A 72,089-nucleotide genomic window follows, 5' to 3' on the forward strand; every position below is an offset into this window, starting at 1 on the left:
GTTATTCCCTATGACTTTCCTCCCCACTGTACAACCTTCTATAAGCCCTCTTTAACCAAGACTTTCATACCTTCTTTCTAAGGCTGTTAGCAGTCTCTAGAGTAACCTATCCCTTTAGAAATGTGGTACATTTATTGCTAAGATGGATCATGCTATCTTTGGTGCTTGTTTCTACATGGAGAAATGGAGGTGTTGTGTAGCCTGAAAATAGCTTCAGTTTAATCAAAGCACCCTCTTCAAAATAGATCTGCCATGTCTCTGTGTCCACTGGGAGAAAAAGAGAATATTCTTACCTCGTTTTCACTTGATTCACCTACTTATCAGCCACCCAAACTTCTTGGCCTTCAGTCTTGGCAAAAGAATCTATAATTATCCCATATCCCATCCACACTCTTCCATGTGTTTCTGCTTTTACGTAAAGTATAGCTCTCAAGAAGATGACTTTAGAAAGATTTTCCCTCGTGCCTACCCTGAACACTATAAGAACCATAATAAAAATGATCATTCTCTAAACTAGACGACCACAAGTGTAAAGACCTTTTCAGGCCCGAGTTTCATTTTTTGGAGGGTGGGTTAGGAGATAGTTAGCTAGATTTTATCCTTGAAAACTCCTTATTTCATGACTATAGTGAGGAGGAATTTCTTCTTATTTGCACCAGTCCAAATCTAGATAATGGCAATGCCCACCATGGAGTTGTTCAGGACGTACACCACTATAAGGTAAGAGTTATCTCAGTGGAAGGCAAGATACTCAATTCATACAGACAGTCAGGGAAGTCAGAGTTTTAGCTGTCACATCTATTTAGCTGCACTAACCTGGATTGCTAATTTTAAGAACTAGCATTAACTGTTGTCTGCTGTCCCTTTCTTCTTCCCATCAGCTCTTGTTCACATTCCACACAGGAAACCTGGTAGATGTTCAACAGTAAGTGATAAAAGTTGCCTCTATATATGTGTTGTGAACTGCATCCTGATGCATTAAAATGCTTTAAACATACTTTAAAAAAAACAAAAACAAAAAAAAAAACCCAACCCCCCAAAAAACCCCACAGGTAAAATTAGAGATTGTTCTTCTAAGATGCCAAATCTTGCCTAACAAACCCTCAATTTAAGTGAAGAAAACTTTGGTCAGCTATGAACTGTTAGACTCATTATCTTTATAGTTATTTGTACTTTGGAGATTTTCAGTATGGGCTTTATTTGTAGAGATTTCAAAAGGATGCTGACATAGGAGTGGCAGATTGGCAAAGCAGGCTGGAAAAAGCTAAGCAGAAAAATAAGTTCCTCAACATTTAAAGATCTTTATTCTTTCCTCTATGTGGGTGTAACAAATACATGCAGGGAGCAGACTGCTTTTTTGTCACACTGATGAAACATGAAGGGCATGGAAAAATCAAGCAAAGCCAAAACAACCCAGAAGCTCCCCTGGGTGGGGTGCTGGGCCTGGGGATTCTCCGCCTGCATGGCCAGGCAATGCCAGTGGGGCCCAAGTATGCACAGTAGGATAGAGAGCTCTGATGGGAGAGTTTTGTACTCTAGTATGCCTTTCTCGTAATGCACCGCTGAACAAAGGCAATTCTTTCTGTAATCAGATAGGAAAGGGTTTGCTCTTACATACTATTTGCCTTTCAGCCTGAGCTGTAAAGAGAAAATGAGATAAAAAGTTGAAAGAAACTCATGGGTTATCAGGGTAATGAATTCTATCAAACAGCATAATCAGGTGGTCGTGTAAGAATTCTCCACTGACAGATGGGATCATTTTTTTTTTTCTCCCCACCCTTCTTTGTGACTCTGATGGGTTGCTTATATGGATATCTCAGCTCCAGACTCTTGTAGATGATTGTAAAGCTTGAGCGAGCTTCCATTCGTAACTCAATAGCCATGAGATGCCCCTGCCAACCTAAGTCACATGGCTCTTTTTTTGTTACTCATATCTGGTCAACTTCAAAAACCTTAAAGCTCTCTCAAAATGGCTACAATAACTCTCCTGCTGCACAGTTACCCTACAATCCATGTTAATAAGCCACCTTAACCTCCAGCTCTACAAAAAGCTGAATTACAAAAATGTGTGAAGAAAACCAGGTTTCTAAGTACTATGGTGAATTCACAGAAAAGTAAATAAGAGATAGCTGGCAGTTTGGTCAGCTTTCCATCTTTTTTACACTTTAGGAACATGCTCTTCTTAAAATGTTATTTTGCATTTCTTCTTTCAGTGAGTGACCTTGTTTAAGTTAATCCCAGTTACCGGTTATCCTTCCAGAGGTCTGTAACCTGTGTGCAGCTGAGGAATGATAGCTGTGATCCATTTATAAAACAGATCTTAGCTACATATAAATAGCACTGAAGCTGCTGCCAACCCTTCAATTCCCGAAGGCTGCTCAGCATATTCCTCACTCCTTGATGCTCCTTCTCTAGCATCCTTACTGGACCTTCAGAGTCACCATTCAGGCTGGAGAATGGCACAGAAGCAAGCACTGGGCTGTGCTTCCTAAGCAAGAAGGGAAGCAGCCACTCACACTTCATTAATTAGCGGAGCACACATCTGTTTCTAACTCTCCCACTAGCATGCATTTCACTGATGGGCAGGAATGGGGCAGACCCCAGTTACCAGAGGAAAATTGATTCCTGCCTTCTACCCCCTTTTCTTCCCAAAAGCTAATTTAAGCTTTACTCACTGTGGATAGATGCTAAGGGCCATTGACTAAGCCAGGACTCAGCATGGTTCAGTAAGATAGTCCCTCCTTCCCCTGGCTGACATAGAGGGGCATAAGGGGCTGTTCTCACTAAAGGACCCCTCTGCAGCAGCACTGATCCTTCCACCGCCGAAGCAGATCAGATTTTACCAGTCACATGCAAAAAGGTTCCCACATGGCCATCCTCCTCGCAACCCATTAACTTAGTTTAACTCAAAACTCCAGGTTCAACTACAGCCTGAGAGGCATTTTTAAACCTGGAAGCATATGAGCACAAGGATCCTCTGTCTTGACTTTATGGGTGTAACAGGTTCAGCCAGGGCCTAAGCAAGACTTTACTCCAACCTGAAAGTGAAGTAGGATGCTCACTGCAGAACCAGACCCGTTAATCTCCACAGCTGGGAAGATCATCCTGACTCCGTCTAGCACCAAAATAAATATTTTCCCCCTTTGCCTTCCACAAATTACATAAGCGGGGCACCCCTCTGGAGCCAGAAGAGAGGGCTGCTGCAGCTGCAGCTGCTGCTGCTGCTACCTGTGACGGAGGAAGGGAGAGGGAGCAGTGAGTGGAAAGAGGCTGGCACAGAGTGGCTTTTGCTGCAAGTAAAGGCTCTCCAGCTGGGGCTGTGTGGGAGGGAGCAGAGCCTCTGCCAGCAAGCAGAAAGGTGGAGGGTTTGTAATGATGTAGTTTTGGGTTTTTAAACACAAGTTAAATTTATTCTCCTGTGGACCCTTCCTCAGGCAGAGCTCTTGAAGATAAGAGTTCACAGCACTTCAGACCATACTAAGGACAGGTTACCAGACTGGTAACACAGACTGGCTTAACTGGTTACCAGAAAGGGGTTGTACCAACAACCACAAGCATTTTCAATCAACAACAAACAACCCACCAAAAAGTATCCCCTCCCTATCATCAACAAAACATGTTTGGCCATTATCGGACTTCTCATCCTAAGGTGACTCCTAGTGTCCTACAGAGCTAGAAAGCGTATGTGGGTACATGCACAAGAGACAGCCAAATGACAGCTGAGATTCTTTTAAAGTCGTGGAAGTCCAACATGATTTCAAGGGGGTTGGGGTGGGGGGAAAGAAGAATTAAAACACCCCAAACAAATCTAACTCCTTATGCTTCTTTCCCACCCTCAGTCTGCCTGCACTCAGTGAACAGGGATGAGAGCAGCTTTCGCAAGAGCACCGCATTATTTTCCGCCCGCCTGTGCTGTACCCAGGCAAAAATGCCCCAAGGTCTGCCCCAGCTGTACATCCCCCACAGTGCAGTTCATGTGCTAAGAGACACTGTTTGTGCCTAGTAATCTTGTTTACACATGTTTCCGCTGTATTTTATTTTCTACGTGCCTGTGCTGTAGTCTTATTTACCAGCTTTTCAGCCCCAAAGGTAAAAAAATAAAATGAGATACCAAGAACAAAAAAGAAAAGGCAGGAGGCTCGCAGGAATGCCCTTGCTCATCTCATGTAGGCAGTAATATGCTCTTTCTCCACTGCCCTTGCTGCCACGTGACAAATTGCACCTCTGTACTGAGCGTTCCCCGAGTCTTGCCTGTTTTTCTGACTGGGCAGCACAAAGTACAGGGATCTCTGGAGTGATAGTTAATTCAGATAATTGTATTTTCCTTCTGCCTGTGTAATGGAAATGCCAGAGCTCCGGGGGCAGAGGATTCCACGTGCGCTTGCATGCCTTATGTAGTGCACCGTATGCCTGCAGCTGCCCTTCTCTAGTCCCATCTGTTGGAGATTGATGTTGATTTTGCTCATCGTGCCTCCTAAAAGCTCAGCAATAATAATGAATGAACTCCGTGTTCAGTAGAGTGTTGGCAGCCGATCCAGCTGGGCATATTGCGGACACGTGCTCCACAAGGTTTCTTTGCTGCAGAGACACAAGTCTATGGATCTGAATCCTGTGATTAAACATCCTATCATAGCCAGGTCTTTGCACCACATTCACCTCTATGGATTTCAGTCTATCATTTTTCTTATTATTACAGAGACTTTTCTGTTGTGTTTCCTGCCTGCCTTGGACTTTTTTCCTGTAATTATAGGCACAAAGCCCAAGCAGAGGGCTAGGAGCTGGCTAGGGACAGAATCAATTTCTAAGCAAACTCCCTCTTTCAGGTTGAAGATATTTTCATCCAAATTGAATTTTTATTGTAAATTAAAAGCTGATAAATAGAATCAAAGTGATTTGATTAGCCTAGTCTGAAATATAAGCTTTTTAAACCATGAACGCATTTGCTGTTTTAGCTTTTCATCCCAGCCCAAAGCAGAAATCATCCTCAGAACCTCCTAATCCTCAGAGTGAGCAAACCCAGTTCAGTTACCTATGTGCTTTGGTCCTGGCATGCAACATCACAAGCTTTCAAGTCTACCATGGAAATATTGATCTGTCTAGCTGTACAGCTCCTACTAGAGCAGCCCACATAGCTAAGATTATAAATCTTCATATTGTTACTATTTTGGCATTACCCTTTGCTTGAACACCCTTACCAATTTTTTCCTTGAACAAGAAATTCTGTACTAGAGGAGAACAAAATCATCTCTTCCTATGGCAGATATTTAAGGAGGAATGTTAGAATCAGAACATATCCTCCTCGCCTTAGTCAATCAATTTTAGGTGACTTCCTGAAATGAGGGCTGCACCCTAAGATAACTTTCTTTTTCAAGATTATCCAGGCTGTGCTCTGCTGGCTTCACCATAACAAGAAGCAGACACAAATCCTGGGGTCTTTTTACTGTGTGTATGTTGCAATTCCATACATTTGTCAGAATTCTCAAAAGTTACAGCAGTAACTAAATTCCAAAGGGAAGCATTATCTTTGGATTGTAAGAACAGGGGACACTGTAAGCCATGACTGTCCTGGCAACATTTATCAGAAGGATGGAGCAAGGAAGGTAATAAAGAGAAATGCCATTTGCCATACCTAATAAAAGTTACTTGGGAAAGCAACCAAGTTCCTCCAGCAAGTCAAACTTCCTTTCTATCCTTTAATAATGACAAGGAGAAGTTAGAAAAAATTAATGAACATGCATTTGGCAAAACAGCATCAGTAGTTCACCTAAGTGAAAGAAGATGTCCTATAACTAGTAACCTTAATTATTAGCCAGCCCCAGCCATTTGTTTACATGAACATACCTTGTTACTGATTGGAGATGTTTAGATGTTTATACTATATCTCCAAGATATAACAGGAGTAAAATATGAATGCGTTCAACAGCGCAGTGAGGAAGATATGTCTTGATGTAGGTAAGTCTGGAGTCAGACTAGTCACCTGTCATCATGACCACTGTCATCCCTCACAGTCCTCAGACATCTCATTGGAGGTCCTATTGATCTTTCCCTGTGGTAAATACCCTACAGAGTAGCAGATGAAGTGGCTCAGGCTTCGTTCTATTTAAATAGGGCACTGTTCAGTTTATATGATTTAAAATCCTGAACACAGGTTTGGCATACAGCATTAAATGGACAAGGATGAGAAAGCCTTTCCCCCTTCGAATGCTTTATAAATAACCGTATTTGAGGGAGTCTTACTTGCAGCAAGAATATGTTCCCAACACATTGAAATTGATAGAAAATTTCCCATTGACTTCACTAAACTCTGGAGACCCAAAGGAATATTACAGCAGTAAAAAGCTACTATTGTACAATGGCCTCAAGTTTCTCCTAGCAGTGAACATCTTCTAAGAAATATGCCAAGAAAAGCTGAATCTCCACAAAGCAGAAGAGACATTGGATGGTTTCATATCCTTGCTCTGGGGGAATTTAATGTCTATGAATGTTTATAGCCCACAGAAGTTTGGTAAGTTCACTCTAAGATCAAAGCCTATTTCCAGACACTCAAAAATCTACTCATTAAAGCCTCAGACCTCAATGTGTGTGTTCAGTCTGTTCATGTCAGCTACAGCTACACTTAAGCACAGAACTGAGCACCTCATTAGACGTACTCACTGCAAAACAAAATCAAAAATCTTTAATATCCTTGACAAGGGTGAAGGTCCACCAGTTAAAGGCCTAAAGCAGCTTGCATCAGCCCACAGATTCCCCAGGTCGAGTTACTCTGTTCCTCACTAGAAAGGATTAAAAAGAACCCGAAACAAATTCCTTTTAAAAGGTTGTGCTTCATATAAACAAGTTTAATTTAAATGCAGCTAAGCTCTCAGGGTTTCAGTGGGTATAAATCAGAAGAGTTCCACTAACGTCAAAGAAATTAGGCTAGTTCCTGCCAGCAGAGAATCTGCCTTCAAGACTCTGAAAAAAGGCACACCCAGGTCCTACAGCATTCAGTTCAAAAACTAGCACAGGGAAGTACTTTCCTCACACAAACTTCTCAGATCCTTTCTTTTTCATTAACTTCAAATGGTGGAGCAAAACAACCTCCAACCCTTGGATCTGCTGCTTTGGTGCTCACTGGGCTCATTCCCTAAACAGCTATTCATCAGAAGACTTTGGTTTCGTCTGTGCTCTGCCTTAAATGTAGCGTCCATGAATAAGTCAGCAGGATGTGGGTCCTCACAGAAATTAGAGGCACTGTACTCAAATTAGTATCTGTTAACTTCCAATGAGAGCCATATGCTTGGAACTCATCTAACGTACCTGTTCTCACAAAGAACACCCATGCTAGGCCATTCAATGCAACCCAAGCCTTTGCTGTTCCAGGCCAGTGGCAGATTTCCTGGGCTATATCCCTTCTCGATCACACAGTGACTGGGGGCTCTGAAAGGTTAAGCTACCATTCCTTAAGAATCCACTTGCAGATTCTGTGACAAAGGACATATTGCAGCCATTTATCTATTCCTGAGCTGTAGTGACATAAAAGACACATGCACCCTGATGAAATGGGTAACACTGCATTGACTCACATGGCTAATGCCTGTTCTAAACTTAGCCATTATGAGAATTGAAATAAGGGACATACACCTTCGGGGAACAGGAAAATCTACTTTTCAAGTCCAAATAGCCTCATGAAGAAGTATTCCTGAGCTGAGCTTACCACTTACTGGGAATTTTTTCACCATCTCAAATCCTACATCAGAAGAATTTCAGGCTGTGACAGATAGATATAGATTAGATATAGATATAAATATATACGTAGATTAACCCATTTACGATTATCAGTCATCATTATTCAAAAATCGTTATCACTGTTATGCACATGTGATATGGTTCTGCAGAATGGGGACATAATTTTATTGAGTTATAGATGGGAAAAAGGCATGAAGAATACAGGTAATGCACATTTTTGAAATACCAATATAAACATAAACAGGAAAATGTTCAAGTCAAAGTCACATGAAAAATTAGACTAATCTTCAGATGCATTCTAGACTTTTTGTACAGCTTTTTACGCTAAAAGTAGAAATACAAACTGCAGAGATGCAACACATCTCAAGAATACAAAATAAATAAACAAAGATGAATGCCAATAAAACAAAAAGAACAAACACTTGAATCTTCTTCCAGAATTATGAGAAACTGATATGTAAGAACCATGGGGAAAGATGCCCGAACTATGACATGAACTCATTTATTTCCAAACAAAATGTCAACTAGTAAAGTCTTCTTGTGCCGGGGAGTGAGTTCAAAGCATTTAAACTTTTATGGGACCCCTGCACACTGCTTCTGTGGTGCCGAACAATTCCTCTACTAGAGAAACCTCCAAGCAGAAGAGATTTTCAATAATTTGAATGAAGAAATCCAACTCACTGAGAACATGTTCTTGATGGGGACATCACAGTTATTTATCCAGGAGAATATTTTTCGGCAACTTCTAACCCAAGATGATGTGAGAAGAAGGAATAAATGGGTTTGGTTTCAGTCTCTGCAGCAGTGTCTTCCTAATGGTCAGTATCTGCAGGAGGAAAGCAAACAGACTTCTGTAATACGAAAAGCTACAGTAAATATCAACAGCAAATCGTTAGGCTCCACACTGGATACAGAATTATGGCTTAGAACCAAGTGAAAGATGCACCGTTATTTCACATTCTTTTCAAGGGCATTAATATTAATTGAGTGACACCAAGCACCCTCAGTGGTCTCCCTGCTGGAAATGTTGTCTTCATCAATTTGTTTGCATAACCAAATACCCTAGAGAAAAACAGTACTGTTTCTACTTTTACAGTTCTTGCAAATTAGATTTTTATGGTAGGTTGCTGGGGTTTTTTCTCTCCAGAAAAATAGGTCAGTTCCACTGCAGTAACACACACAATCCATGGCCCACGTTTCTGCTTGCAGTGACTACACTGGGTGCGACCACCCCTTCAAGCTGGGCATTTGCACGTGCAACTGACTGCTTCAACTGGACAAATGACTACTTGCAATGGACAGATTTCCCCTGACTCCTGAGTTGAACCAAGGCCTAATACTTAAGCCTTTTTCTACTTCCAATCTCCCTCTCTGAAAATAGGGACCATAAATATCCTCTCCCAGGAGATTAGTCCTGAAACTTTATTGGGCTTAAAGTTACGTTCAAACAATGTCCTAATAAAAACAGTGGCTATTGAATAGTAAATAAAATGTGTTCCAAGGACATCAAATCATGATTACAATGACTTCCATTTTTGCATAACTTCAAAAATAAGTGTGTTTTTTTCTTTACGTATTGGAAAATAAAGACTTGGTATACAATAATAAGTTAAATAGATGGAAATATAAATGTAAAAAGTAACAGAAGATTGCTTAAGAACAGTATTTTAAAAACAGAAAAGATATTCCCAAGTAGCTTCCCAGGCAGCCTCTGTAAGACAAAACAGGGGAAAAAAAAAAAAAAGAAGAAGAAAAAAAAGGGATATTTTAAAGTAGATTGAACTTAGTGGTATCAAAGTAATCGGTTTCAGCAGGGTCTGAAAGGGAGCAAGCAGTATTCTGACCATAACAGCACACCTTTACCATACTGCTTTACAGACACATCTGCCTTAAATTGATCATCATTAAACGGCATCTTTTTTCAGTGTGTGTGCAAACGCTTCACTTCACCAGGTAGCCCTGAAAGGGCAAAGAGGAGGGAGAGCCCTACAAGACTGGTAATTCACATTCCCAGTGCTGTAGCACAGGGACCACACGGCCACCTCACTGTTTGTCAGGGAAGGTTGCCCTGTCATTTGTATGTTCCCTAGTTTTGGTAAAGTTTTCCAAAGCCCTGACAAAGCCCAAAGATGACTTACATGCAAAAACAGCAAAATGAAATCCATTTGAAAGACTTTGAACTGAATCTGTGTGAAATAAAATAAACATTTCTCCCCACTCCCAAATAAAAAAGACAGTTTCTATCAAAAAAGCTGTCTATGCATTAATCTGCAGTTAATCTGCAGACTCAGTGCCAGAGCTGGCACCCTTTGAAGTTAAAGGAAAAACTCCTGCTGTCTTTATGATGCCCAGATTCCTGACCAAATTGAAAAATAACATGGTAATAGGCTTCCTAAGCTCTGAATAGCTCTCTGAAGATCACTGTCTTGCTCCACTGATTATAGGAGATGTCAAGGTGACTGGGTTAGATACTTCAAATTAGCTGAGCTGGAAACAATAGCTCCCTAGAAGGGCTCCTGATTTTGTTGTGAGTGATGTCAGAATTAAGCTCAGCCAGCACAGAATGGCAGATTTGAGGAGAAAAATAGGGATTCACATTTCAAAATAAAATACCTGGGCTTTCTTCTGATTTTACTGATTCTACTTTTTTTACCTTTTTTCTACTGATTCATGTTTAATTTTATGACAGTTTTTCACAGTATTTTTATACTTTTCTTTCTTTTGTCCTCCTGAAGAAAGAAGAAGAAGGTTGAAAAAAAAGAAGGACTTTTTAAAAGAGTTATAATTTTATTTTTTGCATAAATTTATTCAATTGATGTTAAATTAACTGAACTTGATGAACTTTTCATATAAAGCAGAATAACTATGTTGCAGAAGTGGCATTTTGACACTCTTTGATTATATATCTTCTATTGCAGCAACTTCTTGATTACAAATTTTTAGCCAACTTAAAGGCACAAGTACTAGAAGTCCCTGCAATCTGGCATCCTAAACCATAATCTTTCAGAGTAGCATAGAGAGATCTGGTTTTAGTAGTAGAGCATCTATGGTACAACATAGTAGTGTATGTAATACAAACTAGGATAACACAGGGTAAGAGATTAATATTCTGCATCATACTGTGCTCTGTTATTTTTATCCTGCTGCTTCTTTCACTCACCATCTCATGACTCACACCCTCCCCACACTGGAATTTCTGTCTCAGTCTCGTGGCTCACTGGTGTGTTATGGAAGACGATGCCGTGGAAAGCCATCTGGAGAACAGCGCTACCGCATGAGCTCCAGGTTGCTCTTAAAAACAAAGAGAGACAACATCACTTACTGATTTATTGCGTAACTGCTTTGATTATTACAGCCTCTTTAGCAAACTGTCTTCAGTATTTGTGAGGGTTGCAGTTCTTCCTTTTTTTACAGCTTTGGTGACATCGCTGGAAATAAGGTGCCAAAAGTGTTCCAAGTTACAAATAGTCACACGAAAGCTGCCACTGCACAAACCATTAGAAAAATTACAGGACTTACCCTGTGAGATGATAAAGGGCTCTTGTGAGACACGTTAATGAAATTCAACATCAGTAAAAAAGCTGTTCCTTACACATTTCCTCATTAACTTAATCACCTCAGGGATATGGTCTTCAATGCCACACCGGACAGACCAGCAAGGATCTATGCTTCATGAGTCCAAGCCAGTTACTTGGCGTGGGATGGGAAGGCCAGGTCACAAGAGGAATTAGATGCTTAAATCCTTACTAATTGCATGAACAGCTACTGTGATCCACAATATAGAAAATCAAAATTCCAGTTCAGCCTGTTGCTGTATAATCCTGCACTCATACTTCTTAGTGGACTCAGTTTTCCAAGTGCCTAGGCTGTGGCCTCTCTTTAAATCCAGAAGTAACATGGTGTTCACTAATCAGGAACCTAAGTTCTACCATACCCCAGAAATTAGGGAGATCACAGGGAGCATAATTATTTTCCCTTACCTCCTAGTTAAGCGCCCTTGCTCATGAATCCCAATTCCTGCCTGTATCTGAACTTTCATCATAGTCTTCCCAAGGGCATTTTCTAAGCAGTCAAAATCCAAGATCAAAGAGGTTTCACTCTTTACACGAACAAGCACATATTCCCTAGGCTAAGGGAGTACTTCAACACCATTTGAATCAGCAATCAGAACCACATCATCCTTCAAAAAATATTCTTACCAGAAAATAGCTAGAAAATCTCAGGCTAGAAGGTGATGTGTTCTCCTTTTTTCCCCCTGACACTTTAGAAAAGGAACCTCATTGGATGGAGTGAAAGAAGCTTTGCCCACAGAATATCCACATCAGCCAAAAAAAGGCACTTATCTGGGGGAAAAGGCAGTAAAATCCTAACTCAGGGAAGAGAATTCCACTCAGTAGCAAGATTCCTCTCATATAGGTACTAGAGCAATGAGCTCTTAAGGATCTTATCATGTATCTAGCCAAAGTAATCTGCCTTTTTGCTGAGGTGGTAGGTAGGAGTCAGCTTGGTTCTAGAGCAAAGTTAGCAGAATGATCATTCATGCTCCACTGCGTTATTCCAGCTTTCACAGAAAAAGGTACCAAAGGATCTCAGCTAGCCCTTCATTCCATGCCTTTAGATTCCCTGGCCTCCTGCTTTTCCTCTCTGTCAAATCTGGTTATTCAGGTAACACTGGGAAACATAAAGCATGTTTTACTCCATATGTGCCTTGGGACAAATTTCCTATCCTGTAACCTCAAGTCCTCCACATGGATTTCTGATGGTGACTGAGAGAACAGTCAATGAGTCTTTTGTTGGTGAAGTAGCCTAATCCAGCAGAAACACTTTGCTGCTCAGCATCCAGACGCCACCTCAAGTCACCCATCACATCCTCTGCTCTCTTGTCCATTCTCAATGTAACTGGCTGCCTGGAGGGCAGCAGATGTGCATGGTAGAGAAGGAAGACTGAAGGCTTGCACATCCATGCCACATTCAAATGTCAGGTCTTCCCTGAATCCAAAGGGCAGAAGCTTCCCTCAGTCCACTCTCAATCTAGAAATGTGACCTCAAAACACCAGTCATGTCATTTCTCTCAGAAAATTCCTCCAGCTGGAAGACAATCAATGCAAGAGCCTGAGGAGAGCCTGAGGAGGATGTGATTAGTGACCTGAAATGAAGCCTGGACAAACTGCAGTAGAAGCTTCCACTAGAATCTCTTCCACCAGAGTTAGCACCTCAGGACAACAAATGCTGCTGCAGTTTGAAAGATGATTACCAAGAAAAACAAAAACAACAACAACAAACAAGCTAAAGGGAATCGGGGCAGCCAGAGAAAATCTTGTTAAAGCAGCAGGGTCCTGCTGTGAGCGGCTGTGAGCTTTCTGTTCAATAGACAGGCTCCTTGCTACTACTGACTTAAACAAGTTTTTGCTTGTCAAACTCTGATCAGCAGTTCTTTAAAGTGATGTTCATCCTGAGCTGCAACCTCTTGTCCTGAACCTGTATTTGCCTGCAGCTCTTCTAAGTTGACTGTACAAATTAACACGGACTCTTACAGTATCTTACTTTTCAGCTTTGTCTTATCATCTGAGGAGCAAAACAGGCCAGGAAAGCAATTGCTCAGAACACTCAGGAAACCACTTCTAAGAAGAGCTCTCCATTCACATATAGCTGGTGCCGGGTCTCTTCACCTCCCCCCACTCATCTCCTCCGAATACAAGGAAAGGAAGATGCAGGGACACAGTCCATTGTGCTCAGTTGTAGTCAACTGGTATACAGAATAGAGCAAAGCAAGGAACTTTCTCAATGAACTGTTTTCTTTAGAGGATGTTAGGTCCTCAGAAGAGACATTTTTCGTGTAAACATGCCTGTTTCAATTTAGAGTCCCCAGGCCTCCAGGAGGTTTCATTCATCTCTGATAGCCTGAGACATCAAGACCAACCCCCTTCCCCATGCTGATCATTCAATGAGAAGGTCAGCAAAGCTCTGATTCTGTGACTGTTGGTCTGTGTCAATACAGCCTTCTGGTTTGGATATTTACATCCCTACCTGAAAAAATGTCTTTTGTCGCTGTTAAGCCATAAACCCATGCATGTGCTTTTCTGAACTCATCCCAGTTTAATCCTATGCCTGGGAATTTTCATCTTTATCTGCTAGTGGATTTCCCATACTCATTTTAAACAAGATTTTTAGTGGGGATTCTAGAAAAAAATATTTTTTTTTCCTTTAGTGAGTCAGAAGAAGGAGTTGAGACCTAGAAGGTAAATTAAATCCTAAAGTATATATAATCACTATAATTTCTGGATAGCACTGATCAATTTGCCTAACGTCTGCACCCTGCATCGCGTGTAACTGTATCTTCATGGCAAATGGAGGCCCACCATCAGAGTGCATCACTGGAAAGCACTTACAGTTATTGATGCAAGATTAAAGCCTTTAAAGATAAAACTGAATCTTTAAAGCGCAAGAATTTTGCCTTGAACATAAAGCGTAACCAGTTTCAAGACACGCATAGTACTATATTTGGAACAAGAATTAATAGGAAAGGAATCTGAAAAAACCAAACATCCCTACTCGATATTTTGGCACCAGAAGTGTGTGAGATATTTCTCTATCTTACAAAGAGTTTCTGTCCTAAGAGGAAAGGTTCATAGTTTTGTTTTTTTCCCCAAGAAACTACAAGAAAGTTTTGAATTTACCAGTATTAATGGATTTATGCAACTTTTATACTTATTCTGTCCATGAATTAATTAGTTGCCAATCTCACTGTATTTTAAGTAAGATCAGCACCAGATGGCGAGCAGACAGACTTGCTTATTAAGGGGTTTTATCAAAAGAGTAATTCAGTAAATATACCTCTGAGACCCAGTACTGATATTGCAAAGCCTAACAAACTTTCCTAAGAAATTGCCTGATGCTGTGGCAACTGGATTCAGTTTTAAGTTATTTACAGAGGTCAGTACCCTCTCCTTGAACTGTGATCTGTCTAAAATAGAACGTGAGCTCAGTTCTGACCCCCGTGAAGGCAGTGGCACAGCACCAAGTGTCTTCAGCTGTATCAGGACCGGGACTACAATTTTTAAGGTGATACTGGCATTTACCTAAACTGCATGTTTTGACTGCCACGGTAAGGGTTAGATTAGCTCTCTCATTTGCATGCATGCAGTTTAATTAGATCAGCCCTGATACGTTCAGCAGTATGAGAGCAATCATTTGGAGGCATCACTTTTCCTCTGCTCCCACTTCTGCACAGCCTCTGTGAGGGCAGACTTTATGAACTGGGAATGTAGACCAGGAGCACATCCACATCAGAAAAACACATCAGAAAAATACCAGCTCCCTTAATATAACATAGTATCGAGTCAGGTTCCTGGTTCCTGCAGCTACCACCTGACTATCTGCAAATTCAGGCTGGCAAGGCAATGTTGAGTCTGACAGTATGTAACTTCAATAGGTGTTGCTAGAGCCCGTAGGAGGTGTTGTCTCTCAGCCTCACAGAGGCTGTCAAAATTAGCAGGACAGCTTGATAAGGCAGTCTTGCTAACGGCTTTGGTAGTTGTACAAAGAACCAGGCCACTCACAAAGGAAAAAGAGCAAAAAATGAAAGCCTGTTTCAGGAGAGTCCCACACACCCACAACCAAGACACAGAGATACTTTCACGACAACACTTGAACATCTCAGGAATAAGATTATGGTGCTCAGAATGGCTAATGGACACAGAAGGTACCCAATGGAGTCCTTAATCATTCACTGTTGTTCCTCTTAACTTCAAGCACTCGGCAGCCTAGCTTGGCCTCCTAAAATCTACAGCAACAACTGGATAACACAGCTAGGTCCCAGCAGGTCCTGACCTTCTAGTTCATATTCAAAGGACAGACTTCCAGTGGATGCATTCGTCATTTGTTCCTGTGAAGTCTGCACTTGCTTCAAGGAAGGCTGAATGTCCACTGTCAGTGACAGATCTGGTGTGATCGTGGGAGAAGGCCACGCAAGGGTTCTCAATGACCTTGTTTCGCTGAATATTTACATTTTCTCTGGAAAGGCAGAAGTGAGGTAGTGTAGCCTGCAAATGCTCTATTTATCTACACCAGTTGGGACAAAAAGGAATTTTGAGGTCCTTCAGAGAAAGAGGAAAGATCTAGATGAATACACACCAAAACCACCAGTGAAACTTGCAGTGGCATAATTTGTAAAGAAAATACCCTCAAATGTATTAAAGAGATCTGTATATGTTTCAAAAAAAGGCTAGAGCACCTCTGGCTAAGTCTAAACAGGCTGTTTGACAAGAAGCTAGCCCAAACGTTCAACATTACCATTTAAATCTGAATCAGCCTGACACTGCCACAGTGAACATTCAAGTTCAACTCAACTTTGGGTCAGTGCTCTACTTCAGCGACTGAGAAAGCCCACCAGTGTAGACATGGCTTTCATTACCTGCAGGGTGAAGGCTTGTGATGACTACGCAAGCTGCAATCAAAACTACAAAGATGCTAGGGGACCTGTGGAAAAGAGAATGAAGCTGAAAATGTCACATCATCTTTACATGCATCAGTGGATCAGCCACTTTTGAGATCCTGTGTGCAGCTTTAGATGCTGGAGCTTAAAACAGATGAGAAGGCTTATAGGAAACATGCTAATGGTCCAGGGCTTCAATAAACTGGCATACTAGAAGTTGGAAAGGCTGGGTTATTTGCCTTATAAAGGGTACACACTCTGGGAAAAATGTATTCTACATAGTACCTGGTAAATCTGATAGACTGGGACTTTTTGTTCCCTGGAAAAAAAAAAATCCACAGAAAGTGCCTAACATATAAAGCAGAAAATTTAAAAACACGAAAAGGAATTACCTTTTTATACAAAATGTAATTAAGCTATGGAACTTAGTGACACAGGCAATCATACAGGCCAAGCACTTAAATGGATTCCAAAGGGACAGGACACTTATGAGAATATCCAGATTATAAACTACAGACAATAAAAACATGGAATAGATTGCTATTCCATCTCTCTTTTCAAATACCTGGTACCCGCATGGCATGCTGTGATGCGATGCAAGGCCTTTAAACATCAGTTTATTACCTGTAAGCCCTCAGAAAAGTTTTCTTAAGGGAAGTCCAAAAGTCCCATTTGCCTCAAATTCCTTCCACCTTCTGCAGCTCCGTTTTTTCCAGGTTAAGTATTATCTACTGACAGTGACACCCAGCCTTACATAATGCCATTTGATGCCTTTCTAGAAAGCACAGAAACAGACTGAATTGTAATTTAGTCTCAGAGCTGACAGTGAATAACAATTATCTCATCCCCACTCTTTCTCAAAGTGTGCTTTCTGTGATTTTTTTCACCAGTTCAGAACAAGGCTGAGACTGACTGCTACTCTGTCCCACCAGCAGTGGGAAGTTTACTGAAAGCAGCAGCAGTAGTACTATTTGATCCTACATCTGCTGAAGCCAGTTGCAAAATTTCCATTCAGTTTTACAGTAGAGGAACAGTCCTTCAGAGTCCAAACACAATTTGCATCAAATAAGGGTGCGGCAAGCATCTCTCTGGCCCAAGTTCCCTTTACCAGCATGTTTTGCAGGTAAGAATAGTAAAAGTTTTTTCATACCTTATAGGATTATGTTACTTTTCATTCAATACTCATGAAATTTAGTAAGACCTATGATGTCTCTGCATATTGAGCAGCACAGGTCATTCTCAATGCCATCATGGGTGATACCAATTGCCTTCAATGACCACAGATGACAAAAGGAATTTAGCACCTAAAAAACATTGCTCAGCACCTTGTTGAATTGTGCTCTTTGTGTACAGCAGCTTATAGAGAAGGCACATCTGTCTGTTTCCAACAACTTTCAGTGTCTTTCCTGACTTCTCAGATGACTTGTAAAAATGGGGATTGCCTACCTATGGAAAAGTCATGTCTATCCCGATTAATCTCTGCACAGTCATTCTCCCTTAAAAAAATAAAGATTAAGTTTGTTTCAGTATTCTGGACTGTTACATGAGTTAGGCCTACCTTTATTCCAAATGTGATAATTCAGAGGAGTATGTTCCATTTCAAGCCATCGTACTTCAGATCTAGCGGGTTTTTTAATCAGCTTACACTTCCCAAGTGTTCCCATGTAGATGAAGCCTTAGTTTTAGAAAAACTCTATCTCCAATACCTGGTCTTTCTCTAGAGCAGGAAAATTGCTGCAAATTCCTGATTTCAAAGCCTGAAAAGTCATAGTAATGACCCTGTCACATACACTGCGTTTTCCCCAAACAAATGTAGCTGCACCAAAATAGACCAAAATTCTGCAATAGAAACTGCAAGATGATTCTCAGAACATATCTTGTGGCAATGCCCCGGATACACTTCTGTTCCCAAATACCTTATGATTTATCACCTATGGGGATAACAAAAGGTAAGGCTCAACTCTTTGGGGATTTGCCTTTTTTTTTTTTTTTTTTTCTGGAAAATATGCTTTTGTAAGATCTTCCTTGCTTTCAGCCTGTGGGCTTATAGCATTATTTTGAAAAGCCACTAGGCAGATGGTCCCCAAATGTGAGTTAATAACTTGTAGGTAGCTTTTGGGGAAGCTTTTTGAAATCCCTTCATGCAAAATGATTTTGCATACTGCCTGCATGCCATTATTTGGCTATTCTAACATACTATTTCAAAATGGTCAAGAGAAAATGGCAGATGATGTTCTATATGTTTTACAGCAGACTGTTATATTTATTTTGCAGTGGTAGAAGAATATAAAGGGAAGACAAACCATGCACAAGGCTTTTACTGAAGATATTTCTAGAAGTCTGCAGTGGCTACAAGGCCAGGATGATTTGGCATCTGCCTCTCTCCTGTAGCCCTTCTACAGCAGCTTCTACCCTGCTGTCAATCAGCACCTCCGGACAGATCTTCTGCAGGGCTGCTCTCCAGCCACTCCTCTCTCAATGTATAATTGATCCCAGCATTACTCCCTCCCAGGTGCAGAATATGGCATTTTCATTGTTACATTCCATTCTATTAGTGATAGCCCAATGCTCCAGTCTACCTAGATCCCTCTGCAAGCCTTCTGGAACTTCAGAAGAGTCAACAGCACCTCCCAGTTTGGTATCATCATCAAACTTGCTAAAGGTGCATTCAACTTCTGCATTGATAAATATATTGAACAGAATTGGCACTAGAATCAAACCCTGAGGAAACAAGAACTTTGGCCCAAGGTATTAAAAAAATCAGCTAAGAGCTCTAAGCTCATAGTTACAGCGAGTTAATTTCTTCCTCAAGCACAGCAAAACCACCTACCGCAAGGGACCAGGAAATAACAGTTCCTTCAGGAAAGGGACACAGTTTGGAGGATAAAGAACAGACTTTCTTCTCAGAAAACACATATTGCTAATACAGATGCATCTATATTTCCTTTTTAAAAACCCCAGCTGCTTCACTGCTCACGGCTCTCCTGAGGAGAGCCTGAAAGAACCAATACATGAGGGCTACTAGCCACATTTCTTATGGCATCATTGGAAGGGTCTCATCAACTGCATCGGTGATGAACATAGTATAAGAACATAAAAAAACTTATTGCTTTAGCTACACCAGAAGGGTAAAGTTTAGTGATCAGAGTGATAAACTTGTTTGCAGAAACACAGAGAAGTGCATCTCTCCTACTAGAGAGCAGTAAATTGACAGGGTTTTTGGCTAGGTGTACCTTACAGTTTATTTTAGTTTATGACTGTAAAACACGTGGGCAAAAATTGTGACCACGTGGTCCTTAAAATTAAGGTATTAGCCTCCCCACCAGGAAATGTGCCCTCTCCTGTGCACCCCAGTACTGTGTGATCTTGGAAGGTTGTTTAGAGCTCAGTTATGCTTTTCAGGTCCAGTCTTAAACATGGCATAGAAATATGCTTCCCGTCCATTCTCAAATCAGGCCAGAAAGTCCTGTAGCAAATGCCAACGGTGGGCATAATGTGCATGGATAGTTGGTTAGTAGCTAGAGAAGAATAAACCAACTCTTTGCAGAGTGCCTTATGCTTAGGAAAGCAAATAGGATGAGCTATTTGCTCATATAACAATGAACTATGAGCTCCAGCAAGTAAAGGAGCTACAGCTAGTAGTGCCGCTGTGCAGGGCTGCTAAGGGGCATGCAAGCCAATGTACTCAACCACAATCTATTTAAAGTCCAATAGTAAAGATCCAGCCTTCCTTTCCTTCCTCCTACCCCTCCAAGCTCATCATTCCAATGCAGCTGAAAAGGACATGAGCTTTAATTTCAAGGTTTTGTTTCCTCAGCTTGTAAAACACCAGGATGGTATGAGATGGACCATGACAAACCTGACCACAAACTCACTGAAATCAAGAGGGCTTGTTCTCTCTGCCCCCTGCCCAATTACAACAGACTTTAGAACAAGTTAGAGGTCTGAAAAATGTTCTGAAAGTACTGCTAGAAGGAAGGAAGGAACTCTGTCTCAATATGCAAGCCACTACTTGCCTTATTGGTAAGCACAAATCTGCTTCTTGCTGTTATTCTGTAAATCCCATCTAATCAGTATTTGCTACGCTTCAGAGAAGTCTGCAAACATACCCGGGTTGATAGCATATTTCATTCATCATGTCTTTCATGTTTTGATAGAGCAACAATTTAGAAGAACTAATGCCACAGCTTTTCCCTAACAGAAGCAGTACTAATTCAGATCTTTCTTTCCCCCATGTAGTCAGCTACCTTTACAAAAGTTGTAAAAAAACATTACTTTCTTCAAGGCTGGTGTGCCTTTGCCAAATTTGGCTGAAAATAGCTAACAAGCTCAAAAGTTACCGATGATCAAAAGAGTAACTAAAAAAACTTTGTTTCCCTTAGAAACCACCAAACCCTTCTCCAAAATGAATCAGAGTGAACCCAGTTGAGTTCAACATACTGTTTTCTGTAACTCTGATATAATCTGTTTCTGTGGTGCTCCGTGCAGCAGTTACAGAGCGATCCCACCAGCAAACAATGTGCGAAAACAGCCGTATCTAAACTTCCTGCGAAGGCCACTGCTAAGCCACGGTGTCCCTTTGTGGAGAGCCATCCACAGCACGAGGTGGCCCCGGGAGCTCTGCCAAGGCCAGAACATGCACACCATAGCACACGGGCTGGTGTGTGCAGCACCAGGCACCACCACATCCACTCAGCCTTGTCAACATGTGAGCATAAGGCAAACAGAAGAGAGATGATGATGGGAAAGAGACTGCCGACTCTGCAAAAGACAGATAGTGTTGGGAGAACAGTGGTGTGCAAGACCACGCTGCAAAAAGAATTCTGCCATACATCAACGCTGCATGCAATATGCTCTCCACAAGGAGAGCTGCTACTCCTGTTGAGCACTGACCCACGGAGCAACTCAGCAGATCCTGCTTCTCACAGAGGCAAGACACTGCCAGTCAGCAGACCGAGCTCAGCACTGAGCTCAGCTGGAGCTGCAAGGCCCTGCCACTCACTGAGCACTGTTTTGCCTCAGTGAAAAGCACCAGCTCCTGGCCCCAGGCTCCTGCTGCGATCCAAACTCAACAGAGCCAGCAACTCAGCGGGAGCCGGCTGTAGCTCTGGATATAGACAGCCAATGTATTCTCAGTGAGCACTGATATTGCACCCTCAGAGCACGCCCTGCAAGGGTTTAACCCCTGTACAACCCCCTGTTCACTTCGGGTGGTCTACTTTTCTTCAAGGAAAGCAGCGTTTGACCTGCCCTGTGTGAAAGCCTACTATCTGTTAACAAGACATTTGCTCTGATGAGGCAGTCAGAATGAGCGTACTGCAAAGCCCATAAAAATTATTGACATTCATAGCACCATTAATCAGCTGCACTCATCCTCCGAATTCTACCATCTCGCTGTGAAATGGAAAGCTGCAGGCTTGATTCACTGCAGATCAACTCAGCTTTACACTGTTCTGTCCCAGTCACGTCAGCACCATACTGGAAAGAACAGCCACACATCAGGCAGGAGATCTGTCTGAATCGCTCTGTTTGTTATCCTCCCCGTTAAACCTTGGAAAATCCATTTTTTGCCAGGATCATTTGCTGTTGTTCCTCCCTTTGGGGAAGATGCTAATTGGCTGTTTATCATCTGGTCAGAAAGGGGAATTGAATATTGCCTGAATGAGTCACACAGCCTGCTGGAATTCACGCCAGCCCTCTCCTTAAATTGAGAAGGTATGCACAGCACACACCTGAGCAGAGACACTTCACAAGTAAGGCTTCTTTTCAGTAAAGGTACCTGGCTCATGTCTCCTATTCAACAGAGACTAAAACTTTACAGAATCAGCCATTGGCAGCACTCCCAGGATATTTTTCCATTCGCACATATTTCTAAAAATGTCAACGCCAGTCTAACCATTCTCATCTGGGAAGCCTGACATCAGATGTACATTAGCCTGGAAAAAAAAAAAGTCCAAAATGCAAGCCCCTTCTAAAAAGGAAAACAAATTCAAAGTATGTTGCATTGGCTCCTGCCTCTGAGCTCTACGCAAATAACAGGAGGAAATTTTACAGTGTGATTTTACACCAAAGACAATTCAATAAGAAAAAATCAGACAAGGCAATAGTATGGGTTCAGGAATGAGAAGTGGATGGTGCGTGAGTTTCTTGTTCAAGCTTGATTCCTGTATGTTTGCGTTTGTTACCCAACAGCACACAAAAAATGTCCCAGGCAGGGCCTTAAGAGCCAGGATGCTTTCTTCACAGTCCTGGAATTAAAACCAGGCAGCTAAACAACACTACATCTGACTGTGGGAGAGTTTCCCCAGGGAGGAAGCATTTTGGCTTGAGCATTTTGTTCCAGTCATCAGCCTCCAATTATTTTCTCTTCCAAATTCAGACCCTTCACACACCTTCCCAGCATCACCTGTTTTGCCTGAGAACCTAGTGCAGACGAATGAGACATGCTGTGCTGCCATTTTGCTAGCTGAGTTCAGGCAATAAGCAATATTGTTTCCACACTCTCTTCTCCCCACAGCACATGCTGTCAGCATGCTATCCCTGTAAGAGAGATCTCTATTTAATTTGGTCTGTCAAGACTCAAGGAAAACAAACGGTATGACTGCAGCCCTCGAGTCCATCTGAGTAGGATTCCTGCAATGGAGTAGATGTTGACTTGTAGATTAGTAGAACTAATCCACAAATACAGAGTGAATAGAGATCAGGATGTGCTTCTGAAATATTTTAAATATATATTTCACTGTCCATGGATGCTGCAAAATGACTTTACAACTTCTCTCTCTAGGGGAAATAAATAGAAAGCCCCCCCTTCCTTACTGGCTCCAATGGGGATTTTGTCCATTGCCTCCAAGATGAGTTTGGCTCTTGAATTATACTTTTACTTTCTTGGCAATCTACATGTTATTTACATGTCCATTTTAAGTAGGTATCCTGTGCCTAAATATTAAATAATACATAAACATGATAAACGGAGGTTTTAACCTTAATTGTTGTCGAAACAGACTTTAAAGACTGATATCCTGCATAAAAAGTTTCATCAGACACTTCCCAGATGTCAGACCTCAGCATTCCAGACCCCAGGTTTTGGTGGCCTTTGCTGTAGTCACCTAAGACATGACCCCCACACTAAGCTATCTGCCCACCCATCTGCTGGAGAAAACCACCTCCACAGCAGAAATCCCTCAGCCGGCAAGTTCTGTTGTCCAGAACATTTACCAGCGTCAAACAGGCCCTCAGTACTCAGAAGTCTTGTCCTGCCAGTCCTACTGAAGGATGACAACCTCTCCCAGAGGAATGAGACAAAGGAGAAAAATGAGTCATCAGGAGAAGGACAGTGTTCAGTGGAAGCTCAATGGGATGCTTGGGTATACAAAAACTAAAAAATAAAAACCCACTGATAGGTTCACTTGCCCTTAGCGGCCCCTTCAGAGGGCCTTGCTTCTCACCTCTTTGTTGGTGAGGCTGACAGCATTAACATCTTAAATTATTGCAGTTAGACCTGCAAAATCCACAAATTACAGTGTCCGAAAAGATGTCAAGTGGAATTTTGCTCCTAGACATGCATACTTCTTCCCAGTCTGACTGAACTTAACTAATATTCCAGTCCCTGGGGACCGCAGCAGAGCAACTGCTGGCATATAGATTCACCTTGAAGTTAAAGAAGAATTCTAGTGGTGGCTTACTTCCTGCCTGTGCTGGGTGGGCCGTGATTTCCACAGCACTAGAAGCAGTAATACAGTTACACATGCTTGTAACAGTTTTGTTTCCAGTATTACATCCGAAATCCCAATGCTTTGTAAAGGAAGCCTGGCGATGCTTTCAGACCAGTCCTTACTTGCACGCACGTTTTTCTGAGGCTATCTCCACGGATTTAGAGAAGTCAAAGCCATTTGGAAGCTGACAATGCTCAGAAAGTACTTATCTGTTTTGATCTTTAGCTACTCTCCTTTACATTTGCAATTAGTTTATTACCAAATTATCCTTTTAGCATATATGCAAAGGGAAGCAAACTTAACCCACAGTTTGTGTCAGGTACAGGCCTTGTCTGTGTCAGGTACAGGCCAAGCAAACATCTGCAGACCATTCATGTGAGGCTGAGCATCAATTTGGGAAGGAGGCTGGCCTCAGTAAATCTCTGCAGGTCTCATCCTGCTTGAATTTCTTTGAATGCAGTTAGAAGTGTATCCCCAACCTCTTATTTTGTTGTTTGTTTGTTTGATTTTTTTTAATTTCCAGTTATTTTCTAGTGCAGCCTGCCAGATGGCAAGAACAGGGGATGTGCTTGGCTACCTGGGCCTCAACTGCATCACAGTTCCTAAGCAGAATTACAAGATGCAGTGACTGGAACACAAGGTATAGCCTACACTAGGGCTGTGCAGACAGGAAAATCAGAAAAAAAAGAAAAAAACCCCAACACTATTCTGCTCTTACTGTCAGATTCACTTGTGCTCCTCCATTTGCACTTGGAAATGTTGGGGTTCTGTGGGGTGACTTGTAGTATAGTTGCATACACATGAGCTCAGGTGGAAGAAGAATTAGAGGAGAAGAGATTTCTGCAGAAATAATTTGCTCAATGAATAGAGATACTATTTTTTAAGGCAAGAAAGTGTAAATGTGCAAAGCTTTTAATATACGCCAAGAAATTTCCTGAGGGCAAGATTCCATGTAGCATCAAAACAGAGCACACTTCTCAGCCTTGTGTGAATTGCTCAGGCATTATCTACGCTTGTCAGTTAAACAGTCTGAGGGAATGTTCCCAGGCAATTAATTTATCAGAATCAACTATACTGTTAAATACTACTGGTCACACTTCTAAGCCTGTACCAAAGAGCTCTCTCCCAAATACCTTCAAGGCACCATCTGGGAATCAGCACAGGCCAGGAACTGAGCCCATCAGGCAGCCTGCCTCCAGCCACCTTGTTTTAGAGGGACAGTCTAATAGTATGAACACAGGCTGTTGCATGCCAATTGACCTCAGTGCCAGAGAAAGGTCCTGGGCACATTTAATTTTCTAATATAGATGCAGTCAGGATGTCTATGAGAATTCCTATCTCCTCCTTAGTCAAATATCTAACTTCCTTATTAAGAACAGAAGCTACCCCATTTTCCACTAGCATGAAGCAGTGCAAATTCCATTTTGAAATGCACAGTGTTTCCAAGCCTTCCAAAGAGGTTTCTTTCTCATGCTCCAAAATTCTATGCTCCTCAGCCTCTGCTCCACTACCAGCATGCATCACTGAGACCCTTCTTACATCACCTGGTATTCTTCCAGCATCTGTTTAAGATGTTTTCAATTCAAAACATCAAGAAGACAACTAAAATTTCGGGGGGGGGGGGGGGGGGGGGGGGGGGGGGAAATCCCCCAAAACCCAACCAGGACAAGCTTGTGAACACTCTATTAGGCAGCCAAATAAATTCTGCTATCATAGAAAAACTCTCAGACCAAGTTAGAAAATTAATTAGCTTCTGATAATAAATAACACCTTTCCATTGTGTAATAACAACAGCAAAATTACTGCAATAGTTTACCTGTTGCAACTACTATATGTGAGCAAGCTATGCACACCTGTCAAGGCTCCTCTGTGCTTCACACGTCATAGATAAGGCCACTGAAGAATTGGTGCTGTTCTCAGCTCCAGAGAAATCCAGGTTGAAATGCCTTGGCTACAGAGTTTTTGCCCACAGGGAGGTTTGGGGCATCTCTAAGTATTCAATGCACTGGCAGCAGAGACACAAAAGTTAGCATCTTAACCCAAGGAACAGGTCATTTTGAGATACCCTGTGAGGCAAGCAGGTGATGGGAATCTGAACAAAATTTTGCTGTTTACAGGGACTTACTCCCCCAAGCCTGCAGGAAGATGCCAGTCTCTGCTCTGGATCCACACTTCAGCACACTCTCCTAAAGACAAGTACCTGTATCCTTTCTTTCAAAGAATGGAGCAGACTATTTAAACATGATCCTGAGAGATATTGTGTAGGTTTTTTGCCAGGCAGCTGAAATCCAGAAACAGCTGTGGGAGCCACCATCCCTTTCAGGCAAACACCCTGGTATCTCAGCTATAGATTCCTGCTCTTCCTTTTGCTTCTTGTTTGGCTCAAATAATGTTGTCTCCTTCAAAGCACAGTGGCTAAGCTTTAGCTTGAGGGCATTCCTTCCCAGAACAATCTTTGTCACTCTCCAGACTGACTGTTTCTTTGCATCATTATCTTGCATGGACAGAATTTCTCAGCACGTTAAAGATTTTATTTCCTAATTAAAACATTCAAAGATATAATTGCATAATGATAAAATAATAATAACAACACATATTTTCACATTAATCTTTCTTTAAATAAGACTCTTATGCCATACTGCCTTGACAATTATAGTGTCTTCTGAACTAAGGAACTCATAAAATTTCCTCTGCAAATTTGCATTAAAGCCTTCCCTCAATTACACCCCCTCAGATTTTCAAATGATTCTAAACAAGACAGAAAAAAATTATAAGGCTACACTGCTTAAATAATTCAAATTATTTTCAGCTGCTCTTCCCAATCACATGCATTTCTACTTAGAATTAAAGAGGGAGGAGGGAGAGGAAGAGGAGGTGGAAGGGGTTTTAAATTCATTGAAGTTGCTTGAGAGAATTAAGTATGGTAGAATCTAACTAATCCCTACTAACACTGGAGGGAGCAAAGAAAACCCTGGTATGGATTTGAGAGATTTTTCTGGAGGAATTACTAAGTGCTAGGACACCACCATTGACGTGTAACCATATAAAGGAAGGAATTTTAACATTACCAGCCTCTGCTCTCTGTATGTACCTGAGACCCCTAGATAGCTGTGCTATCAATCTAGTATATTTAACTTGCATCTTTTCCTCCAATATCTTCATACAAACTGCAGCTGTGAATGTGAGTAGTTATTATGCAACTGTATTCTCGTGAGAAGAGCTGCAAGGTTTCATTGCACTCCTCACCTACAGGAAACAGAGCACATGGAAATGCTGCTGCCTGGCCTGGGTTGGAGACATGATGTGACAGAAGAGAACATTACTTCAACAACAATATCTCCAAATTGGCTTTGTCAGAAAACTGGAGGAGGGTAGAATTACCACCATCTTGAGAGGGGAATTATTACAGGTTTCCATCCAAGGTGACTTCTCTAGCAACACACTTTCTTATGTCAATTTTAACACAATCGGCTATAACGACCCATCCATCTGCAGCTGAAGGGAGGCAGCTGTAGAACGCCCAGCACTAATCATACCTACCATGTCCAGCAGCAGCACAGCTCTGCCACTTACTGCTCTGCAGTAATGACTGCTACCACTATGAAATATACTGTGTGACAAAAGCAAAGGGAGGAAGTGAACACTGAGGTGCAAATCCAAAGTGTAAGAGCCAAGGTATTCCAAGAACAAAATAACTGGACTTGGAAGAGATGGCAAAAATGCATATCACCCATATTTTCAAAAGCAACTCTTCATCTTGAATATCTGCATCTTCTCAGATAATATCAGTGAAGACTGAGGAACTCTGGGTCTACGTCATTACTCATGTGAAAGGGACTACAATGGGTGACATAAACTACAGAGGAGAAAACAAAACAGAATGTTTATAAAAAACGTGCAGTTATCCCTAGCTGCTTAAAAGCTGTTTCCCGCAAGATTGCAACTGACCGTCTCGTTCACACTGTAGGTAAAACATGGAAACGAGACATATCTTTATTTTTGTCTTCTGCATGTCAGACAAGGGTTACAACCTGCACTGATTTAATTGGAGACATCTTCCTGATGATGGTGAACATGACTCAATTACTAATACAGAACAGAATTTGCAGATTACTTTTGGTAAATTCTAAATTCTATCGGGAAAATTATTAATTCTGCAGTAATCATACAGACTATGTGCGCTGGGAAGCCCATGATCTAATGGAAACACTTTGTTGCCATCTAGGAATATCACTTACTTTACTATTAGATTAGGTCATTTCTGGAAACCAGGTCAATTTGCTGAAAATGCAAAGTAACATTGTTCCATTGGAAAGGATAACCTCATTTTAACTTCACACCAAGTCAATAAGGAGAAATTCACTGAAAACAAAGAATGTTGCACCTCTTTCAGAACAATGGAAACAAGATTGCAGTCAGAGTCACTGGATTTTAACAGCTCTGTTTTGGATTCACCAGGCATCAAACAGAACAACATTCAGGTATCTGTCCCTAGCACAAAGTTCTTAAAGAAAGCCCCAAAGCTGGGGATGCAAAGCTAGTCCTAAGTTGGACTACCTGTTCATTGTGCCCCGGAATGGGATTTTAGAATGCAGAATAGCAAACTCCTTGCTGAGTCAGATTCATCACATTCACAAAAACATGAGATTACCTTACAGAGGCAGCTGAGCTCTCATTTCAAAGAAAAGTGGCACACAAGCTGGTGCAGGCACAGAATCAACTGCCATACATTTACAACAGTGGGGGACAAACCAAACTTAGGCAGTGCTGATACTGTGGTGGGGATCTGGAACTGTAGATAATGCGTTTGATCCTCAGGCGATTCCAACCAAGCCATGCCAACTATACAAACATGCTTATTTGCAGTACTTACGAAGAGAAAAATGAGCTTTTATTGTATCCCTTGGTATTACTGAGAAAACAAAAATGTTCCCAGGCAAACAAGCCATCTTCAGCGCACTGGTTCACAACAGCTCTGGGTCTGCCTCTGGTTTTGCCTTTTTCAGCCCTGGTAAAAATACAGTATAGATACCTGGGAACCAAAAAGTACCAAATAAGGACACTGCTAGATTGCAGAAGCAAGAAAGCACTGCAATACATATACTAATTATGTATGAAAGCTGTTCTTTTTCTTTAAACAAGTTGATACTTATTTTTGCAACTTCTAATTCCAGTTAATTCTTTGGTCATATTGTTATGAGCTTTACTTTTTTCCTATTCCAATTAACATAAAGCTTCTAATTTCCTATGATTTTAATGATACAATGCCCATATTTTTTTACAATGTTGTATCATACAAATATGAGGGGTGTTCTGGCCAATGGACCCACAGGTAGTTACTGGAGAATTTCTGTGTTTATTCCTACTGTAAGTTCACACACTGGTATCAGTATGACCCAGGTTCACTGAAGAGTATCAGCACCATTAGGTCCCAAATTAAGATAAGAGCAACAGAAATTTAACAAGCTGACAAGGAAAACTGGGGAGCAGTTAATGCATACAGCAAGAAAGTAACAAAAAAACCAAAACCATAAACAAACAAATACACAAAAACAAACAAAAAACCCAAAACAAACAAACAAACAAAAAAAAAGAAAAAAAAAAGCCCCAAAACAACGCAAAACCAAACCTTACAAAAGTTACAAACACACTGAATGGCATACTCTAAAAAATATTTTGTGGTGCTGAATACAACATAAGCCTTGGCAGAATGATTTTGGAACAAAGATTTTGATTTTTTATAGTCTATATTATTACAAAGACCGTTTCTATTTCATTTTATAAACATTCGTAGCTAAGTTAGCCTATGGAGGGAGGTTAGTGAAACTGGAAACACAATGCCAGGCTGAAGCTGAACCAAAGGCAGGCAGATGCTCTTAAAGCTTTATCTCGCAGTTTCCTTGCTGCCCCTCCGTCCTGAACAGCATCAACCTTGTTATTAGTAAGGTGTCTCCAACACACTGACTGCCATAAAATATACCAGTCCCATCACTGGCCAAGTAGCAAGGCCAAAGTCTTCATTATGTCTCTAAAGCCCTCCTGTCATTATACCCTAAGGGTGGCAGCAATCTGCCTGCAGCCCCTTGTCAATTTTCACTACTGGTCAGAATATCTTGCCAAATTACCTGAACAAATTTCAGCTGGGTAGCTAACATTCCTCCCTATGGCTCAATGGCACTGTTGCATGCCACGAAGCAGTCTCCCTGTTTTACCTCAGAACCAGCTTCACTGATAGGTTTCAGAAGAGGAAGGCTTTTTGCATACATACACATTTTTGTGAAAGTGCACTGATACTTGTTTTGTTACCTAACGAGGTGAATGGCAGTGCGTGGAGAAGGGAAGCTCCTTCAGAGCAGTGCTCAGTGTGCTGTGAATCAAGAGCCCCCATCATCACCACCACCACCACCACAACAGTGTTTGCAGCACAAGGGTCCAGGGAAGAGCCAGCAGAAGTGCCATTTTCTTCTTACAGAGTCCAAATAAAAAGCGCACACAAAACAGGGATTTGTTCATGCTGCTCAAAGCAGCATTAACTCTCCCTCTGTGTTCAGTGACCCCACCAGATGGGTCACAGTGCACAGATGCTGGCATACAGCCCTTGCTTGCAGAGCCAAGAGCCATGCAGGAGACCAGAAAGGAGACCAGAGGGTGAATCTCTCTCCTCCCTCCCCTCCCTCCCTGACATCTCACATTTTAGATGTCCCAGTCCAGCCAAGCGCACTCACTTTTGTGCCACTCCTAGCCCTCTCCCCCTTTGAAAGCCTCATTCTTCCCTTCCACAGCCTTTTCTTTACGATGTCTCTATACAGATCATTGTACCATTGTTCATAAAGCACTAGGAGATGAATGGTGTTACGTAACTGTTAGTTACTGTTTTATCATTTTTTTAGAATGATGGAAAAGTGAAATGGGAATGTAGACTCCCCTTGGGGCCAGGCTAAGCAAACTAAACTTACATTACTGGTGACCCAAAAGTATATCCACTTCAGCATTCCTAAAATGGAAGAATGGAAGGGTAATGCATTTCAGTACATACTGTCCCACACAAAATGACAAACCATTAATAACTATGGCATATAGGCATGTCTGGGGTGAGAAATCTTTCGTGTTGTAGCTCCTAGTCAAAAGAGTTTACAAAAAAAAGTGTTGGGTTTTGGTTTTGAGGTTGTTTTTTTACACTTGCAATAATTTGCTATTCATTAAGCTCTGATATCTTGTGGCTTTTGATATTCCAAAGAGGTTTTATTCAGCTTGCTATTCATTCCAGGTCAGCTAACATAAAATCAATAATGGTTTGGACAGATTTCCTTCTTGTAATAAGCCTAGAATTGGCATACATAGCCTAAATTCTCTTCCTGTTTCACATTTACAGGAGCTTTCTCTGAGTGGTTTGGTTCTTTTTCTCATATTCTTTTGCAGCAGAAATTTGCAGTGGCATGTCACGAGGCTTTTGCACTGTTTGTACCCCAGACACAGATATGAGCTGCCTACTGAACTCAATGAAGCTTCTTGACACTAAAACCAACTACAGCAAAAGCAGGTTCTCACTGCTGAAAAGTTCAATTACACTCTCATCCAGGCCAAAGTTGCAATTCTTCATGCAGGCAATTCTGGTACTCAGTTTGCAACATCAAAAGGACTGCTATGAGTAGTGGCTGCACAACCAGGCACTCTTCCTGTAGTAATAATCTGGTGTTCCGATTACAGTGTCCTACAGCACCACTTGGTTTTAGGCTGACAAACTGTCCCATGTACCTAAATATTTGCACTAAAGTTCAGTGGGAAGTGATGGCTCTAACGTTTCAGCAGAGCATGTAGCTCATATTTAAGTGACAATCTCAAAGACCAGTGCACCTAAAATACCTACTGAACAATGCTTTACTTAAGCATGTGTTTAAAGCTGAGACCATGCTAAGTGATTTGCTGAACTGTGATCTAACCGTGTTTCTGGTCGTATTACTCAGTGTCTGGCAGCAACCTCTCTCATTAGAAAGCAAATCCTTTACTGCCTTATAAGCCAACAGAAATTATGCATCCTTGTAAAGAAGGTGTCAAAGCTGAGTTTGCCTGAACTGTGCTTGACAACTGTTTAGAAAGCCAAGCCAAACCAAACCATTATTTTCAACCATATTTTGAAATAATTGGTTTGCTTTTTATTGGAAAGTTTTGTTGTTGTATTATGGGAAAATATAGCATGATCAAACTGAAAGTCAAGGAATGATTTGACAAACTTTTATAGAACCCTGTGCAGCAAACATGGTATCTTGCTGTCACATAGCTTGATCTTGACTGGGACAAATTCTGCTCTCAGTTATAGCAGGGCACATACGCTGGAATCCAGAGCTGAATTTTGCAGACTGGCTCCAGTGGGAATTTAAAGGCCCCCAGCACCTTGCAGGACAAAGTCCCGTGGCATCTCTGCAAACATGAAGTAGGACTCAACGAGTGGTTGTGATCATCTAAGAGTTCACTGCCACTGAAAAGTGAGGATTTCACTCCTTCCTGCTTACTCACTTCCCCACATCTCTGACCTTCTCATCCCTTCCTTGCACTGGCTCTGGCACTTGCTTACTAACTCACTAATTTGACAGAGAAAGACCTACTTTGCTGTACTTGCTGCACTGGATTTTTTGTCCAGATTAGTGAGCTCAAGCCACTTCTGGAAGAGAAGGCAGCGCTTGCATCTGTACTTGCACAAAGACAGAACCATGTCAGGGTGAGTAACAAAAGGGCGCACAACAGGAGGAAGAAAACTAAAAGGAACAATGAAGACATGGCTTTCCCTTTCCATCAGCAATATGCTTTTAAAATCAGCAAAACCCATTCCCCATAGCCCTGATCTGCTTTCACCTGCATCAGTTTTACATCGGTGTTACCCCACTAATTGCAATAATTACTGTTATTTGTTAATTCAAATCATTAATATCCAGAAGCCCTGGCCATAAGCAGGGCTCCACTGTTAAACAAGGAACTGTATCTACACACTGCCCCTGCTCTTGAGGAGCTGACAGCCTAATTCATCACAAGGTACAACTGGATGAGCAAACTGTGGAAGAAAAAGTGGTCAGGAAGGTGGGGGTAGTAGTTAAGAGGAAGACATGACCAAAATCTTATCCTGAAACACTCATCGAATTGTTTGGTACTTATTCAGGTGGGTCAGATGAATTTAATCACTTAAAGTAAATCTACTTGCCTGAGCAAAAAGCTTCACTGTAAGCCCATCAACAATCTAGCATATGCAACAGGCAATTATACCATTTCTTTATTTCATTTTAGATTCAGCTTCACCAAAGGCCTAATTCTGCATTTCACCTTGATACAAAAACTCCCACTAAAGCAAACGGGAGATCTGCCCGAGTCTGGAGTGCAGCTGGACTAGGCAATTCGTCTGTCAGTCTTGTTGCAGACAGTTTCTCAGCATATTATAGCGTTATTCCCCATCTAAATAAGCAAGCAAACCAACCAAGAAAACAACATCTAAAATTATCGTGAATGATCCTGTTCTCTATTACCAGATCCAACCTCCTTCCCCCTCATGCCTGAGTTTTAGGCTGAGCTCTGTGTGACAGTTCTTTCTACCAAACATGAAAAATACTACTTGCTTGGCACTTACCATGCCTGTTTTGCTGAATAGGAAGGAAAAACATTATGCATTTGGCCATTATCATTGAACAGCATGGTAAGGGGTGGGTAAGCAGAATTTGTGTCTAGATGAGAGAATGTCAAAACACTGTTTTGCAAAGCTGATTTAAATTTATCACAGTACATACATCTGAGGTACTTGCATAAATTATAATCCTGGTTTAGTATTTACTTAGTTGTATTAGAAAATCTGTTAGAAACAAACCTTGAGCGCTGACAATCAAGACTTCTCTTTCTGCTAGTCTTGTTCTGCCACTGTACGTGGTAAAGGCATGAAATATCCTTCAGCAATAAAACAGAAATTTGAGGGGAAAACAGAGATGTCCATTGCAAGAAAAATGATAACACAGCTCTTTGTGTTAAAAGTACAGAAGCAGCTTCATTTCAGTCTTCACTAGTAAGCTGTACAGTGCTGTGTTATCACGATGAAGATACTGTGTCATTCATCTTTCAGCAACATCTTAACTGTAAAATCCACAGCACTGGAAAAGTTTTTGTATGGAAATAAAGGAAAACAAGGATGTGTTTTGATGATAGGTGATGCTTTCCATCTGAGTCCAAGATATAAGCCACGCAATGGTTATTTAAGTAGCACGGCATGCCATGTTAGACTCTTAAAGTGCCGTCTGTTTCCAGTCTATGATAATTAAAAAGTGAATTGTGTACACAAATGGAATGGATACATAAAGGTGACTGATACTCATGCCAAAGTAATCTAGAGCGTACAATGAAAATAGTTTTGCAGATATTGCACTCATATTCTACTTTCTTGATATATCTATTCACTACCTCATGTTTTTGATCTGTTGTGCACTTGGATCGAAACCAGTAACAGCAGACATCAATTTTTTTCTTTTAGTCCCAAATATATAATGAAGGTATAAAACTGTAAAACTACAATAAAAATAATGATAATTAAAAAAAAGCTGCACATACATTTTATGAGTGGGGACAGTAAGCACAGGACTGAATTATTTAGAAATTCTGAAACAGGAAGGTAATTAATAAAATTATTTATAAAGAAGTATATCTACAATATTTAATAATTTAAGGCTCACAAGAAACTAACATATCAATGACAATAGACATTTTCTGCTATAGGGTTAAAAGCACCAAAATCACTTCACATACTACATAACCAGATCTGTACTGATCACAAGTGGAAAACTCTGAAAGTGCTGATCCGCTAATGTTCCTAGTGCTTTAACGATGTTGTATTTCACAGGAATAAGAAATCCCCTTTCAACCATAAATACAGTTATACAGATATAAAATATATTGGAGTAATTTCAATTTGAAACTACAGTACAAAAAACCTCAACCTCCCTCACCCCCCAATCCATTCACTCTTCACACACACATCTCCCAACTCTTTAATACTAAACGTGAAGCAACTGAATTGCTTACAAATGACCCATTTAAAACTGACCACCATTTGCTAAAATAAGTTGCTACAAATTAGATTTTGCACTGTCATAATTTACCAGCTCCTGCATCATGGAGAGTAGCTTATTCTTAGTCTATTTTAAAAATAGGTGACCCTTTGTGTCATGGAAAAAGAACATAAAAACATGTATTCCTGGAGGACTACCCAGGACAGTGATCAATTTATAAAATATAGCCTGATTTAAAAAACTAATTGGTACCAAAAGAATAATTGTAGTAGGAAGTTTCTGACACCAGCAAATCCTTCTGCATCTCTGAACTCTAACCCTCTCCTCTCCTTACAGGTCTGTTTCCCTATTGGTGTCCAGACAGAGAGCATAGAGGGATTTTCTGAGATCTACGTTACTTTTTGCTTTGATATTTGTTTTCTCTAAAGAGTCGGTGCCATTGTTGAACCCCTCACTGTTTTCCAAGTGCACAACAGATTTGTTCAGAGAGTTTCTACTTGATCTTCTCTTCGCATCTCCCCCCCCTGCCGTGCTGCCCTGAGCACTACTGTGTTCATCTTTGAGGACAGCTTGCTCTTCGTGATCAGTCTCTCGGTGGTAGAAGTAATTGAAGTTGGATACAATGACAGGGACAGGCAGGGCGATGGTGAGCACACCCGCGATGGCACACAAGGAGCCCACAATCTTGCCCCCCACGGTGACAGGTCGCATATCCCCATAGCCCACAGTGGTCATGGTTACCACTGCCCACCAGAAAGCATCGGGGATGCTGGAGAAATGAGACTCGGGGTCATCTGCCTCAGCAAAGTAGACAGCACTGGAGAAGAGGATCACGCCAATAAAGAGGAAGAAGATGAGGAGGCCCAGCTCCCTCATGCTGGCTTTCAAAGTCTGTCCCAAGATCTGCAGCCCCTTGGAGTGCCTGGAGAGCTTGAAGATCCTGAAGACTCTGACCAGGCGGATGACTCTGAGGATGGCCAGGGACATGGCTTGCTGCTGGCCACTACCCCCATTGCTACTGCCAGCCCCAGGCTGCTGCTGCTCATGGGCCAGCTCAGTGCCCAGAGTGATGAAGTAGGGGATGATGGCCACAATGTCGATGATGTTCATGATGTTGCGGGAAAACTCAGGCTTGCTGGGGCAGGCGAAAAAGCGGACGAGGAGCTCAAAGGTGAACCAGATCACACAGGTAGTCTCGATGATGAAGAAGGGATCAGAGAGGCTACTGGGTGGCTGCACAGGTGGGGAGTCCCTGGTCGTGCCATTCAAACCTCCACTTTGTGGGGGCAGGGGCACGGGCAGCTCCCTCTCGTCCCTGAATTCTGGCAGGGTCTCCAGGCAGAAGGTGATGATGGAGATGAGGATGACCAGCACGGAGACGATGGCGATGGCCCGGGCCGAGCTAGAGCTCTCGGGGTACTCAAAGATGAGCCAGACCTGGCGCTGGAACTCATTGCGGGGCAGGGGCTTCTCCTCCTCCTTGATGAAGCCCTCATCCTCCCGGAAGCGCTCCATGGCCTCCTCGCCCAGCTGGTAGAAGCGGATCTCGTCGGCAAAGACGTCAATGGAGACATTGACCGGCCGGCGGAGCTTGCCCCCAGACTGGTAGAAGTAGAGGATCCCGTCGAAGCTGGGCCGGTTGCGGTCGAAGAAGTACTCGTTGCGGAGCGGGTCGAAGTAGCGCATGCGCTTATCGGGGTCCCCCAGCAGCGTGTCGGGGAACTGGTTGAGGGTGCCCAGCTGGGTCTCGAAGCGCAGCCCCGAGATGTTGATCAGCACCCGCTGGTGGTGCATGGCGCCTTGGGTCGCCGCCGCCTCCTCCTCCTCGTCGCCCGCCGCCGCCATGGCCATGCCCCGGCGGTGCCCCCCCTCCTCCGGGGGGCCCATCTCCGCCGCCGCCGTACCGGGGCGCGGGGCGCGGGGCGGCGGCTGGGGCGGCGGTTGGGGCGCGGAGGGGGCCCCGCGCGCCGCCGCCCGGCCGTTGGTGCTGCCCGCGCTGCCGCTGCGGCGCCTCCCGTCGTCTTCCCGGGGGGCCGGCGGGGGCTGCTCCCGCTCCTCGTCCGCAGCCGGCGGCGGGGCGCCCTCCTTGCCGTCGCTCAGGCGCGGCGCGGCGGAGCCGGCGATGTGCAGCAAGTTGCCCCGCCGCCGGACCCGAGCGCTGCCGCCGCCGCCTCCACCGCCGCCGGCCGCCGCATCCTCGCCGCCGGCGATGGCCGTGGCGCCGCCGTTCTCCAGAGTCACCAGCGCGATCTCCATGGGCAGCGGCGGCAGGAGGCAGGCGCGTCTGAGGCGGCGGGCATGCTGCGCTCGCCGCCCCGCCGCCGCCGCCGGCCACCTCCGGGCGGCCGCCCTGCCCTGCCCTGCCTGCCCTGCCTGCCCTGCCTGCCCTGCCCGCCTCCGCCTCACTGCGCGGCGGCGCGGGGCCGAGCGCGGCCCGGGGGAGCCGCCCGGGGACCCGGATATGAACGAGCGATCATTATATTATGGTCGCTTGACGTCAAAGAGGATCCCTTCTCCTCCGCGCCCCCGCGCAGGCGGCGGCAGCCTCCCCCGGGCACCGGGATGCCGACCCCCGCCCCGCCCCGCCCCGGAGGGCGCTCCGCACCGGGCTGGGTCACGCCGCGGGCAGCGGATCTCACCCGCGGGGAGCGCGACGGCCCCGGCGGGGCGGGAGCCGCCGATGCCCGCAGGTGCCGCCGGGCCGCCGCGCCGGGGGAGCCTTGGCGGCGGGGCCGCCCCGGGGCAGGGGGATGACGGGCGCAGGGGCCGGGGCGGCGGCTGTGCCCGGGTAGGGGGCGTGGGGCGCCCCCCGCCGCGCTGCACCCGCCGCCGGGGATTACGGTGCGGCCCCCGCACGTGGATTACTCGCTAAGGGGATTGCGCGCAGCGGGGGGTCTGGCTGTAAACCCCCACTCACCCAGAATGACAATCATAATCGAAAGACCCGGGGGATTCCTGGCGCCTCTTGGCGTGCGCCCCCCACCCCCAGCCCTACTCACCCCCAGCGTAATGAGAACAAAGGGAGAGACTGGGTATTTTGCTTTGCTTTGCTCTGCCCTCCCCCCCCCCCTCTCCCCCCCCAGTTTATCATGGAATTGGTGCAGCTGCAAAAGGTGCTTCCAAAGCCAGCAGGCAACAACATTTGTACCAGGGTAACTTCATGCTGGCGTTTGCAAAGGGGGACTGTACTTTCCCTTTGATACATTCTTAAACCCGGTCAAGGCTGATACGTTTCAGTAGATGCACGTTTTATTAGAGAAAAGGAACTGAAGCAGCCTTACACAACGACTTCAATTGCAGTTCAGTAATATAATCAGCGCTAAGATCTTATTTTCTATATTCAAACCATGAACTCATCTACTCTATTCAAGGTCTACAGGGGAATATACTAAATATGTATACAAATACTGTTGGATTAAAACCTATATATATATATAACACTTCACTCTTGTGGAGCTTCTGGGTTTCTAATAAAATCAAGTATAGAAAATATTAAGTGAAAAAACATTTTGCCAGAAGTTGGCATCCCTGCAGTGGCAATTTTACTGAATCCATAGTTTACCTAGATACACCAGGATTGGTGAGTTTTCACTTAATTTAAAACATTACCTCTGTGTATGAAATATGCCTAAAGATATTAACAACAGTGCCAAAACAGAAAACCGTAATTATATAAAATGGTAATTCTAAGTGATGATTTGCCCGAGACATGGTCATGTTCTATAATGTGCCTCTGAGAACTGAGCGCAGAATCGCTGACCTGTTCTGCCACTGTGCCTGTGAAGTAAAAGATCACTTTATTCACACAAGTAATTCCTCGAAGCAAAAGTTTTCTAGAGCACCCCTTTGGAAATAATGGCTCTTTTATTTACAGTTATTTAATAGAATAATGTATCCAACCTGAAAAATGTAGTATAATATCCTTTAGGACTAACAAACTGATAAATAGAGACACACCTGTGTACCCTGACAACTAATGCCTGATCTGTTATCGATGCATGTAAGGGATTATAGCCAGCGGAAGGGCTTGCACACTGGAAAATTATTCTGTTTTCCCAGCTCTGTCAGCTCCTCTAATGCAAGATATTCTCCCTCCAAACCTTGCCGCAGGAATAATCATTTACTTCAAGAGGAAACATGCCTGGACAAGTCATACAGATCTCTCAAAGGCAATGCCAGTCAAAATTAATAATATGCACCTCAGGAACTGTGACACCTTTCTATTGCAACAAACACCTTTGGAGTTTGCTCAATGACTATGTCCCTTTCACAGGTCTGGTAGCAGGCAGGCATCCACAGACACTCAGCTGTGCTTTTACCTGCATACAAATATAATTGGTAACACAACATAAAACAGATGACTTGCCAGCACCTGTGCCTGCTCCCTCACCTCTGTACTTTTTGTCATTTAGCCTGCTGTTCCTGCATGTATTTGAACATACAAACCCTTGTACCCATCTGCAAAACTGCCTTCCAGGGACCTCCTACCGCAAGGGTTACATTTTGCTTTTGCTTGCAATCACGCTGTATTTATGTGACCTGTCACTTCATTAGGTGAGTCCCCACGGGCTGGAGAACAAACCCCAGCCCCCTAGAAGGACATACACATGCTAAGCATCACAGATCTCCCCGCTCTTTCGAGCACCCCTCACAAAATCCCCACATCCATCCATTCTCAACCCTCTTCCTACACTTCCCTTCTCAATCACAGAGACATTTTCGAAAATTCCCCTATGCCTTAAGTACCCTCAGGACTGTGACAGAGAAAGTGCAGACAGAGCTGGGAAACTTGCTGCTGCTCAAACGGTTGCATCCATTCTGCCGTTCCTTCACCAACAGGGAGCTGCACTTAGCTGACGCCTGGGAGAAACGATGCTGAATTTAAATTCTCGTCTGATTAAACCCCAAGTTTCTAGCCCTTCTAAATGTTGCGTTGCAGTGTTCACATCCTGAATTTGCAGGCAGATGGGATTATCCCCTAAAGTGCGGATAAAAAGACAGACCTGCCCACATTCATCTTGCTGAAAGCCTCACTGAAAACATTATGAAGAAAATGTACATTATTAATTGGTACATCAGGAATATATGGCAGCTCTGTATAGCATTTGAGTAGAATATAACTACTTTCTTTGCAGTTTTAACAACTCTGAGACTCTGGTATGGTGTCTGTATATGTGGGTACATAGGAGGAGGGGAGAAAGGGGTGAAGAGGAGTCGGAGGATGCTGTTAAAATGGAAGAAAATCCACTCCAAGCAGGGAATTTTAAAGAGCAATTCTTATTTAGCATTTAATATTTTGAGTGTGATGAAAAGACTAACACTTTCTTGAAGAGCAGTCCTACCAGCAGAAAGCCAAGGTACTGGAGAGAAAGGATGACATGCAGAATAGTAAGACATACCAAGTGCTGAGATGTGCTACTGATGCTTTAACCAGGCACTCCCTGACAAAGAAATTATTTGTCCCCATACCTGTGATTTAGCAAAAAGTATTTACTACCCTGATCACATGCACACATGCCAATCAGTCCCTTACACCCCAGCACATCCACGCCAAAACTTCTCTCCGGCTCCCACTGCCACTCAGTTCTTCTAATCCAGTTGTCATTGCCCTCTGACTGGGATGTTTCTTTTCCCCCCATCTGGTCCATACAGCACCATTAGTGCCTTATCCTGCAACCTCATTCGCAAGTTTTCTCCTGAGGCTGGACAAGTGGCTAGTAAATGGGACTCCCCTGGTTAGGCAGCATCAAGGGGCTGCCAAAATGTAATTCTTTTTAGATTCCCTACTTTACCAGCTAGCACCTATGAGACACTAATACAAGCTTTGGAGAAGAAGAAACACTGTTCAGACTGCAGATTCTCTTTCACCTGAAGGCAGGCTGTGTCCCCAGTGCTACCTTACCAACACTTCCACGGGGAGAAAAGAAGGACATACCCTAATGCCTGGTGCAGCCATCATGCTGGGGACGTGAATAACGCATGCCTGTGGTCAGACCTGCGTAATCCTGTGCACCACATATGAGATTTCTGTGACTGCCTCCCGTCTTCTGCTGCATTTTCAGCTTTGCACTGGCCCCCCCCTGCTCTCAGGTACTGGGACAGATGCAACTGGCTGATCCAGGCCATCATACCATTACATAGCAGGAGCGGCAGCTGTGTGGCTGCTGGGAGCTGTTGTTCAGTAGGATGTTCCCACAGAGCGAAATGTGTGACCCATCCCATGTGAGGATGTCACACATTGAGAAGTGAGCAATGGGGATAGTCTGCAGAGGCTGCATTCATCTACCCATACACAAACACGCATACACACACACCACATACACACTCTCTGGCACACCTAAGGACACCTTGAGGACATCCAGTCTTTTCACAAACACACCCTCTTGGGCCATCCCTATCACTGGCTGTGGAGCTGCAGCACTACAAAAATAAAAATAGAACTGAGATGTGGAGAGATGTACACCAGTCTCTCGAAGTTTAATCTGCCCACAGCCCTCCTCCTCAGTGGTGGTGGGACTCAATGTGTGTGCTTCGACACATTTTGTGGGGACAGGCACCCCACAAATGTGCCTTGTGGGGTGATGTGGGTGACTACTTTGTTTCTTCTCCATGTATTGACTAAATAACATTCCCATCATGGCAGATGGTGAGGAAGTCATCTGAAGCTGAGAAGCAACCGAAGGGGTTAAAGGCAAATCCGTGCCTCCCCCACTTAGTTAATTCCCCAGCAGCCTGATCCTGTGTTGAGATGATTCAGGCCAGAGAGACTGCCACAGTCCCCAAGGGAGACCCCAGAGAAAAGACGCATATTTCCTGTTCAGGAGGATTAAGTACAAGGCCATTGACAAATCACAGTAAACATCTGGATGTGAGCACTCCACCTATCAAGCCCTAATCCATGAGTTATTCATTAATGAATTCAGCAAATTCACACTGTTCTATTTATAGGGTCAGCTGATCTTTTTTAATGTTTGGCTTGGAGGTGTTTTACATCTGTATCAACAGATTTTTATTTATTGTACAAAGCAGTCTACTGTATTCTGCTTTTGCTTAATTAATTGTTTAGAATAATTCTTTTGCCTTTTTTTAAAAAAAACACACACTGACATATTTTTTGATCATATAAAAAAATTCAATATTTAAAACCCAGTGATGCTCCTGCATTTTATATTGTTTTGCAATTTTAAGCCCAAGCTCCTCTGGAAACTTTCCATCACACAGTGATGGAAAAAAACATTAAAGAGTAATTGATTTTCTTTTCTGTATTTTGTTTTGATTAAAATGAAAATCCCTCTCATTTATCTTCAGAGGGAAAGTAAGCATTGAGTAAACGGTCTGGTTAATTCAAAAGTAATTTGATCAGAACATCCATAATTTACATTGACTTGAACAGCAGGAAAGATGCTGAGCACTACCAGATATCAAGCTTATTCATTTAAACAGACTACTTACATTATGCTTTACAGCTTGTGAATGTAAACTACTCTAAGAACGTATAATGACCAACATTTTATAAGGGGAAAACTTGCACACAATTGTGCCCTTAAAAGTCATCTGTTAAGCTTCAATAACACTCCAGTCGGCTCACACGCAAACCAGGCTGTGTCACTGAGTGCATTGCTGTTCACACAGCTGTGCCATCTTGTTCCCAGTGAAATCTGCAGGCTTTGTCATTGATACTGGTGGAATCAGCATTTGGCCCAGAGGTTTCTATAAAACCAGCTGCGACAGGATATTTTCAATTCACCCTCAAAGGTTTGAACTCTGCCAGACAGCATGAATCATTCAAACTTGTGATTTATAATTTCCAGTCTTTTTGACTTACAATGTATTACTGTGATGCAATCTTTAACTTTAGGGACTTGATCTTAAAGGGGGAAATCTCATTCTGTGCTTTTATTCTCTTTTAAATTCCAGGAGCACTACCTCTACTCTCAGGTTTTTGCTCTGGTCACAACAGGATTCCCCAAGTGGACAGTACCAACTGTGATAACCCAATTTACAACAGAAGAATGAAGACAAGTGAGTGCTATCTGATGGAGCAAATAATCAAGACCTGCAGAGCCACTCAGCTATACTTATGCAATTTTATCTTCACTGCTAGTGCAAGTACTCTCACAAGTGAATTTTGTTTGCATCGATGCTTTTGTAAGGGCCACGCTCCATACTAGTATCTATTTCTGTATGTAAAGCATGGTGTTTCTGGGCAAACTTAATTCCTTCTTATCATCCAACTGAAAATACTTCATTTTCATCCTATGGCTTTTGAAGTCACACTGACAAAAAGCTCTTACCAATTCAAAAGGACAAGATCAGGCCACTCACTCAGGCTATGAGAAAGAGGGACAGGAATAGATCGATCCAAGGTTGCATGTCTAGGACAAATAGTTACGGTGGCATGTGATCTAGGTGATCAGTCACTTCAAGCTGTCAGGTAGAATATTCATATTTTTTATTTTGTTACAAACTACGTGGCCAGTCACAGTTCCAGAATCCATTGCGGGAAGCTCTGTCATACACAGACACAAACTAAGCTGCATAGGATGCTTTAAAAAAAGCTAAATGACATGTTTACAAATGTATATATTTTAAGAAGCAGTAGATTTGGAAAAACATTGAGTAAGCCAAATTTCATGTTCATTTCTAATTTTTTATCAGTCATGAATTATGAGTGAATCAAGGAAAATCAAAATACGGGATGCTTACTCTGGTATAAAATAAGTAGTGAAGTCCTTGAAATTAGTAACTACAATCTGAAAAAGCTTATGTGAGCAGAAACTGAGGTTGAGATCTACTCGTGATCCCCTCACATATAGGCAAAAGAGCTTAATTAATTAGATTTCTTTGTAAGTATAGATAATTCAGACAGCTGCAGGGAACTATGCTCTACCATGAAACTAGGGAGCTAAACGTACTGATGGTTTAAGCAGCATAGGGCCATAAGTGAATTATTAAGTGGACAGGAGTAATGAAACAGCTGTACTTGTATTAAGTCTTCAGTGCCGGAGGAGCCTCTGGGGAAACCTCAACATGAACACAGTATGTTAGATACACAGCAGATTTTCTTTTTCCTGTCTTACCAAACAAAGGGAAGAATGGAGGACCCACCCAGAGGTTTATTATTTAAAGCTCTAACAAAACTAGCATTCTAGTATGCAAAGGCAGTACAACTTATATAGTAAGTAGTGTGGAAAACTATTTGACAGGAAGAAAACAAGCTAGCACATAGACGTAAAATAAGCCCTGCTTACTTTTCATAGTCACCAGTGAAAATCAGAAGAAAGACTACCCAAATTAAAGGAATGACATTTATGATGTGTCATAGTGGTAATGTAAGCAAATCCTTTGTGTATGTGTGTGAAGGTAAGGAGAGCAAGGAATGGAAGACAACTTTTTTATCTTATACATGTGCATGTAGTAGCTAAAGGAGAGGTTTGGCATATGAACACAGACCAGTAATGAACAAGTTGTGTTTATTTTGCATAACCAGATTGGTATAGAGCATAATTTTTTTTTATTTTTTTTCTTTGTGTACATCCGTTTGCTAGGTTCAGGCTCGCATCTAATCCTCTGGACGTTCCCAGAGGAGTTGGACTTCTTTACATTTGAGGTGAATTTGGCTTGGCAATGGCAATGCAGCATGTTACTAATTCTAATTCCCTCCTTCAAGAGCCTTGTATTTCAACTGTGAAAAAATCACTACTTCACAATACTTGTTTTAATCAACAGAGGTGAATGCAATAAATAAATACCACTTTGTAGTTTAAAACCTGAATTTAGGATTTTCAAAGCACTAGCAGATCAAAACTTTAACAGTATTTAACTGTCTGCAGGTGAATATAAATACCAAATTCTAGTTGTAATCGATTTAGGAGCAAAAAAGAAGCCAACAAGTGAGTGCTACAGTCAATGGAGCTATGCTCCTTTGCGCTAGCCAGTGGGTTGACTTTATACATTTTGTATTAATACTTGTACAACTAGTTAGTGGAGCTGGTTGCTTATAGTGGCATAAATTTTTTTATCTGTAGTAAGAGGCAAAATTTTGAAATAACAATAATAATATTATTAACAATAATAACAAAGTAGAGTAAAAAAGTTATGAATAGGGAACCACAAATCTGTTCTTTCTATTAAAAAATATGGCATCTATAAGGAGAGATTCCAAGTAGTCTTCATGCATTAAAAGCTCTCTATTGTTATGAGAGCAACCAAAGGCAAACAAGCATTCCAGAAAACGGTACATGATGTTTCTTACTGTATTAGTTTGTTACTTAAGGATGAAGGTGCTAATAATAATGCTTTCTTTAGCTTCAAAAGAGTGAAGGAACAGAGGCACCTGTCCAGATGGACAATGTAAAGACAAATTTCCTTCATGTTTATACTAATATAAAGTTAAACCATCAGGGCCATATAGCTGTAATTCACCCCAGTCCCAGGGAGAGCATCCTTAAGAGGAAAGGCTGGGATGCAGCATATAGGTCAGGGCATCCTGCTGTCTCAGTGAGTTCCTGGCTGATGCTGTTACCTGGACACTACTTTCAAGGCTGGAGACACCTGATCCTGCCTGATCTAGAACAGTAAAGCTGAAACAGTCTTATGAATGCGAAGAAACTCTCTACAACCTAAGACATGGCCAGGGAGTCATGGTTGGATGCTAGATCTTGCAAACTGAGCTAACAGATGGAAGGTAAGGAGGAGATCTTTTGGTGCTAATTTCACAAAGGCTGCTATGCTGATGACTACTTGGCTTGGCTTTGCATCAGCTTAATTAAGTGTGCTCCTCAGTACCTTAAACCCTGAGTTTATGTCATTCTTTTTTTCTCCCTAACTTGAGATATTGGAAGGCAACTGTGAGTCTGCACACATGAGCCTCACATGCACTCCTCAAATAAGTTTTCTTCATCCAATCATTTTAGAAGCAGCAGAAAATGTGCAAGTTCATCAGACGGCGCTCACTTTCCTCTTTGATTTTCTTTAAGTCAGCTTCTCCTGCTTTCCCCTAATGTAGGTCCGGTAGTAGAAGTGTAGGAAGAGAGCAATGAGGCTGAGAATGTAGAGGAAGACTGCAGCATTGAAGCCATCAGGGAAGGGACATTCTGTGAAGAGGTTGTAAGAAGAATGAGCAGCAATGGCCACAAACTGGCACTGGAAGAGGGGGAAAAAAGAAGCAGCCAGATTAAGGAACCTACATAAGACATATATCAACTGACCATTAGGGACATCTTAAAGAGTATCACAATATACTAGTAGTGTCCCCAACCCAGAGCATCACCTGCTTGCTTCTCCTGACACCTCTGAAAAACTTGTGCTTCGAGCCCAGCAGTGTTTTCCCAACATGAAGGGGTGTCACACATCCACCAAACACTGAGGCTTGCCCACTGCTGTAGGGAGCAGGTCTGGAATCCAGCCTCTCCTGCCTAGGAGCAGACAGACCACTGCCCTTGTGCCATTTCTCTGCCATGGGCCGGTAACAGAGATCTTGGAACATGGAAACTAAAGGTGGAAGACTCTTCCTCATTGGTAATCAGATTACTATACCCATAATTATTTTGATTTGTATTTTATCTTACAGAGAGGAACTAAAAATGCTACTGTTATCCATTCAAACATTAATCCTTTAAAAATAAAAATATTTTACTGTCACGTTGAAGCAATGAGTTCTACCTGCCAGAAGTATGTTAAACAAAAACTTATTTCCTGTGCTATATTTTGCACTACAAATACTTTTTCATCTCATGCAACACTTACTTTTTCTGCTTTCACCATTCAGGATAAATAAGAATTCCGGACCAGCCTTCAGTGCACCACTATTTTACATACACCTTATCTTTTCTTCCTTTTCTCTGGTAACTGCATACTTTTTGTTTGCATAATGTCTCTTTGTGTGTAATTAACTCTCACAAATGCCTAACTATAATCATTGTTCTTGTCTGGAACATTGTTTTTATGCTGTGTCTTTGCAAAGCCACAGGATTGTCAGGATTTGCCACCTCTTCAGAGATGAGGGAAAGAAAATCCCAAGGGATTTTCTTTTTTTTAACTCGCCTCCATTTGCCTGCAGTATAGACATAATTTTCCTTTCTGAAGAAACAAAATGAACTGCCCAAACTCCTGCCCTACCAAGAAGCCAAAGTTTCCCCAAGTTACTGCCCCACACCTCTCGAAACCAAGCTCTGTTTTCAGGGCTCCAGAGGGGAAAAGGCTACCGTATACAACAAAGAGAGAAATCTAGTTGCCAATTTTTCTCTCTCCTTCACATTACAAAGGTGGGGTCTTATTAGTTGATATGGTCAGTGAAAGCCTCTTGCTGGTTTTCTGAGTTATTCAAAGCAGGACACCAGTCAGTTCACCTCTCACAGTGGTACATGAGGACACCTGAGGACACTGTGATTTCCATAGCCAGCAAACAGAAGACTTGAGCCAGTAAGAGAACAGAGACAGACAGCAGGGGCCATCGCACCATCACACAAAGTACAGAGAGGAACACATGGAACTAATTACCAGCTGCATGATGGTTAGGTAACGCTTCCACCATAGGTAGCGATGCATCTGTGGTCCCAGGCTGGCCAGGGCGTAATAGCCATACATGAAGATGTGTACGAAGGAGTTTAACATTCCGATAAAGAAGGCTGAGGAGTAAAGAAGTCAGGATGAACAAGTCACACAAGCATTTCAAGACTAACACTGTGATGAGCTCACAGCCATTGTGACGATGCTTTCAAAATACATCATATCATCCCTACACGTGTACCTTCAGACTCTGCCTAGGAAGCAGGTAATATTCTCCCTTCTCCTTTCAGCATATATCCATCCTATATCTAGTGTTCAGAGACAGAGAAGAGCTTCAAAGGCAGATGAGAATACTATTTCTGACCTAAGTGTTTCATACCATTCTGGTGTTAAGGCCATGTAGCCAAAATGGCTTCCCAAAAAAGAATACCCCAGCGTCTTGTGTAGGGCCTACTACCTATAGTGGCCTAGTACTCAGGTGCTTCTCTTTTGGTGGAGCAAAAAGGAGAAGCAGCCCAGACACAGACCAGAATGGGGAGTGAGGACTAAGCTGGACACAGTCAGAGCAGGAAATGGAGACCCAGGACCTGGGCTGCTGCACCAGGCCCAGCCGAATGTGGTCTGGGTGGACATATACATAGACTTTGTATAGGATGTTACTGTTTCTGTTTGGCCACATTCTGTGGGCACATTCTCATTCTGGATGAAGCCTGGATGAAGTGAACATAGCAGTCTAAATAGCCCAAAGAGCTGAGCAGATAGTATCAGCTGAAATGTACATTTCCCACACCTTTGGAGGCAGGTGAGCTTCCTACCTGCCAGTCAGCCCATCTGCATTGCTCATGCTATCTCCACAGCAAGAAGAAAACTGAATCACAAGATGTCTCCAGAAGCATACCTTGTCCTCCAGGCACGTATTTGACACCTGACCACCAGTTGAACAGCATAGTGCCATGATGGTACACGTGCAGAAAAGTCACCTGGTCTTGTTTCTTGCGCAGAATAAAGAAAACCTGAAAGAAGCCAGACAAAGGAAAATCTTGAGCTGATGTGTTTAAAAAGAAGATTTTACAGTAGAAAACTGATAAAAAATAGTTAATGGTGATTCTGAATTTCCCAAACCCATTTCCTCTGCTCTTGACAAAAACTGGTGAAATTCAACACATGCCATAGATCTTGTATTATCTGGAATAGGGAGGAATTAGCAGGCAGATTTTTTTCCACAAAGCCCCAACTATTTTTCCTTTTGGATTCAGACCCAAGGCCCAAAGAGGACACATCTGAGACTCTGACTGAGCTTCCATACAATTTACAGCTGTGTGGGTCTGGTCCTTTTCAGGACATAGGTTAGATGTTTAACAATGCCAGACAATGATCTACAGAAAAAGTGCTGTGTTGAATGCCCAAACCCTTCTGAAATATGCATTAGTAAAGAGAATGTTTTTGGCAGATGTATACATGTCAGGTCACTGTATTTCAGCGTGCACATGCAGACACACATAACAAAAAGTGAATCTGCTTTTCAGGGACTCAGGACGGGCAAAAAGCTGCTTTTCTTGCTGATGAAAACAGAGAGGATTGGTCAACCCAACGGCAACAGGCCTAGGAGGCCTCCACGTGACAATCCACTTTCAGTCAGTGTGTTGTCAACTCACACCCTAAAGAGCACTAGAATGTGAAGTCTTAGGCCAGGATACTGCTTCTCCTGCTGACCAAGCAGAGAGGTGGGATTCCCTTAGTTCAGTCATTTAGTTCTTTTTTAAAATAGGAGAAGACCTGAAGACAAGCTATAAAATGGTACTGTCTTCAGGTGAATGTTCAGTCTAACGCAGGACACAAACCTTTAACCCACAACTTTGGGATAATCTGTGGTAGCAAAAAATGCCAGGACGAATACTTGTACATTTGCAGTTTCTTTACTGCCCAACTAACCACTGTTACTCAGCCAGACAGGCAAGGGCAGATACTGCCTGGCAGCCTTAATCAACTGGTAGCTGAGATATGGGGGGACCATCGGGCAATAGCCAAGGTTAAAGCTTCTCCCCTAGCACTGTGGTCAGGAGGGAATGCCTGCCCGCAGGAAGGGTGCTAGGGAGCGAACTTGCAGCCACTGGGACAGAGGTGGTCAAACTGGACAGCAGTGATTCTTTTCTTCTGGAAAAGAGCTTTTGAGGAAGCCTAGTGGCATGATATCCAGTGGTGGTGCTGGACTCTTGCAGGCCAAACGCTGTCAAAAACCAGCACGCTGAAGCTAATCCCTCTTCTTTAACAGTATCAGCCTTATTCCCACAAACAGGCAGAGCAGAACACATGAAAACAGCATTTACTGAAAAGCGTCAACCAAATCAATACAGGATCAACTGAGGACGTTAGCTTCTGGCACCCTGCCCTTTTCTGACAAGGAAGTGATTTATTTACAGCATCAGTCCCACTGTGCAAGCGAGCTGAGCCCTCCTTACCGTATCAAGCAGCTCGATGACTTTGGAGAAGAAGAACCACCAACACACTCTTGCCATCTGCTGGGCAGCACAAGGAAACGCTGTTAGACCTCAAAGCAAAACCATCGCTCAGTCTCACTGCCTGAGATTTCCAACTGTGCGCTGTGTGAACGCTGCCCACCAGGGATCGACCGCAAAGGGCAAAAACTAAGGGACTCTTTTACAGCTACTGCTTTTTCTTTTTTGTTGTTTGGTTGGTTGGTCTTGTTTTATTTTTTGCTGATCTGGGGCGTGGAAAGGCATTCAGGGTTGCTTTGGCTGGTCAGATGATTGGTTTGCTAAGTTGCTTGCTCTTTGATGAGGCAAGGTTGAGCTGCTCAGAAAATGTTCTAGCCTAAGGACAAGTATCTGAAAACCTGAAAAGAAATATCCGTGCTTGCATCTGTTCAAAGCCTGGTTATATCCGGAGCCAAAGCAGAATAGCTCTGAATTCAAACAGAAAAAACTTATGCAGCATTTTGAAAAGCTGAAGCTGGTGAGACACCCCCACCCCCACCCGCAGTTATGACCAGACAAGGAACGGTTTTAGCTAAATCCCTCTGCTAAAAGAAATGTTGACTAAGATTTGTCACGTGAAGCTGAGTATATAAAAATTTGTTTTCTTGTTGACAGTGATCACCCAGAATCCTTATATAGTCAATTGAATGAGTCACATACATTTCAGAGGTAATTTGCAATATCTATACTAGAAATCTGTCTTCAGATGATTGGATCACCCTGTCTCCCTCGAAGAGGAAACTTAGATGGCTATGTTGACTGAGATGATTAATTTATAGACAACTAAAGCGAAATGCAACTGTTGAAGCAATCAATTTGCTGAAATAGGTTTACAAGCAACAAACTGGAGTACAAGCCTTCTTAGGCATGCAAATTGCTATTTATAAGTAAAACAATCTGCATACCCACAGGTGAAGCTGGGCCTAAGGCAAGTTTTGCATAGAACTGTACCCTCATTCCTAGTTCACTTTGGCTGTAATCCACTGGCTGACACAGGTAGCTGTAGTCATCCAAGATTGAAGTTGCCAGGAACTGAAACAAAAGAAAAGCAATAGAGATCCATTTTCTTTTCAACACCATCGGTTCTAAAAGATGTGCATATTAATGCTAAGGTAATAGGGTCTTAATCTGCTAGTCACTGACAGAAAATCTATGCAATTTATACAGCTGAGCAAATATTAAAAACCTAAAACAAAGCACATCCTTACTGGAATCTGAAAAAAGAAAATTCAGTCTGGGCATATTTGTAACTCTTTGTGTAACCACTGGAGTGCTCAAAAATGCTTCAGCAGGAATAGTGAATTCTAGGCTTCAGAATCTCTCTGAAAATACACTGTTTTCCTTTGCAAAGATCCCATACTGTTTTGTTTTGGCTGGTTGCATTTGACTATTAATTGGAATGCCAAAACCTGGACCAAGTAACCCACATAACTCAGCAACAAAGCACAGACAAGCAATTTTCACACCTGTCCTCAGATCAAGTAGTAATTGTTCAAAAAAAAAAATATGCAATTTGCTTTCACTAAATGCAACAATTGTATTATAAACTAAAAGGGCAAAACTGTCGACAACATGCTTTTCAAACCTATTCAGCCATGTTCCCTTGAAGAGTTTTCAGCAGCCTATCTGAACTAGGGAACGGCTTGTAGAAAGACTTATGCACTGAGAACAAGCAGAAAACAGTGTCGGCAGTGCTCTCGGCAGCAGGAAGCTGCAGTGTGCTTGGCACTCTTGGAGAGGACTGCGTAAGTCTAGAAAAGCAGTTCTTATTCTCGGAGACGTGGCCCTCACCAGCCAGACCCAAGACAAAATGAGGAGGTTCCATGTCCTCTGTACGCTCTTTGTCTATGGGGGAGATCTCAGCTTTCAACTTGTCCATCCAGGAACCTTCCAATGTAAATTTTATTAATGAGAGGAAGATCGAGAAATGGGAGGAAATGAGGTATGCTTCAGAAACAACACTTTCAACAGAGCAATACTGCTCCTCTTGTGGTATAATAGACATGTCGAAGTTGGCTCTCACTCCCTTCATTACAGTCCATCAACAAAAGCCATTGAAAAGGTTCTGGCATTCAACCACTTCCCAGATGCTTACCTAGGATCCAATCCTGTCTCCTCACCTCGTAAAACATGTAGCTTGATAATGTCATCATGGTTAGATTGTAGGCAATCAGCAGGCCTCGCAGCTTCAGCGGTTTCCGTCGACGCATGTAGAAGGGCCCCAGTGCCACGACAAAGAGGTAGGAGGCAAAGAGAAGTGTGACTGGAAGTGGAGAGTGGACCAGGGGCCACGGGTCCGTCCTTGGATCTGAAAAGCAAAACACACAGCCAAAGATGGCAGATCCCGCACACTGGATGGCAAATATATTTAGTTACTTCCCTTCTGCATGCTTTCCAGCAAAAAGAAAATTGGTATCTTGTGTCTGTACAAAACAGTACCACAGTCCTTCTTGTACCCTGGAGCTGTGTGTACCAGACTCTGCTGAAAGGCTTTAGAATAGCATTTGGGTTGGGACTGTAGTACTAGAAGACTGCTCTGCTGAGCACCAGCCTTCTACAGCACAGCAGAGAACAGACCTTTCCTGTCATGAGCTGGAGCCCCCACCACAGGCTGCAAGACTGTCCCACACACGGGCTAACGAAGTTCAAGACATACGCAGCAGGGATTCGCAGAACAAACCCATCCGTTTCTGGCTCTTCAGGAATGTAAATCTTGACAGCTAAATAATAAAATTGTTTCAGTCACTGGTGCTATTTCCTCCCTGCCCCACAATGCTCAGGATATCTGAAATTCTCCACATTCATTTTTATGTCTGCTCATAGGGTGGACTCTCTTAAAGCATGCCATTTCACTAGAAAAAGACAAAACACTTCTCCCTGCCAAAAATGCTCTTTAATCCTACAGCAAAGGGAAGCTCAAAAGATTTTCTGTCATGTCACCTCCTAATCCTGCGTCATCCCTGATCATATCATATTGCAGGATACATTACATCTGCAAAAATGCCCCAGTTCCCATTCATGCTTTCTTCCTATTCCCATTGTGGTCACTGCTCTGCTAAACTCCCTCAGCATCTCCCTTTGCTTCCTGACCTGCCAGTTCCAAGCCCCAGATCCCTCTCACGGTTCTAGCCCTGGGTTCCTTGCAAAAGTCCTCTATTGAATTTTAGTCCTTGGCTCACTGGTGAGTCTGTGGGCCTCAAGGTTTGCTTTTTGTTTGTTTTTTTTTTTAAATGCCATCCCTGTCTACATTACACTGTTAAGCCCCATCCCTTCTAAACCTCCCAGTTCTTTAGTATTCCTGTTATGGGCTTTGCCAAGAGCTCTGATATTCCACTTCTGGATTTAACAGTCCATCAGAGGTCCTGAATCCCAATTTAGACTCTTCTGAAATTCAAGTCCTGAAACATTGACAGCCTGAGCACTATGCCCCAAGTCCTTCTCCTGTCAAAGCCACCATGCAGGCCTTCCATTCTACCTTCATTCCACTTTGTTGGCATTTCCTTACATCTGGGGATCCAACAGAGCCCCGTGGGACCAAATGGACCTGCAGAACCTCTAGCTATTGAAGATCTGCAGTCTCCTATAACTGCAAAATGTCAGATCTCAAACACTGAGGAGTAGTTTCTGTCAATATTTCATTTGATAATAGGTTTTGCTGGCTTCACAATGAGTTTAAACCTCAAAGTATTACCTCTTTGGTCTACTAAGCTTTCCCATGACACACGAATATGGATTTTTAAAATTCCACTTTCTTTAATATTCCAGACTTAAGGCAATCCTGAGCACATATTGCTCATCATCCTGTCAAAGCCTGTTGTACATTGAACAGAAAGCTGCTGAGAGTTCCCAACCATGGAAATCGGAAATCCCCCATCCCTTCATTCCTTACCGTGATCCAGATGGAGTGTCCCTGAGATATATTTCAAGACTTGAGGGAAGTTCACGATCATGGAGAAGGAAAAGTGAAAATCTGCTTAGTCAAAAAAAATGTAGGCTCACAGGATCCTGTTCCTTCTAGGTTTGTTCTTCATGATAATGCTATTTATGTGGAAAATTCTATTTAAGACAGTATCTCTACCTACCTCCACTTTCAAGGACCCAATTGTAGAATTCCTGAGTCTTTTGCCAAGTTGAAGCCATCACAAGTTCTGGAAAGAAATTAAAAATTAGCATCCCCTGGATGAGATTAAGCCCATTGATCCTAGCCTTGACTGAGTTTTAAATAAGGAAGCTCCTTAGACAAAGACTCGGGACTACAGCTAATGAAAAGAAAATAGTTTGCTTTCTGTAGAAATTTAAATTTTGGACCAGGATTAGAGTCATGTTTAAAAAAGGAAGGAAGGGAACCCTCCTTTAATGATTAGCTATTTAACTTCTATTTCCAGATTTTGATATTTTGTTGAAGTTCACCTCTAAAAATACTCTGATTAGCTGCATGTGAAATACCAGAGCCAGGAGCTCTGTGTACCGTGTTGGGAAATCAATCACGTGATACTTTTTCTAAAGCAGTGTAGGCACAACACTTCTGCAAGGACACACACCAGCAGGCATAACGGCATCCTCTGCAGGCATTCTTGGAGATTCACCGTGTTAGCAGGCAGTTTGGGATTACTTCAGTACTGCTGCAACTCTACAGATGCTAACTGAGCTATGTTGGTTATTTGCCTTTCTGAGGCCCAGTTTATACATTAAGTTTGTTTATCTTGTATATATTCTATAATACAGTATATTAAAGTAGAATACTCATATATAATATGATGTTCCTCCTCTTCCCTTCTTTCCTTTAGCAGGAGACCTTTCCAATGGCATTCAGAAGTTCACCTAGAAAACACTTTACTGCAGTTACTTTGAACAGCTTGTGTTATCTGCCTTACTTCTCCCCACCAGCAAATGCACGGGACCAGCTTTCTCCCAGTTTCATCTCCTCCTGGTACTGAGAAAAGCACATTTTCTCCTTTGGCTCCTCATAGGCTGCTGGGTATAAAAGTACCCACACCTGCTCTGGACCTGTCCCCTACTCTCCTGTGCCCACCGGGTCCCTGCAGCACAGTAGTTTGTGCATCACATGGCAGGGAAAGCTGTAGCCTAATGTAAGGCTTCTTACACTCATATAAATTTGTTTTAAGGAGCCTTATGAATATGAAGGGCTTAATACCCAGACCATATAGTTCTGCTGGAACTACAAACGCATAAAGCGTGCCTTGCACTGTTTTCCAACTGTATTTTAAATTTGCACATCTGGATAAAATGTATTAAAATTAACAAGGCTTTGCTGTGTCCCAGCTGTATACAGATGTACTCTGGAGAAAAATACCAAGCAACATGACGTGCTGTAGCTACACCTCCCTGTCTGCAGACCTCACAGCCTGGTGACAGAAGCATACTTGCACAAATTTCTCTCCTGCTGTCAATCATTGCAGTCAAACTCCTTTTTGGTGTGTTTCTCTGACACATACCCGAGACCCTCAGCACAAGCACCGCTCACACACAACCTGACACAGACACCCCCACGCCCTCATAATCTGGGCAGAATCTGCCAGCAGAGAGATTAGTCGGTGATTATCAGCTGGCTCAGAGTCAATCCAGCAGGGATTTCACGCGGTTACATGACCTCAGACAATCCATACCCATTCCAGCTCACTCCACTGCCTTTGCTTCCCCTGAACCGACAGCCTGTGGTGGACGGGCAAACCCAGGAGGCATGATCAGACTTACCCCAGCAGTGCAGCTGGCTTTGTGCCTCCCTTTCTTCAGGGGTGTCCTCAGCACGCAGCCGCCGCTCCTCTCACTGTGGGCACACGTGGCAGGCAGCAAAACAAGAAGCTGCGAGAGTGTGTGCCATTAAGCAGGTGTTGTTCTCGGCTTTCTTCTCCGCAAGAGAGGTGAGTACATCACCTGCTGGGTCTCATGCAGATGTGGTGGATCTTCACGCCTCTTAAGCACGATTCATAGCCTCCCAGTGGTACCCATCACAAAACCACCGTGAGCTGCAGGCACCCTGGCGTGGTGTTGTTCCGTAACTTTGCCAGAGCGGAGGTTACATCACATACTCCTCCCCCTCCTCCTCTTGCCTCTCCCCACATGATTTATCAGATTAGGGGACTACAAAGAGGAGGAAAATGAATGCGGAAGAGGACTGGGATTCCACAGGAGAGAACCACTGACCTGTAGTGTCACTCTTGGGAGCCTGGCCAAGTAGGAACCAGCCCAGCATTTCTTCTGCAGGTTTCTTTCAGGACACGTTACAACAGCTTTGCAAACAGTCAAAGGTGAGGAATCATGCCAGGGAAAGACCCTGGAAAACAATCTGTTTGGAACACTCCTTCAGCCCATCACAATGGGCTGTCAATGAGATTTTTGTGTGCTCAAAATATGTCCAAACCATAAAATGAGGGAGCAAAGAACAGTGGGAACACCCACCCACCCACTCACTCGGGGAAGGCAGAGCAAACTCAGATGGAGTCACCCCCTCATATCCAGTCTCTGTCCCTGTGGGAGTCGCTTTTACTGTTTTTAAAGATATATGAAAAGAAAATTGAGGAGTTTCACAGTGATACAAAGGTTCCCCCTCTGTGACCTCCATCAACCATATCAAGGAAACACACGCAGAGCCTTAGCCAGCAGTGGCTCCAGTCAGAAATTGCAGTGCATGTGATTCAGTCCCATGTGGGGGTACCAATGCAGAACCAGCACCCTGGCCGCGTCCCACCAAGAAACAACGCAAAGCCAAGCGATGGCGTTCTGCTTGGTCATCTGAGGTGTACCTGCACCTGGGGGGTAGCTACGCCCTCTTTTTTTCCCAGTGGGCACAGTTATTAGCAGAACTCTGGAAAAAGAGGGTAGCATCATAGCTTGTACCACTGCATTGTGTCTGTCACCGTATATATCACAAGCACTTCTGAAGGGGAAAACAGCAAAGATTAGCTTTCGAAAGCAGGATAATTAGACATACTATGTGGTGGCAGTTTTTCATTGAAACACATCACTGTTGATGCTGCTGGTGTTTCCATCATGTGGGGAAACGATGAAAGAAATTAAACAGATACTTTTGGAGAAGGTGATTTAGGGTGCAGGCTTTGCGTTTTGGGGGTGGGAGGGTCAGAAGGTCAACCCAGTTTAGGAGAAGGTTTGACTGACCTTTGGTATCATATTGGGGGATATTTTGTTGATCCAGGATGCTGGATGAATCCAGCAGATTCAAGTTCAGGGAGACAACGATAGTGAACTTTACATACCATTTTTTGCAGATTTCCTAAAAAAGCCCTTTCTCAAAGTTTTTAGTTACTCATTATCCAACAGGTTTCATTTCAAAAGTTTTGGTGCCCAAGTCCTTAAAAAGGTTTGGTGATTTATCTGTGTGAATCACTGGAGATAATAAATCAGACCAGCCTTTTCTATCTGTCTATTATGTGTAGATGGGAATGTATTTTATTACTTCCATCTGGTAACTTCTAAGTAGTATTTGTTGAGATATTTATATTGATGTTTAATATTCAGAATTATAGGCACAAAATCTTCCATCAAACTTTTTTACCCTGATGAAAAATAATCAGCTGAAGTTAATTTTTCACAAACACATTTCATTTGGGACAGAGTATTTTGTTGTTCATGTAAATTGAAATTAAAAAAAAACAACCATGAGGCATATTTCATTTTTTTAAACCTGCCCTGTTCCTGAAGTGTTCCCAGTGGTACTGTTGCAGGTGTTCACTAGCACGGCTGGCAGATGGAGAGATGACATCAGTAACATGGTACTTTTACACTCTGGGAATGGGTGTGCTTCGATGGATGTCAGTACAACTGTGAGGGCAGTTCTGTGGGGACCACACACAAAAGCTGTTGGGGCTTTCAGTTTCAGCAAACACTCAGTAGAAAAAAAATATGGCTCCTTCACTGAAATAGTATTAGGGAAGCTCTGAATGCCAAAGTGAATTGGCATTTTTCGTTCAATGACTTGTCAAGAAAAAAGGGTATTGCAGGAACATGGATTACAGCCGTAGTAATACGCAACTCAGTTATATACAATATGTGACAGCTTGACAAGTCAATTAGAGATCTAAACGATTGCATATTTCTAATTTAAAAACTGGACATCTCCTGCATACAACATGGGTGTTTGCCACAAAATCATTATCAATAACAAATACCAACAGTAAACCAGTTCTGAGAGCTTCTGAATGATGCAGGTCTTGTTATTTGGTCCTCTGCTGTTGCTTCCAAACAAAACTATACTAAAAGCACAAACTAACAAAACAGACCTGTTTCAATACTTGAGAAAGAAGAGGAGCAGTGGGCCAGCTTCATCTGGATATCCAGGCTATGTCATAGTGATGCTCTCAACACCACAACAGAGGCTTATCAGATCTGGCAGGTCTCTGTGCTTTGCTTTTCCTACCTACATTCCATACGAAAGAGATGTACTGTGGCACATATCTGAAGTCCGAAATCTAATGAGTTCTAACCTCATCTCTTGTAGCAATGTTCTTTGTAGCTGTGATCAATTTAAATAACTCTCTTAGATTAAAATTGCTTACCCACCTAAAAAGTTTCTTTTACTATAGATAAAATTGCTTGAAAAATGAGAACACCTTCTTGCTCTTAATCAAGCTGTTACATAAAATTTAATACTTAACTTTTTCTTTTCTGATCTTTAAACCATTAGTAGGTTGTTATTTCAGTTATCCACTGAATCCAGGGCAAGTCCTACAGGGCAGGAAAGTCTCAGATATGGTACCGCATTTATGCTGATTTCCAGTGTGACAAAGGTGTAAGACATGCTCATACAACACCAATAAGCAACAACAAATCTGCCTGAAAAAAAATTACTAAGCTTACCAATCAAGCAAAACTACTTTCTTTATCAGCTTTTAAACTGCAGGGATACATGGGGTGACAGTGAAAGCACTGAAAGACAAGATCTCTTCTGCAGCAGAACACACCTTCAAGTGGTATCACCAAATCAACAAAACACCAAATAACAGCAGCAGGAATTTCAAGCTGGGTCAAAGAATATCTAACCAGTAAGGCCCCACAACCTTAACTACCAGCAAGCACTTAAAGATCCGAGGTGGCCAGATGCCTTTTAGAAGTTACATATACCTGGCCCTTGGAAAACCTGAATCACATCAAATGAACTTCATATGCAATTTAACTGAACCAAACCTCTCAAGTGTTTTATGCATACAGATATTCATATGCAGTGTTTTATATGCAGATATTTTAAATAACTTGTAATTTATGTATGAAACTTATGCCACCTGACCAGAGATGAAGTCCAAAGGAAGATGTGCACCACTAGTTTGCAGCATACAGCTCAGGTGGCCCTTTCCTGATCAGCTTCATCTGGCATGGAGGGTCCTGGAGCTGGAGAAAGGCTTCAATAAGACGCAAATGTCAGAGCTGTGGATGCCACAGCACAAGAAGAAAGGTGAAAAACCCAAAATTTCTTATTCAGCTCATATTCATCTTATTCATCTGCATTTCTGCTAAACAAGGTTTAAACAAGTATACCTAAATCATGAGAAGTTCAAGGACAGGATCATATTCTCAATCCTACCAGCAGATGAAGCACTACCTTGCTCCTTGGAAAGACAGTCCTCCAAAGAAAGCTCTGAACTTCTGAAATGGCATCTTCATGAATGTGTTTGTTGAAAGAGGTTCATGTAATCTCCCTTACTTCATGCTCTTTAACAATAACATCAGCTTTGAATTGCTAACAACAGAAATAAATAACAGCTGGTTTTATGAGTACTCTCTCAACAATGGGTAACATAATAATAGATGTTTTTACAGCAATAGAATTTCCTACAGAATAATAATTGAATGACTCTGTTTTGCTAATATGCAATTACCAGCTCACATATGTTTCTGCAGAAATACAGTGATTTCAGGTGACAATCAACCATCATTAAACACTTTGAAAATCTAACCAGATTTTTCAGTATATTTTAGGTCTAGTCCACGAAGCTCTTGTGCATGAAAAAATCCAAACTCATATCTATTTAGAGCAAACAGAATCTCTTAAGATGCACAGTGAAGCAGTTGAAGGAAGAAGCTCCTGCTGGCACAGGGATTCTGTTTCTTGATTGCCTCGCTTATACACCATGCAACCAATTGCACAGACCTCGGAAGGTTTAGCACAGACTACAAGAAGCAAGGTTTTGGCAGAGGTACTGAACAGCCTATCTCTATGCATAGGACTGGAAGGTTACAGCAGCTCTTGTGTAAATTATGGTGTTGAAAACCAGAATTTTAATTTTACCAGCACAGATTTTTCAGCTTAATTATTCTGCATACAATATATGAAGTATACTCTGTGGTCCCAGAAAAGTCATTCAACCTCTCTATGCCTCACTTCCCAAATCTGTAAAATTGAAGGAAAAGTTGCTTATCTCACAGGAGTGTGGTGAAGGTGACCTGCAGTTAAGCATACAGCCATGTCAGCTATAATTCACCCATTTGGGTGCAAGACAAGGGTTCTGATTCTGGCTCCAAGGCCATTATTGTGACCTTGGGCAAGTGATTTTAGGTGGGAATCATCTTAGAAGACACCTAAATTTTACATGTCTACATCTAATTTTGCTTCTATTATATGTAGGGAGCTGTCCAGACGGATTCAGCTGCCCACACATAGGGACGTTCAGGGTGCCCTAAGGCATCTCACCTGACCTCCTGCTGCTCCAGTAGGCAAAGGATTCCTGCAGGTTCTGTGCCGTATCTGTGAGCTCCACATGGATATCAGAGCTATCTTAAAGCATCTCCAGTGGCACTAGATAGCTATGTATCAGCATGTGAAATGAGTCCTCTTTGCTTCTATACCCACCGTTTGTCAGTCTTGCCTACTTACTTGACCAGTTTTTTGAGGTAAGAATCTCATTATGTACTTTCGTGACTAAGCCGCAGTCTTGGTTGTAGGAGCCAGAAACAGCCCTCCAGAAACACATTCCCAATCAAATTCTAGGCCTAGAAAACTCAGAAACCTTTGACATTCATCTCAAAATCTACTGACTATTCATCATGTCTTGAATCAGTATTGTTTCAGAGTTTATTGTGACTAGTAAAGAGAAGTGACTTAATGCTGATCCCAAATGTCATTCAAAAACCTCCCAGAAATGAGCTCAAAATTATATCTTGACCAATCAAGTAATAACAGCCTCATAAAAGCCCTTGCAGCCTTTAGGGATGGTGATAGAAACAAGGTTTTTATGCTACAGTCTTGGCCAGAAGTGAGAAGCCACAAGAAAGAAAAGGTGGAGCTGATGAGCTTTTATTTAGACATCAGGTTGGGAGTCATCTCACCTAGCTTTATATGCCCAGTTCTGAACTGGAGACTCCAAGACCCAGGAACAGCTGCACAGAGAAATAGGATCCTCTAGTAACCTCCTTATCTGCCATAAGTTGTCAGTCTTAGAAAGGGCTGTCTGGACTTGCCCCTCCCTCTGAATTTGCTATAGAAAGAGTCACTGATGATGAACTCTCAGTCAGAGAAATAAAATTGGAGGGAGGAATTCCAAACCAAGGGATGCCAGGAATATTGTTCCAGTCCCAGATACCTACAAAGCACACGGAATGAACTAGCTTGCTCAAAGCCTGTGCTATAAGCAGCATGTGAGTCTCCAAAACCAGATGTCACAGCATTTACAACATGCACGAGCCATGGACAGAACATACATTTAATTGCTGCTGCAGTAGTGTAGTATCCACGTAATAAGGCTACAGTGCTGTGGTTGTCTGATCTGGAATGATGACCCCTGTCTCTTGTATTCCCATCAAGGGAATACAAAACCTTTATAAACCTCTCTCTTTGCAATATTTCAATGTTTCAGTTCTTTTGAGAATTTTCCTCTTCCATTTCACTCCCACACAAAACCACCAACAGCACTGAGCTGAGAAATTAATTCTGACCAGCTGTTCCTATCGAAGGGAAAGTACATAACAGTACTTGTCACTGAACATCCATTGCTGTTGGAGAAGGGATTTTTTTTCCTGCGTGTACCCTGCCTTCTGATATTCCTCCACTATATGCACCTAGCTGATCAAACATGTCAGTCATACTAGATGCTACTTCAGAGGCTGAAGAGAGATATAAATGGTGCATATATTTTGTGCAGGCCACTTAGAAATGACTGGGGTTCCCACTACAGGAAAGAGGATGCTCTTGCAATTGAAATGCTGTCACTAAAAGCAAATAATGTGTACTCTGGTTTTGAAATCAGATGCTCTGAATTACCACACCAACATCTATCAGTCTCATGGGGATTCTGAATGTCTAAGACATCTTTCCCTCTTGTTCACCTGAAAGATACCCATATCATCTTCCCTCTGCAAAGACGTGTACATCGGATTAGTCTTTTTTAAATCTCTCTGTGATGCTGCCATGCTTTCACCCCTTTCTGTTTCAGCTCTACACCTGGAGAAACCTCCCCATAGAAATGAGTATGGTCATTGTCTCATTCCTTCTCATCTTCAAATCTTTTGCTCTAATTATGCTGCAAATCACTGACATGTAGTGGTCAACAAGTAACTGCCAAACCAGGTAGTCTCCCTAACCCTTACCACTTTAATTTCTATTCCCCTTTTTCCTATTCCTACCTTTATCCTGCCCATGCCTGCAAAGCACTTGACTGTCTAACTTGCAGATTGCAAGCTCTGCAGGGTTCAATTCCCTATGCAGCGACTTCCAAAGTACTTATAGTAGCAATAAAAATTGAGGATGCAAAATCTTCTTTTCTCCTTTAATGATCTGTTACACCTGCTCCCAGTGATCTGGAAGCCAAATAGAGCAGATATTTACAGGAGCCAGAAAATTAACAATTTGACTTTCCAACTTCTAATGGTAGATTGTGTAGCCAATAGGTAGTACCTAACGTTCTGATCTATCCTTTTGATGCAATTACTGTTTGGAAAACAGCACACACCTTCCTGAAATTGCCTTACATTTACAAGAGCAAAAAAGATTCGGTTTTGTTATGGCTCATCCTTAATCTCTATCTGTGCATGGCCTTTGTGAAATAGAAGACTTCGCCTTGAGTTAATATAGCTCACAACAAAAGGCATAGTGATGTGAAAACTTTACTGAGGCAACGTACCTTCCTTCAAACTGTAAGAGTGGCAACTTCCTTACTGGGGAGGACTTTCAGTAGATTTTATATACCACTACTACAGCAATGAAAACAGTGTGGATGATCACTGTGGGGAAAAAAAATGCTAATGCCCCTCCATTTATTGCAGAAAAATGATGCAGCTGTGAATCCAGTTCTGGCAGATTCCTTAGGCCAGTCAATAACTAGCAAGGCCATATGCAGTCAAACAGCTGCAGAGCTGCATCTTAAAAGTGAGTGACGTGAATCCTTTGTAACTCCCTGAGGTGTTATGAAGCTTAATTACTGTTTACATATGCTTGGAGATCTTCAGATAAAACACAATATGTACATGAGAAGCATCATTAATATCACTGTTGTTGCTGGCTAGTACGGTCCTCATAAAGGTGACAACAAATTAGCCTGAGTAACATGCAGGATTTCGCTCTCCTGCTGCTGCACTATGCAGCAATGGGAAACCCACTGCTTTCCATTCCCCTACAAGAGCATTACGTAGCATTACATACTAGGGAAAGTTAACCTAGCCTATAGTCATAGGTCTTGTCGTATTTACAGGCTATAGGCCAAATCCTGAGTGATGATGTGGACTAGTAATCCTGCTTTGGTAGCTCAGTATACTTGAAGCTGCCATACACTTCAGCTTTCTTTCCTATCTTAACTGCTGTAAGAAATTTGGAACTGATCCATTCAGGATTGTACATGCTCCTGGGCTTGCAATTTTGTTGTCCTTGTTGTCCTCCAGTGCTTTGGGACACAATCTTCTATATACCAGTATAGGAAAAATACTCTTACTGATAGCGCATACTCCTAACTGGAAGTCAACACGCTACCCTGCTGAGAGGAAAATGCTGATCTCTGCCACAGGAGATACAATGCAGTAACAAGGCAGACACTGACATTGGAAAGAAAGACTACTTCTGAGTATGCAGATCACATACCTCTGTCTCATTTGTTTGCTAAAAAAATGGATGGTGTATAGCTTGTTCCCTTCACATCTAACATACCAAGGAAGCCTTCCAAATGACTTTCTGTCATGAGGAGATTTAGACAGTTATAACATGATATAATGACTGTATAGCTAATGATGCCCAAACTAATGGTATAAAGAAAGCAGATAGAAGAAAAAGGACATGTTTCTGAAAAAAAAATAAAAAAATGTTCACAGGCTTCCTTAAAACCAAAAAGGTTTGCACTCAAATTAGAATAATGTGCTGAGCCCCAGGTTGATAGCTCTACATGTATACTAACTAGGTAAGGCAGAACCACAGATTTAAAGGGTTCCTGCTGCTCCCTGCAAGAGTATATCCAAAAGTATGCATTTAGGACTAATAAAGTGAAAGCATGTTGCCAGCATAAGTAGTCATCAGGCTGGTGTGTGCAGTGCCATAATTGCCCTCCTCATAATTCATCAGTAGGTCCCTCCAGCCCCACTTACAAAGAGATTCCCTTTGGGATTTCACAGCCTCATCTGCCCAGCCCTGTTCACCAGGAGTAATGGCTTGGCCAAACAACAACTGCCACAGCAAAAGGTGATGAGTTATATGCCTAATGTAACATCTCCATGCTTGCAGTCAGATTCTGGGAAGCCAGTGATACTGCAAGAGAATTCTCTCAGCAGCGGAGGGGAGGCAAGAAAGTTTCCACCCCCATGAGAGGCAGTGATTAGTCATGAAGGGGATACACCGGTTGTGGTCCTTCATTAATAGAATAACCCATCCCTCAGCAGTATCAGGGAACCACTTCTGTTGGGTCCCTTACACATCGGTTAAATGGATTATCAGAGATATTATGTAGATCTTAAGCAAACATTCCTTCCCCGTGAGCTACCTGGAAGTCAGCCATATTATCTGTCAGAAGATACCAGGGCTCAGTTGTGGACTAGGGACTGATGACAGTTATTTTATTAGCCAAATGGTTTTTTTTGCCATGTAGCCATGAGCCTTTATTCATGTCTCAGACATCACAGGCTCTTCTTCTGTGCTTGGGAGCATTAAACAACTGCATCTGTGTCAAAACCCAATGTGATTTAAAAGGTGGTATGAGCTGGCTTAGCAATAACGACAGAATGCCCTGCAACTGGGCTATTGGGCTAAATGAAGGAAATTTTTTGTCATAACTGGGTACTACTCACTTGTTTGGTAGGACTTCTCCCTTTTCCCACAAAATTTCATGAACTGGATGTGATTTGCAGTAGGTCACTGGATTTCATCTCACTGGGCAGCAACTAAAGACATTGAACTTGTTTTCTTCAAACATAGCTACAAGCGGGTGTGTGAATACAGGTAATAGAAAAAGTGATTGCTTCCAAGCTTGTGGCTGCAGATTGCTAGAATTTCCCTGTGGATTACAAGTGGGAATGTTTGAGAGATGTTGGTGCTATTTGTACCAAAATGGTACAACTCACACATCACCCGGACAGGACAGATGAGCGTAACAAGGAAAGCCAAAAGCAAGCAATAAATAAATGAGTGTATGAAAGGATGAGCAGGTTCTTTTTTCCTATATCTGACAAATTTCAGCAATGCAGATACTTCCTCCCCTACCGGACAAGCGGAGATAAGAGGACCCAAAGAAATGTGCATCTTACACATTCACTTCCAAATATGATGTTCTGACTTGAATGTCTTCCTCAACAGAATTTTACCCTCTTCTGCCATCACTTCTTCCATGGCCACAGAGATTTTGATGTAGATTCTGATTACACATACCCTCAGTCACCTGTCTTCCAGAATGGCCTTTTCCAGTCTGCTTATCCTTTCCTCCCCAGCTCTTTATTCCCTAAATATATAGCATTTCTGTTGTTCTTGTCTGAAGCCTCTTAAATTTGCTTACTCTTCACTAAAATGCAGTGACTAGTGATGAATCCCATTGCCCAATCAAGAGTACCTAAGTAGAAAAAAAAAAAAAAAAAAAAAGAGTGGAATAATTTATCTAAATTGGGGGTTGGACTAGATGATCTTTGAAGGTCCCTTCCAACCAAACCATTCTGTGATTTAATCAGTTCTGACACTCCTCACGTTTTTTACATATAGTACTCCTGTCAACAATATTTAATAAACCATTAATCCCCTTAAAAATGTAGTAAAATACTGAGATTGAGGCATGCACTACCATTTGGAGATCCTAAATCCTGGTTATACCATGTCAGTCCAGTCCACTACAGCCCACAGCTCTCAATTATTCCTGTGTAAGCCACACTTACCCTTTCACTGCTATCACTCTTGCAAAATAGGGGATAAAATATATATATCCCCCCAAAAAAGGGATAACTTCCTTACAGGCCACCCATGAGCCTTACTAGCTCACTAACATTTATGCAGTATTTTGAGATCCTTCCGTTTAGAGACACTGTGTAGCAACCACTGGCCTTGTTACCATCACTGTTTAATATATGCAGTTATTCCTCTCTCTGTTCTACCAAGCAGACATAACTTTCCCCCACAGCCCCATTCCTCTTTGGGTTTCATTATCACTTTCCACTTAATACTATGCAAAATACAGGAATCATTACCTTCACATCCTCCAAATCATCTCTTTCTGCTCTTCACCTGCAGTTCTCGGCTTCTTTTGAACACAAGCTTGAGAAGAAAGAAGGTAGTGGAAATGGTACAGAAGTCCAGCCTTGGGAGGTACAAATTCACATCATGTTTATCTCAGAAATGAAGCTATGTTTGAAAGTATAATTCTTAATATTAATGAAAATTTGTAGTTCTCAAAAAATCCCAAAACAAACCACCAAACAACCCTGTGGGAGTTGATTAGTCTTTGTCTTGTACTTTGTGCAAGACAAATAAATTTGTGCTGGGCAAATAAAGTATTAAAAGCTACCAGAAGAGCCTGGCAGGATGGTATGCTCCTTTACAAGGACTGAAAGGAGTGTGCTGCTGGACAACTGACACCTGTGAGGTTTTCAGGGAGGTGATACTACCCAGGCAATGGCCAGGCTTTGAGCTGTACTGGTGGGGTCCTGTGCACACACTGATTTGGCAGACAAAGCAGGGGTGAGGCTTGAGCCTCGGCATACATGCTGTGGCAAGTTTGCAACCTGTCAGACTCACGGCGAGGGCTTGCATTCTACCTCTTCTGGCTACTGCAAGTAGCCCTTGAAATTGAGCAAGACTAGTGCTATATATATACACCATGTACTTTTTTTTAACCTAGTTTACTTTCTCATCGTGGTTTTCAAATTAACAGAAAATCGTCACCGACATCCCTGACCTCTGCAGAATTTCAATTTCCCTCAAGTGAGCAAACTAGCAGGCCAAATCTATAAACAGAAAGCATTACACAATTTATTAAGACTGGAATAAGTACCATCAGGAAATGTTACAGGGATAGATCTTAATATATATGTATTTATTTCTACCACTAGAGGCCCGTAATGTGCTGTGTATTTGGCAAAATACACCAGTACCATTAGTACAAAACTGCATAGTATTTTTAAAGAAGTTTCTACATATTTAATTTCAACTTCTGAAGACAACTCTCTGCTAGTGACAGAAAAAGTTCAAATAAGCAACTACTCATTTTTTTAATACAACCATAAGAGAGGACCCTTAATAATCAGATCAGATTATTATGTGCACATGAGCAACTTCCCTCAGCTCTCTAAAAACTCATGGACTGATCCCTTCTGTAATATTGGTCAGATTGGGATCTATTGAACAGACAACAGATCAGCTAGTTTCAGGTTTGGAATAAATAGAAATTTAGGGATCAACCTTCACATCTAGCATGCTTGTGCATTTGATTTAAAGATACAGCACATCTGACAGCTTCCCTGGTTTTGGTAGTCTGAAAAAAAGTACCTTACCTATGCATGAAGGCTATACTTAATGCTATTAGAAAAATCTTTTTTTCTTCTAAAATAGTCATAAGAGTCATAATAGCCATAATCACATATTTCCAAAACAATAATGCTGTTTACAATGTTTGGAGGTTGTTTTTGTTTTCACGTTGGTTTGGCCATTTGATCACTCTGCTTTGCTCTGAAAGGGCAAAATTTTCCTCGGGTATAAATAAAACTTTTCTGTGGATTTCAAAGGAACCAGTGAGATCTCGGTCTGTAACTGAATTTCTGTGGGTGAAAACAAACTGAGCACTCAGACTGGTGGGTTTCTGCTCCTGACATCCTCCAGGCTGCCACTCCAGGTCTGACAGCTACTCCCTTACAAGCTGGTCACAAGTACATGGGCAGAGCTGCTGACATTTCACGATACTCATTTCAGAGCTCCTGCTTCATACTGAAGGGCACATTCCTTCACAAGTCATTGCACGCATCTCACTGGAAGTGTTTCCAGAGGAAGGTGAGAGATGGCAGCAGAAATTGCTTCCTGAGATAGCGTTCATCTCACCTAAGTTTACCCATGCGGAAGTTAGATGTCTTCAGCAAACCCACCGCCAGTGGAGGCATACTAGTGTTATTAGGGTGAGTCACCATGCCTATCTGTTAGATCTACCACAGGGCGGCATGAATCACCTGTTGGCAGTGCCTAGCTTTTTTACTAAAAAAAAAGAGACATCCTAGACAACTAACTCAGACTTTATGCCTAAGTATTAGATAGCTCAAATAAGGCGAGACATCCCTTTCTCTGCGTCCGGTCTCATATATCCACAGCCATACCAAAAATACCCTGGTCTGAAGATCTCCGCTTAGGGCTCTGCGCAGTAATTTCTCTCTGTGGAACATAATGCAAAGCAAGCAAAGTCTAGTGTAAAGAAATGGAGAAGCTTTGATTTGCTGGTGCTTCCTCCCCCACTTCTGTGGGTGTAAATGACGACATAAAACATGGAAGACTCAGACTTACCCACAGCCCCTAGGCCAGTCCTCTAACAGCTGACTGAAGGCACAGTGAAAAGGCATGACTTTGAGATCCCCATAGCAGTGCTGGGTTTCCCTGCTCCGCTCTTCCCACACGTGTGGCACTGCCACCATCCCTCTCTGAGCAGAGAATCAAGGGTCACCACAGTCTGAGAGCAGAAGGCAGTGATAAAGGAAAAAGAGGGGGAGTTTGGGAGGTGGAAGCGCCTCCCTTGCCACCCAAGCCAAAGCCTGAAGGTGACTCATCCTCCTCTGCACTAGCTTTTGCACAGCTCCTGTAAGGAGGGGAGCTTCATGTGCCATTCTTCCCTTCCTTCCCCTTTCCCTCCCTCCCCTTAGAAGTGATCCAAAAAGTCTTCCTCCTCCCTGTGAATGACTTCCCTCACATTTCTTCCCCAGAAAGTGATCTTTTCTGCTTGGTTACTGGTGTATCCAAGTCCTGTTATTACGCATTGCTCCAGGCACTGTACGAGCCTTTCGGCATTTACTGCAAAACAGCGTAGCAAATCTGACACGCTTGGTAGAATACGCGTTCAAAGTCAGGTTCTCAGCAGATATAAACTGATGTGGAGATGACCCAAGAGAGACGACCCACAGTACCCACTTGGTCACTTGAAACAGTATATGCAAAATGCCCCTGTAAAGACTTTGAAAGCAGACTGGTTCTAAGTGGGTGCAGCTTTACTGATTTTAAAACTGTTCTGCTTCTAATTCACACCAGCACAGGAATGTTCGATAACAGCCTTATTGTGTGCTTCAGCACACAGCAAAACCCATCTTCCTACACACAGAAAGGAGGTGTCTTCTAAAATTAAACGTCATTCTAGTTAGCATTGTAACATGATGAATTTTCATATTGAAATGTGGCATATTGGCATATTGAAGAGCTGATAAACAAATCCTCAGGGCTGAAGATTCAAATGAATTATGCTGCCTTTCCCCAGCTGTAAATCTGGTGCACTAACTCCAGGGAACAGAGACTATCCAAGTCTTGGTGTCCCTGGCACACTTATGTACTTGTTCTGACAATGCAGAAGAGTCGAGGACTTGCTGATCCTGGGAAGCTAATCAGCTTCTAACTCCAAGAAATTCCCACCATAGGAAGCCAGTATCCCCTTCCTGGTGGGGGGTGGTGCTAAAGAATAAATACATGCACCACTGGAATCATCACAGAAGGCTTGCTTTCTCCCTTTCTCAAGACTACATCAGTAAGCTGATGCAAATATTACAAAAAATACGTGGGAAGTACAGAATCATTATTTTGCCTTCAAACAAGTCCTTCAGCCTTGCTGAGGCTGCCCTTTAGGCAAACAGCTTAGCTTTGCACGCATGAGACTAACTCCCTCAGCTGCTCTAAACAGGTGTAGTTGGCCTGACGTCAGGGGACACCAGCTGAGGCTCAGGTCAGACCTTTCTCCTGGGCCCGTATGTTTCACAGGACACCGGTGCCATGCTGTTGCATTTTAAGCAGTCACTCAACTCCTGTAATTAATAAAAAGCAAAACTAAGCCTTCTGGCAATGGAGGCAGAACACCTCAGTGCGTCTCAGCTGCAAATTGTTCCCTTCCCTACATGGCACTGAAAGATCATGGGGAGCCATCAGGTGAAAGGGGGGTGAGAACAGCCTGGCAACCAGGGCCAGGGATGAAACCTGCCATCCTAAATTTCATTTTCACCACCAACTCTGCAATGAGCTTGCTTTAGCCGTTCTGGAAAGCCCTTGCCTTCTCACAGGAGATGGATATCCACACCAGTATCCTCTAAACAAGCAAGCTCAAAACACCAGTGAAAGATGCAGAAGTATCACCTTCTCTGCTTCTGTCCACCTTCTTTGGGAGGGAAGGTGCTCATACTGTCTTGCTGGAAAATTCTAGTTTAAGCATTTGTACTCTGGTGATGTCCCCCCATTCCTCAATCTCTGTATAGCAAACCAAGTCCTTAACGTTGATTTTAGGAATGGCTTCTACATTAGGATCTAAACACAGATGATGAAAACACCTGCAATAGGCCAGAGGGAGTTGCCTTTTCGGAACTCGAGTCTTATTTGTTGCAATGGATTTTTGCCACCTCTGTAAAGCATTTAAATTAGCAGTTGGATCAAGCTAAGATCCTTGAGTAGTCATCACAGGGTGGCAGACACCTGTGGTGGGAAACCAGTTCAGAGGAGGTCTTGAGTTGCCCTTTGCAGATGCTTATCTTCCTTCAGAAGCCACAGAGGGACAAAGAGTCACTAACTCCTTGAATTACAGTTCATAGTTATGCAGAATAAATCTAGACAGAAAGCATAAAAGAAGAGAGTTTGTTTCTAGAAGGACTGATGTAACTATCTACATCTCAGCAAGTTTTTCTGTGGAGCCCAGATCTTCTCTAGTGGGTTTGGATCAAAGCTAACTCATGTCTTACCAGTGCACAGTTAGCACTAGATTTACCTGTACCTGATTGTGCAGGCACTTCCATGGGCTCCTGAACTGATACAATGAGGTATGTTTTGACTAAGACATCCTTTTTTGAAAAAAAAAAAACAACCAAACCAAAAAAAACCAAACCAAAAACAAACCCAACATACTGAAATACCAAACTGTAAAAAGTAGAAGGTTGGCTTGGCTGATTTTATATGAAAAATCCTCAGAAATTTTAAAAATCGTTAAAACAACATTTGTCTAAGTGAAAAAGTTTCCATAATTTTAGGATGACTGTGAGCTTCAAATTTTATTTAAAATTAACATCTTTTCAAAGTATTCCACACCTTAGAAAAGATCCAAGTACACATAAGGTATTTCAGACTTTGCAAAATGAAACTATTCCAGCAGACCCATAGCAGTATTTCAGATTCACAAATCCCTAGCCAAAATATTCTGCTTATTCTGTGTTGACTGTTCAGAACTTGCAGCAGAGGATATGCTGAGTAGATATAAGGACAGGAAAATCACAGTGAAAGTGGTGCAGTGCTGGAACAGGACTTCTAGACTTATGGTGGAATCAGCATCCTTGGAGATTCTCAGACCTTGACTGGAGTGAAAGCCACCTGTCAACAAGCAGGACAGAAAGCCTGCAGATGAGCAAAGTGTATGCAGGATATAAGAGGAGTCAGTGCTTAAATGTTGCAAGCCAGGAAATCACCAAATGCTTGTAATCCTAAATGAGCAAACTATTGGGGAAATAAAATAGACAGCACAGCTACTGTGTTAAAAACACAAGCAACCTCTGCCTTCTGTATGAAAAGAATTTCCCACATCATATTGTAGTTATGCAA

The 72,089-nt window shown here is 42.6% G+C and overlaps 2 protein-coding genes across 8 annotated transcripts; both read right to left on the reverse strand.

The window, feature by feature from the left end:
* Nucleotides 1–7,851: 7,851 nt before the first annotated feature.
* Nucleotides 7,852–37,279, reverse strand: LOC130150295 (potassium voltage-gated channel subfamily A member 5-like). Of its 3 annotated transcripts, XM_056341078.1 has the most exons (4): nt 33,722–37,279; nt 28,748–28,882; nt 10,889–11,019; nt 7,852–8,554 (listed from the first exon to the last, which is right to left on the reverse strand). In XM_056341078.1, exon 1 carries the CDS (start codon nt 37,164–37,166, stop codon nt 35,241–35,243), a length of 1,926 nt encoding a protein of 641 aa, XP_056197053.1. In that variant the 5' UTR covers nt 37,167–37,279; the 3' UTR covers nt 7,852–8,554; nt 10,889–11,019; nt 28,748–28,882; nt 33,722–35,240. The 3 variants fall into 3 exon arrangements, with proteins under 3 accessions (XP_056197053.1, XP_056197054.1, XP_056197052.1); XM_056341077.1 differs by lacking the exon at nt 28,748–28,882 and having other exon boundaries at nt 7,853–8,554; XM_056341079.1 differs by lacking the exons at nt 10,889–11,019; nt 28,748–28,882.
* Nucleotides 37,280–38,137: 858 nt separating this feature from the next.
* On the reverse strand, nt 38,138–59,598 carry LOC130150296 (elongation of very long chain fatty acids protein 4-like). 5 transcript variants are annotated; one of them, XM_056341085.1, is made up of 9 exons: nt 55,631–59,598; nt 54,457–54,736; nt 53,998–54,063; nt 52,036–52,223; nt 50,867–50,947; nt 49,880–49,939; nt 48,319–48,433; nt 47,412–47,539; nt 38,138–38,687 (listed from the first exon to the last, which is right to left on the reverse strand). In XM_056341085.1, the coding sequence occupies exons 2-9, from the start codon at nt 54,485–54,487 to the stop codon at nt 38,631–38,633; spliced, it is 726 nt and encodes a 241-aa protein (XP_056197060.1). In that variant the 5' UTR covers nt 54,488–54,736; nt 55,631–59,598; the 3' UTR covers nt 38,138–38,630. The 5 variants fall into 5 exon arrangements, with proteins under 5 accessions (XP_056197060.1, XP_056197059.1, XP_056197055.1 ...); XM_056341084.1 differs by having other exon boundaries at nt 38,138–46,006; nt 55,631–59,596; XM_056341080.1 differs by having other exon boundaries at nt 38,138–46,055; nt 55,631–59,593.
* Nucleotides 59,599–72,089: the final 12,491 nt, after the last annotated feature.

The sequence above is a fragment of the Falco biarmicus genome, chromosome 5, assembly GCF_023638135.1.
Source record: "Falco biarmicus isolate bFalBia1 chromosome 5, bFalBia1.pri, whole genome shotgun sequence".
NCBI lineage: Eukaryota > Metazoa > Chordata > Aves > Falconiformes > Falconidae > Falco > Falco biarmicus.

What these genes read in the sequence shown, in the direction of transcription:
- LOC130150295 (XM_056341079.1), bottom strand. Translation starts at nt 37,166, where the DNA reads ATGGAGATCGCGCTGGTGACTCTGGAGAACGGCGGCGCCACGGCCATC.
- LOC130150296 (XM_056341080.1), bottom strand. Translation starts at nt 54,487, where the DNA reads ATGCCTGCAGAGGATGCCGTTATGCCTGCTG. An exon ending in GGATGCCGTTATGCCTGCTG is followed by an intron (nt 54,064 to 54,456) that starts GTGTGTGTCCTT and finishes ATTTCTTTCCAG; the next exon opens with AACTTGTGATGGCTTCAACT. An exon ending in TTGGGTCCTTGAAAGTGGAG is followed by an intron (nt 52,224 to 53,997) that starts GTAGGTAGAGAT and finishes TTTGCTTTTCAG; the next exon opens with ATCCAAGGACGGACCCGTGG.